General features: G+C 43.7%; 2 protein-coding genes across 3 annotated transcripts in view; one reads left to right on the forward strand and one right to left on the reverse strand.

The window, feature by feature from the left end:
• Positions 1 to 27684: 27684 nt before the first annotated feature.
• On the forward strand, positions 27685 to 45256 carry LOC117878218 (octopamine receptor-like). Its single transcript, XM_034772290.1, has 3 exons — positions 27685 to 27974; positions 41690 to 41866; positions 44528 to 45256. Exons 1-3 carry the CDS (start codon positions 27697 to 27699, stop codon positions 45228 to 45230), a joined length of 1158 nt encoding a protein of 385 aa, XP_034628181.1. The 5' UTR covers positions 27685 to 27696; the 3' UTR covers positions 45231 to 45256.
• A 2688-nt stretch (positions 45257 to 47944) lies between these two features.
• EIF2AK3 (eukaryotic translation initiation factor 2 alpha kinase 3) overlaps positions 47945 to 72089 on the reverse strand; it is a 66098-nt gene continuing 41953 nt past the window's right edge. For both annotated transcript variants that reach the window (XM_034771586.1, XM_034771587.1), the window contains 11 exons: positions 69254 to 69391; positions 68549 to 68671; positions 67746 to 67966; positions 67254 to 67363; positions 65567 to 65689; positions 60984 to 61133; positions 59423 to 60197; positions 53765 to 53932; positions 52854 to 52955; positions 49931 to 49993; positions 47945 to 48753 (listed from right to left, as the gene is read on the reverse strand). In XM_034771586.1, the coding sequence (XP_034627477.1) occupies positions 48577 to 48753; positions 49931 to 49993; positions 52854 to 52955; positions 53765 to 53932; positions 59423 to 60197; positions 60984 to 61133; positions 65567 to 65689; positions 67254 to 67363; positions 67746 to 67966; positions 68549 to 68671; positions 69254 to 69391 (2150 nt within the window). In that variant the 3' untranslated portion in view covers positions 47945 to 48576. The remainder of the gene's footprint in view (positions 48754 to 49930; positions 49994 to 52853; positions 52956 to 53764; positions 53933 to 59422; positions 60198 to 60983; positions 61134 to 65566; positions 65690 to 67253; positions 67364 to 67745; positions 67967 to 68548; positions 68672 to 69253; positions 69392 to 72089) is intronic.

Genomic DNA, 72089 nt, shown 5'->3' on the forward strand with positions numbered 1-72089 from the left:
TGTGACTCTTCCTTGAAGATCACGTAGGATTGTTCTGACGTCAGCGAGCAAGATAAACTCTGGTACCTATGGTGGGCACTGAGGCAAAGGCCAGCAGAGTGGAAAGGCACATGTCACAGCTCCACAGCCAAGTCTTTGATTCAAACTGTGCTGCAAGTGCTGTGCAAGTAAATGAGGCGAAGCGTATTGCCTCTGCAGGCTGGAATTTAAAGAGCTAGGACTTGAATTTAAAGAGACTTGTAAAACATAAATGACTCCAGCTCTGTATCAACATACAGGTTCTGGCAACTGGGATTCATTTCAGCAAATCAACACAATTTGTCATGAGCTGAATTTGGGAGCAGCGTGTGTTATAAATTCATGCCCGCTCTCAGGAGTACCTCACTGAGCAGGGAAGTTGTTTCAGAACAACTCAGTATTTTTTGATGTGATGATATTTTTAGTGCTATTACAGAGCCAGTTAGGCCCACAATGAATCTGGCTAAAATGAGACTTTTGTCCAGTGAAGGAGAGGCCAGTATTCCTACCACAATAGGGCGCCCAATTAGGAGTCTCAATCCTGTGTTTTAGGCGTAATAACTTAGACTTAAGTGTGGATTTGAACTTCCAGGTGTAGAACTGGGCGTACCAACAGAAGCCGGACAGCACTGGAGAGGAGCTCAAGCTAACTCCCTAATACAAGGGTGGAAAGTACTGCTCCTTAGCATGCTCAAAGTGCTACACAGGCCCAAAGCCTCAAGCCACAACCTCTTGGGCAATGTTTCTCTTCTCTAATTTGTTGCGGACTCTATGAACTATAACAGAGCCCCGACAGTTTGCCTTTGGAATGCACCAGATTGTATCCTAATAGCTGATCTTTTCAAATGGTTTCCAGAATACAATAATCCCAGTTCTCCCCCCAGCCCCGAGGCAAATTACTCAATCCAAAGCACTATTAAAAGGCAATCAAGCCAAGCAGCCTTGTGAGAAAGTAATGTGTTGTGTTGGAGGTTCCGCTTGCTTGCCAGCATTTATGACATTTGGAATTAGAGCAGTGAGTCAGGCCAGACAAATGGTAGTGCCACCTACTTGTTTTCCATAGCTAGGTTTTGCAGTTAGAGAAAACAGCCCTTGTCCAGTTTGCCAGGAAGATAAAGAAAGGAGAAAAGAAAAAATAACCTCCTTTGGCAGCTTTCTTGAACTTGACAGTTTCCTGGATGACTTTTCCTTGATTTTTATTTTGAGAGGTGAAAACTGCAGAAGGGTGCTCCTGCTGGAAATGTAGAACGTCGGTGCTACAACATAGCATTGCCGGCAGCCAGGGAATAATACAGGTTTATGGTAATAAATAAACTATTAATGGGAGATGTAGTGCACCCTGACACATTATGCCGCACACCATTTCTTTTTTTGTCAGGGTGTGAGGCATGGGGAAAATGAGAATTCATTTCTCACTCGTCATTCAGTACAGTGCACTGTGACCTGTATTTTATTGTGTCCACAGATTGGGTCTGGTCCACAGTCACTGGGAGCTGAATCATGCCCATAGTACCCAGACACTGGAATTTCAGTCTAAATTCCTCTGATTTACATTAGCAATGTTTAATGGTTACTGCACAGAACTGGAAGTCATTCCAAACTCTGCCACTGACTCATTATGCAGCATTGGGCAAGTCGTGGAAGTTTACAGAAGAGTCCACTAATTTGATAGCTTATTTTTGAGTGCCCTACTTGAGACATATTGAGCCTGATTTTTCCAGAGTGCTGAGTATTCAAAGTACCCATTTAATTCAGAGAAGAGTTGCCCTGTTCCTCTGATAATTTATCCTTGGGTCTCTAAAATTGGACAAATTCCTCTGATAATTTATCCTTGGGTCTCTAAAATTAAAAAAAAACAAAACTGAGGCGCCCATAATTGGACAGTTGAGGAACTATAGGGCTTAATCTGTGCCTCAGTTTACTTATCTGTGAAATGGGGATAATACTTCCTTACTTCACAATGGTAATTTAGGTTTGCAAAGTGCATTGAAAGTCTCAGATTTCCGGAAGGCTTTGCATAAGTGTCAATAGGAGTTGGTGCATACCCTACAGTATGATGGGTAGGATGTGCCCTTTACAGGCAAAATTATTTATTTTACAAGATAGAGAGAAGATTCTGTGATAAACACCCACCCAAATACAAGAAATCTGCCCAGAGGCTATACAGAGATTACCAAACAAGCCACATTCTTAGAATTTATATATATACACACACACACACACAGTCAAACTCACAAAAGGTACGACAGGCACACTTGATATGCAACACTTGGTCTTATTGTATGTGTCATTATGGCTGTAAATTTGGGTTAAGAACTCTTCCCTGCCAGCTTTAGATGCTACTGTTTGAATTATAGAGCATCTCATGGACAATTCTAGTTCCAGTGATGGCTGTTGGGTCAGTCAGTCAAAGTGGAGTTGCTCTATGCCTGACACCAGAGCCGGCTCAGGCTTTTTTGAAGCGGCAAAGGGGGGAAAAAAGAATTGCCGCCAAAGACCCGGACGTGCCGCCCCTTCCCATTCGTTTGTTGGTGCCGGGAGCCGGCCCTGCCTAACACTATCAATGAGACTTATCTCTAGTACAAACTACAGCCTCCTTGTAGCAAAGATATGTACAATAATAATAAAAGACTGAATTGGGAAACAAAAATAGTTTTATTGTATTAAAATTAAGAGAAACTGTACAATGCAATAGTTAACAGTGTACAGCATTGAGTAATAGTTGGTTACCGGGCTGGTGACGCTGTGTCCCTTCTCTGGGGCTAAGCGCGCTCCACAGATGACAAGCTCTCACCTCTTTCGGGGGAGAAATACTCCATTTGCTCATTCTTAGACCAGGACCTGGATTACAGATCCCTGTGCAGTAACCATGATTGCTTCAGCACCTGCAGTTCTGGCCTTTGGTCACTCTGTATATACACTGGTCACAGCTCCCATACAGACTTTTCAAAATAAAGTATCATTTATTCTTAACAAGGAAACCCCTCATAGCATTGGAGAATGAGGATTTTAAAACAATAAAACAGGCCTATCTACCTAGAGCTTCTAATCTCCCTCCAAGCTAGCCACATGAGTCCAATTTATTCAGACTCCCTCTGTGCTGACCTGATCCCCCAGACAGCTCCTGATAACTGCCCCCCTCACTTGAGAGTGACTTTAACTCTTCAGTGCCATTTTGATCTTAGGGTCCCAGCCTTGGTAAAACAATTGTGCAACCTGGCTAGAGCTAAGGACAGTAGGCTTTTTACAGCCATCCTTTCTTAACCACTCTGACGTGGTTTACCCAGAGGAGTCCTGTCTCTAGTCATTTCCTGTTTGTCTTTCCTAACAGGCTAGATTAACAGCATATAGTCAGACAGGAGACACCCCTTACAACTGGATAATCACACAGCATATATAGTATTGCTTAATTCATACATAGCAGCCCCACATCTTTCACAGTGATAAAATTAAAACGTCCACATCAGACCAGACCAGTGACCTATCTAACCTAGTATCCAGCCTCTAACAATGGCCAGTGCTGGATGTTTTTCAGAGGAAGGCGCAATTCCAACAATGCAATACTCTCTACTAGGGAGGCCTATTTTTTACTGACACCAAGCTCAAGCAATAAAACATGAGACACACTGTGGGCTAGATCCTGAGCCACTGTAAAATGCTCCATTGATTTTAATGAATTGATTCACGCCACCTGAGGATCTGACCCTTAGTAGGCAAAATCCTACTGTTAGAAATATGCAGCACTCCATCCTAAACAACCTTAAATGTTTTATAATATTGTTACTGAGGTCATCGGTTATAAGACACTGTAGAACACAACTGTCAATATAATAGCGGGCTAGTTTACCTAGTTAGTGGTTTCTTCCTGCCACAGTAATAGCATTAGTTATAATCTGTTGCTTTTTTCCTCACTATGCTTTCAGGCTATGAAAGCATCTTCAGTATTTATGTTTTAGCCAATAATGCCACCAGCCTTGTTGTATGTTTAATTCTTTCAAGAATGACTGTGTCAACTATTTTTTCTATGATGCCTATATCTGGATACTGCTCAACTCACAAATCAAATGACAGCTACTTACTTGTCTGTTTTTAGTACATTTATATAGGAATACCACTGTGTCTGTAGGAATTCCCTAAGATGTGCCAAGAGTACTGCTTATTATCTTACATTAACATTTTCCTCTCCCAGCTGCATGGAGTTTCTTAATTAGCACAGAACTCATGTATGCTGTACCTGTTTCACAAGTTGCATTCCCTCTGATATCAGATGTTTTGTTTGTGGAACAAATGCAGACTCAGGTATAAAAATGCACAGAGCAGTAAACAGAAGAGGATTTTCCTCTTATTCTAAATGTCAATAAAATGTTAAATTTGGGGGTAGCCATGTTGTACTGTGATCCTTTGAGATTCCCCACACCAAGCAAAGTTGGGGCAGGGTAGCACTTTGGAGATCTTGAATGTGCTAGAGAAATTTGGATGTGTCTTGGCAGTGGCACTCCCCCCTCTATATCAACATTGAGCCAATTGTCAGGATCCCATCAAGGGCAGTCATGGCCAAGGGTCAGAGCAGGGGCAAACCTGAGGCTAGGAGTAGCCGAGGTGTTCATAGCCAGGTCCAGGCCATGGTCAATATCAAGGGTCCAAATCAGAGTCAGGTTTCAGGGTCTGAATCAGGAGAAGTCCAAATCAAGATGAGGTCAAGCCAGGAATTCAAAAGCAAGGAGCAGGACTGGTTGTAGCAGCTACAGAAAATCCACACTTCCCCAAACACTTCTTGGCATGTTCCAGGGTTTTATATAGGGCAGGGTGCCAATCAGGAACCATCGTACTGCTGTCTGTCAAACCCTTGAGGTGGAACTTCCCCTGGGCTGTGTCCACAGCAGGTTATGGGAGGTGGAGTGCAAGCTAGTTGTAGTTGCTGCTGTGTGGCAACCTGAAGACATCAGCTACCTGGGAACTTTAAGGTCTGGCTCTAAACCTGTGGGTTCTTACCCCGATGCCTTGTTATGATGCCAGGGGACATTTTGTTGCTGACTACTAGTATTCCATAAACATCTCATGACACTTATTGTATGAATCCTGGTGTTAACCCTAGTGCCCTGAGCAAATTTCGGCTTAAGGCTTTTCTCCCTGCAGTTGCAATTGTATATGGTATTTCCTTTCATATCTTGAAGTAAACTGGTGTAGTCGATGTTAAACATCTGATGCACTTACCCAAAATGTAGCTCCACTAATCTCTGTGGTCTTCTCCTACTTCAGAGAGGGACACTTAGAGGCCTGATTTTCATCTGAGACTCAATCTGGCTTCTGGCTTCTATTTTGTTTTCCACCTGCAAATAGTTGTGCTCCTATTTTTGTGCTGACATTGAGTTGCCTGTGAAAACAGGTGGTTAGATGGCTAACAACCATTACTGTCAGTACACCGAGAGTATGCATATGCAGGTGCAATTATTTGTCGGTACAAAATTGCTCCCACAAAAACAGAGGCCATTACTGAAAATCAGACCCTAAGTGTGCACAGTCAGTTAAAGACATCAGTGCAGAATGCTGAGGGAAAACATCTGACAGGGAAGATATAAATGTGCTGGACTCTGGTGACTGAAGGTGGAGGAGAAAATAGTGTTAATCACAAATACTAAAGGAATCATAACACAGATATCACTTCATTATAAGTGGGGTTGGTAGCACCACCTACCATTAAGGTTCCTCAACATTTCCCATTGTAAGACCCTGTTTTCAGTTGCTTATAACTTTGGTAAACTTCAATCTTCTGGGCTGAAGTTTTCCAAGCTGGGTGTCTGTCCGAAGCTAAATTTTTAGGAAAATTTCAGCCAAAATAGTCCACCCATTTCTGAAAATGATGCAAAGGAAAAATGTTTTAAAATGTTTTTCAATGTTAAAAAAATTGGCAACTTTTTCTTTGGCATTTCCTAACTGTTGAGTACTTGACTTTGCCAACTTCAGAAAGTTATTTTAAACTTAGTGTTTTTGTGTGTGCATAATGTAGTATATATTTAAACAGAACACTGAGTATGTCAAATCTCAGCAGGTTTCACATCTCAAAGAAATCTAGTTTTTAGTCCTAATGAATAACATTATGTTGTTTGAGCAGAAACTGAGTGATTCGTAGATTCATAGATTCTAGGACTGGAAGGGACCTCGAGAGGTCATCGAGTCCAGTCCCCTGCCCTCATGGCAGGAACAAATACTGTCCAGACCATCCCTGATAGGCATGTATCTAACATACTCTTAAATATCTCCAGAGATGGAGATTCCACAACCTCCCTAGGCAATTTATTCCAGTGTTTAACCACCCTGACAGTTAGGAACTTTTTCCTAATGTCCAACCTAAACCTCCCTTGCTGCAGTTTAAGGCCATTGCTTCTTGTTCTATCCTTAGAGGCTAAGGTGAACAAGTTTTCTCCCTCCTCCTTATGACACCCTTTTAGATACCTGAAAACTGCTATCATGTCCCCTCTCAGTCTTCTGTTTTCCAAACCAAACAAACCCAATTCTTTCAGCCTTCCTTCATAGGTCATGTTCTCAAGACCTTTAATCATTCTTGTTGCTCTTTTCTGGACCCTCTCCAATTTCTCCACCTCTTTCTTGAAATGCAATGCCCAGACCTGGACACAATACTCCAGTTGAGGCCTAACCAGCGCAGAGTAGAGCGAAAGAATGACTTGCTCACAACACACCTGTTAATCCATCGCAGAATCATGTTTGCTTTTTTTGCAACAGCATCACACTGTTGACTCATATTTAGCTTCTGATCCACTATAACCCCTAGATCCCTTTCTGCCATACTCCTTCCTAGACAGTCTCTTCCCATTCTGTATGTGTGAAACTGATTTTTCCTTCCTAAGTGGAGCACTTTGCATTTGTCTTTGCTAAACTTCATCCTGTTTACCTCAGACCATTTCTCCAATTTGTCCAGATCATTTTGAATTATGACCCTGCCCTCCAAAGCAGTTGCAATCCCTCCCAGTTTGGTGTCATCTGCAAACTTAATAAGCGTACTTTCTATGCCAATATCTAAGTTGTTAATGAAGATATTGAACAGAGCTGGTCCCAAAACAGACCCCTGCAGAACCCCACTTGTTATACCTTTCCAGCAGGATTGAGAACCATTAACAACAACTCTCTGAGTACGGTTATCCAGCCAGTTATGCACCCACCTTATAGTAGCCCCATCTAAATTGTATTTGCCTAGTTTATCGATAAGAATATCATGCGAGACCGTATCAAATGCCTTACTAAAGTCTAGGTATACCACATCCACAGCTTCTCCCTTATCCACATGGCTCGTTATCCTATCAGAGAAAGCTATCAGATTGGTCTGACATGATTGGTTCGTTACAAATCCATGCTGGCTATTCCCTATCACCTTACCATCTTCCAAGTGTTTGCAGATGATTTCCTTAATTACTTGCTCCATTATCTTCAGTGGCACAGAAGTTAGACTAACTCCTCTGTAGTTTCCAGGGTTGTTTTTATTTCCCTTTTTATAGATGGGCACTGTATTTGCCCTTTTCCAGTCTTCTGGAATCTCTCCCATCTCCCATGATTTTCCAAAGATAATAGCTAGGGGCTCAGATACCTCTTCTATTAGCTCCTTGAGTATTCTAGGATGCATTTCATCAGGCTCTGGTGACTTGCAGGGATCTAACTTTTCTAAGTGATTTTTAACTTGTTCTTTTTTTATATTATCTGCTAAACCTACCCCCTTCTCATTAGCATTCACTATGTTGGGCATTCCTTCAGACTTCTCAGTGAAGACCGAAACAAAGGCTAGGTCTACACTACAGGAGGGGGTCGACCTAAGATACGCCACTTCAGCTACGTGAATAGCGTAGCTGAAGTGGCATATTTTAGGTCGATTTACCTGGCTGTGAGGACGGCGGCGAGTCGACCGCTGCTGCGCCGCTGTTGACTCTGCTTCCGCCTCTTGCCGCGGTGGATTTCCGGAGTCTACGGAAGAGCCATCCGGGCTCGATTTTATTGCGTCTTCACTAGATTCGATAAGTTGATCCCCAATAGATTGATTGCTACCCGCCGATTCGGCGGGTAGTGAAGACGTGCCCAAAGAAGTCATTAAGCATCTCTGCCATTTCCAAGTTTCCTGTTAATGTTTCTCCCTCTTCACTGAGCAGTGGGCCTACCCGGTCTTTGGTCTTCCTCTTGCTTCTAATGTATTGATAAAAAGTCTTCTTGTTTCCCTTTATTCCTGTAGCTAGTTTGAGCTCATTTTGTGCCTTTGCCTTTCTAATTTTTCCCCTGCATTCCTGTGTTGTAATCTGTCCTAGTTTCCATTTTTTATATGACTCCTTTTTATTTTTTAGATCATGCAAGATGTCGTGGTTAAGCCAAGGTGGTATTTTGCCACATTTTCTCTTTCCTAACCAGCAGAATAGCTTGCTTTTGGGCCCTTAATAGTGTCCCTTTGAAAAACTGCCAACTCTCCTCAGTTGTTTTTCCCCTCAGTCTTGATTCCCATGGGACCTTACCTATCAGCTCTCTGAGCTTACCAAAATCCGCCTTCCTGAAATCCATTGTCTCTATTTTGCTGTTCTCCCTTCTACCCTTCCTTAGAATTGCAAACTCTGTGATTTCATGATCACTTTCACCCAAGCTGCCTTCTACTTTCAAATTCTCAACGAGTTCCTCCCTATTTGTTAAAATCAAGTCTAGAACAACTTCCTCCCAGTAGCTTTTTCAATCTTCTGAAATAAAAAGTTGTCTGCAATGCAGTCCAAGAATTTATTAGATAGCCTGTGCCCCGCTGTGTTATTTTCCCAACATAGTTGAAGTCCCCCATCACCACCAAATCTTGGGCTTTGGATGATTTTGTTAGTTGTTTAAAAAAAGCCTCATCCACCTCTTCCACCTGGTTAGGTGGCCTGTAGTAGACTCCTAGCATGACACCACCCTTGTTTTTTACCCCTTTTAGACTACCCAGAGACTCTCAACACTTCCGTCTCCTATGTCCATCTCCACCTCAGTCCAAGTGTGTACATTTTTAATATATAAAGCAACACCTCCTCCCTTTTTCCCCTGTCTATCCTTCCTGAGCAAGCTGTACCCATCCACACCAACATTCCAATCATGTGTATTATCCCACCAAGTTTCAGTGATGCCAATAATGTCATAGTTGTATTTACCTCCAGTTCTTCCTGCTTATTAACCACACTTCTCGCATTTGTATATAGGCATCTAAGATACTGGTTTGATCTTGCCTCCCAGTTTTGCCCTGACCCTCTTTTCTCTCTGTCATTATAGCCTACGCTCCCTCTTGCTTCCAGCCCATCTCCCAGGTCTCCATGTTCCCCACTTACCTGTGGGCTTTGCTCACCTGTCCCCGTCGAACCTAGTTTAAAGCCCTCCTCACTAGATTAGCCAGTCTGGGTCCAAATAGGGTCTTTCTCCTCCTCGAAAGGTGACTGCCATCTCTGCCTAGCAGTCCTTCCTCAAATAGCATCCCGTGGTCGAGGAAGCCAAAGCCCTCCTGGTGACACCATCTTCGCAGCCAGGCATTCACCTCCACGATGCATCTGTCTCTGCCTGGGCCTCTACCTTTGACAGGAAGAATCAAAGAGAATACCACCTGCGCTCCAAACTCCTTCATCCGTACTCCCAGAGCCCTGTAGTCACTCTTGATCCGCTCAGTGTCACACCTCGCAGTATCATTTGTGCCCACATGGATGAGTAGCATGGGATAGTAGTCAGAGGGCTGGATAATCCTCAACAATGCCTCCGTAACATTTCGGATACGGGCCCCCAGCAGGCAGCATACCTTCCAAGATGAAATGTCAGGGCAACAGATGGGCGCCTCCGTCCCCCTAAGCAGAGAGTCTCCGACCACCACTACCCTACGTTTCCTATTCGCAGTGGTGGCAGCAGACCTCCCAGCCTTAGGGGTACGAGGCTTCTCCTCCTTTACTGTAGGGGGTGATTCCTTCTCTCCTGTATCAAGAAGAGCATAACAGTTACCTATTACCACGGCAGGAGGGTTCAGAGCAGGGGTGGAGCACTACCCGCTGCCAGAAGTAACCAGCTGCCAGTGTCCACCCAGAGCCATCTCCTCCTCCACCAGTAGTGTGTCAGCAGTCCTGTGTACTGGGACAGTTACCTCAGCTGTCTCCACATGGACACTGTCCAGGAATTGCTTGTGGATTCGGATGCTCCTCAACCTAGCCACCTCCTCCTGTAGCTCTCCCACCTGCTGCCTGAGAGATTCCACCAGCGGGCACCTTTCACATTGGATGGTCCCCCCAGCCTGGATATCAGTAAATGGAAATTGCAAGTTACAGTCCCTGCAAAACCACACCAGGATCTGGTAGAAGCATCCATGCTCAGGCGCTCTATCTGGCTACAGGCGCAGGTGGAGGAGACAGAAGCAGTGCTGGCACAGGTGTTGCGGGTCTTCCTAACCATCGTAAGCCTCCCTCTGTCAAACTCCCTCTCAAACTCCCGTCTGCAGCCCCCTGTCCGCTCTGCTCCCCTGGTCGCTCTGCCTCTGGCTTTTAAAGCCTGCTTGCCTAGGTCAGTCCCACCCACTCGTAAGTCACACTGGGAAGGTCAATCAAAGGCAATCAAGGGAACAAGGCCAGGCACTCAGTCCCAACTGCCACAGCAGCTGTAACTGAAACTGAAGTCACCTGAAATCAGAATCACAATTAAAATTCAAACAGTCGAGCAAACTCACTCACACCAACAGCTAGTACTCTCACCTCTCACCTGGTAGCCTGTTCGGCAGTGGGATCTTTTGCTCTCCCTCTCAAACTCCCCTGTCTGCAGCCCCCTGTCTGCTCTGATGTTGCAAATAGACATGAGCTGACAGGATGCAGCATCTTAGAACAAAATATGTTTCTTTCCTTTTGTAACAGAGAAAAAAATAATGTAATCAGTGAGTGTATCTTTTGTGGATTCCAGTCAGAATCTCTGTTTACTACCCAGCTCTCCTCAGATTTTAATAGGCCTCTATCTCAGGACAGGTATGAGTGGAACTGCGGTCTCTCATTTCTTCCCTCTTATTCTTCTGCTGCTGCTACCCTATGAATAGCTTAGTGTTAAGAGATGGGATAGTGACATCAGAGGCAATTCACCACCTCAGGAATAAAAGAGAAAAGCTGGGAGAAACTTAATGGGAACACAAAACACCCGCTGGCCAGGGGATGGGTGGGCTCTGCTGCAAAATGACCACCTGAGGTCTGCAGCTACTTGTCTCTCCTGGATTTAATGGATCAGTTTAGTAGAAGAGCACATTGGAAAAGGCTCCTATACGAAGGTTAATCCCCAGTAAAGTGTCCATTAGTGACCAAGCAGTTCCAGAGAAAGTATTACCTAGAGAATGACATTCACTGGCAAATTAGACATTGTGGTGGAGGGAGGGGAGTATTTCTTTTTCTTTTAAATTTGTTGCTTTTCAACTTCATTCTTCTTACATGATGAGACTGAGTCAATGGGAGCATCCAATTTACCATCTCTGTGCTATTCATTATCCTGTATACCTCAGCCAGATCCCTGTGGTGAATGGTGATGCAGAACGATGAAGCACTATTATTACTCTAAGCATTGTGCACGTCAGTGTGAGAGTCTGTCTAGATTATGCTAGACCAGAGCAAAGCACAGCTGTAACACAACAATCATACCGACCTGAAACCAGACTGAAAATTCTCTACACGGGGCTGCATGTTGCCATTAAGATTTCAGTACCATGGACAGGTAATTGAGCATGTTACCAGACAGAATAAAGTCCGAGGGGTGCTATGGCCCTGATCCAGCAAAGCACTTAATCATAGATGTCAATGGGACTACTCACATGGTTAAAATTAAGCCTGAGTGCTTTGTTGGATAGGAGCCTATAGTATTAGCAGTAGTAATCTGAATGATAATGTATTGGTACTAATAGAGTTTAATTGCCTGGTTTTTAACTGTCCCTGTATTATATGAGTCTTGGAAATGAGACTTGGGGAGGAAAAAAGATAAAAAATATAGAAAGACTCTGCTAGTTATATGAGGCAAACTAGCTATTATTTAAATATCGAGTATTTGTTGCTTCTATACCTTGATTTGAGTTTCTGTTTTATTGATGGCTCCATGTATTGGGGTTAAGAGCTTGTTTTATGCCGTTTTAAAAAGTTAATTCCTTAAATGCATTTCAGTACAATGGGCTAAAGTTTGCTTGCCTTAGTCACACATTTAGTCCCATTTAATACAATGGGACTACCTGCATGAGTATGGAGGTCAAGATTTGGCCTGATGAGGTTAACTAAAGGAGAGGGAGGTCTGGTCTACTGGCCAGAGCACAGAACTGGGAGCCAGGAACTTCTGAGTACTAATTCTGGATCTGCCAAATAATCTCCAATATTCTACAGTTGTCTAGAAAATAGTTTGTAACTTACTGGAAAAGTCGGTGTTTTACTGTCCTTCTAAAAAGCAACAGAGGGTCCTGTGGCACCTTTAAGACTAACAGAAGTATTGGGAGCATAAGCTTTCGTGGGTAAGAACCTAACTTCTTCAGATGCAAGGTCCTTCTAGTAGCTGGTCCACACTAACAATAACAATTACTCTTGTAGCTCAAGTGGTAGAGGTCTATGCTGGGAGTGTTAAGGTCTGCAGATGAGCCATGCGAGAGGACCATATCGTTGGCTGTGATAGAACTTGTTTTTCCAGTTTTCTTTTTTCAAAAAAACCATATGGTTATTTCATTCACACAACGAGAAAGCATCCTTAAAAACAGATTTATAGTTCAACACATTATAACCTGTCACTTTTGGGGCAATAAGCAACCAATTACAGGTATTTTAGATCTTGGTCATTTGTCACACATTTTGATTGCTGGTGTCAAATGCAGGTTTGAAGACTGAGAGAGGCACTGGGTCCAACAAGCAGTTAAGCAATAGCAAAGATGGTATAGTAAGTCTGGCTTCCTTCATTTTCTGGCAGTATGCAAAGCTGCTACTTCCTGAGATTGAGTGTAAAGGTTGCCATGCAGTCCAGCAAACAAATTATTATAGCAGCTGATTCTCTCGGGGTGAGAAATGCATGAGTCAGATCGAGTGCAATCTGCTAAGATTATGAGATGTTTTACCTCTCAGTGTTATGCAAGCAGTGAAAGGGAACATTAAATATTTCAAACCATGGGCTTGTAGAGACAGGCAGGATCAAAAAGGCCATTGAGATTTCAGATGAGGGCTTCATCTAATGGCCAAAGGGATCTCCCTAGCAGGAACCTTCTGGGAAATCTGTTTTGAGAGCCCAGTGACAGATTGCGTGCGTTCAGCTTTTTAATGGAAATAGCAATGTAGTGCTTGAGAATGGTGCTGAATTTCTACAGGTCAGTCACAGGACAGGCAGCCACAATGTAAACTGTGCCACAGGGGTCTGCTGTTGTGCCTCAGTCCTGTCTTGCCTCTAACTGTACGTCTGCACTAAGAGCTAGGGGTGTGATTCCCAGCTCCCAGACATATACTCGGACTAGCTGTCATCAAGCTAGCGCAAGTATAAATAGCAGTGTGGCCTCAGTAGCACAGGTGGCGGCAAGCAGCAGCACTGGCTAATCGCCCCAAGTACAAACCTGCCTGAAACTGGTGGGTATATTGACACTTTCTCAAGGTGCCCAGGACTGTGAGTCACCTTGTTACCCTCCTGCCTTCTTCAAGAGAGAGACTTGCTGGTGCTAAACTGAATATCGGCTCCCTGACACCTCCAGTCTGCTACCCACCCAAACAATCTCCTCTGGGCTATACTAGCTCTTATTTTACCTTGTAGGTTTAATAATAGGTGTCCCCCTGCCCCCAACCCCCTTTGAAGCATTCTGCTTTAGTGTCCAGCCCCTTCTCCTCTGAACACTCACAGAAGCACCAGGTCTTCTGTCCCCCTCCCCCCACAGGGACGGCATACACACCAGCTTGAGTGGTTCAACCCAGGATCAGCTCTTTGTCTAATACCACAGCACTGAGTTACATTTATAGTAAAAACAATCATACGTTTATTATCAAAGGTTATGATTTAAGAGCTAGCGAGTAAGGATAATGGAAACAGAAAGGTTATATATAAAAAAATTCATAACATGCTTTCTAGAGACTAAACTTAACAGGCTAACCTCCTATCTGAAGAAGTTTATTTCACCCCAATGTGCTTTCCAGTGCTTCCAACCAAGGCAGGTTGGGATCCCTTTTTCATGAGTTTAATCGCATTGCTCAATTTCACCCTCAGGTGCAGGATAAAGGGGTGTCCTTTTGCCTTCCCCTTTTATTTCCCAAAGTTCATTGTTTTCCCCCAGAGAAAGGGCAACCTTCTGTGGTTCGTTCTCAGGTGTGCTCCTTTCCTGTTGATTCTGGGGCTATGTAAATGGGGCTTCCACTGTGTTGGCTTACAATGCTTCATTTACATTTCAACAGAGCTAGACCTCTTACCGCCAGTCTGGAAGAAACCTGTTTTTTTTCCTTTGGTGCCAAACTTTAAAAACATATTTTCAGTACCTATACACAACTCCTTAAATGTCATCCATCCCTATAGTTCTGAGGATCAAGATGACACAAGCTTTCATTAGTAGGGTGACCAGACAGCAAATGTGAAAAATCAAAACAGGGGGTGGGGGGTAATAGGAGCCTATATAAGAAAAAGACCCAAAAATCGGGACTGTCCCTATAAAATCGGGACATCTGGTCACCCTATTCATTAGAGACCTCACAGGAGATCATTTATGAATGAATACCATGCAAGTGGTGTGCTAGATGTAGTGAGTTTGTCAGGCCTGTTCGGAGTTACTGTTGCATGACAGTGAACCCTTTGACAGTTGGCACTGAGGGGTTCTGCACATCACAGTATGTAGCTGGCCTGGCTAAGCTGAGCCTCCACTGACACCACTCTCTGCTACTTATACTCATGCTAGCTTGGTGTTTATGCGAGTTGGGAGTCATGCCCCTGGCTCATAGTGCAGAGAGAGCCTAAGGGTATGGTTACAGTAGTGACTGTCATTGTGTAGTTTAGTGCATTGTCCATCCCCTATTGTCCACAATAAAACCCCTGAAGTATGTTTCTCAAGTTGAGTAGAGGATGAGCAGCCCTAAATGCCTGAGAGATGGGGGGTAAATAAACACCTAAGTCTACAGCATGCCTCCGTAACCATGTCAGTTTGCCGTGTGGACAGTATTAAGGAGCTTGGATCCGGACTCGATTCTCAGTAGTTCTCCACTTGCATTCCAGCAATGTGCTGAACTCTTTTCTTCCTGACCCCTAACCTGATCTATAAAGGTCCCTGTCCTCTGTACGCACCCGGAGTAGCATGCTGCACTGACCACCTCCGAACAGCTTCCTGACACACTTTTTTCCCCACAGCAATACCAGCTTGCCATGGAAGAATTTCTGAGAGCAGCCGCTTGGCCCACTGACCATACCTGGGTGCTTATCAACATCTGGGCAAAGAACACTGTGCTGTGTCATTTCACATTCTTTATGAAAATATGCTTATGATATGAATATGACATAACTGAGATATACTTTATGCAAGATGGCTCATGTGAGATATCATTGGAAAGGTTATGATTTATTGAATGTGATTATCCAGTCTGTATGCCTGTATCATTTCTGTTTCTGAAGTTAGGAATATTGACTGTGTAGCTGTATTTCAACTATGCTTCTTTGGGTGACACCCTAGCATGTCAGGTACAACAATGGAAAAGCCAGACAGGGTGGATGGCCCATCAGCAAGGACAATAGACTGAAAAGCTTGGTCTTCCTGTGAACCTAGGGTGACCAGATCACACAGGTGAAATATCGGGATGCGTGGAGCAGGGTGGGGAGCAAAAAAAAAAAAAAAAAGCTGGCGGCGGAGGGAAAAAAAAAAACACACGGCCGCCGGAGATCCAGGCCTGCCTCCCCCGCACCAGCTTGCCTCCGCTCCGTCTCCACCTCCCCCCTCCCTCCAGCGCTTGTGCCACCATACAGCTGATCAGAGCAAGCCTGGGAGGGAGGGGGGAGGAGGAGGACTGTGGCATGCTTGGGGAAGAGGCGGGGCCAGGGCAGGGATTTGGGGAGGGATCCAATGGGGGCAGTGAGGGGGCGGGGCTTGAGGCGGGGATTTGGGGAGGGATCCAATGGGGGAAGGAGGAGGAGGAGTTGGGGCGGGGCAGGGTGCGAGCCCCCTCCGGGCTCCGCTCCGCCTATGAGCGGAGGCAAAATATCAGGACAATTCGCGTCCCTACCGAAGGTAGGTCAGGACGCGGGACAAATATCAGGACAGTCCCGATAAAATCGGGACGTCTGGTCACCCTATGTGAACCCTCTATACTGACACTGACTCATGGATGCTGTGATACTACAGAGTCAGGTGGTCTTTTCACCTGATACTAAAACATTATCTGGGACTTCTTGTAACTTCCCACTGAAAGGGAAGAGGGGTCAAGTTTGGGAACCAAAGGATTCCTGCCTTATGTAAATCTTATTTAAGGGTGGGGAGGAAGGCAAACAGCACTCCTGCTCTCCATGGCCTGTCTGCCCAAGAAGAAAGACTGCAAAAGGGAAGGCAAGGGGGGAGTCCAGACTGAGACATGGGTCCAGTCTGAAAAGGAATATAACTAGAACTCTGAACCACAGAAACTTTGCAAACTGCCTGCAACAATATCTAGGGGGAGATATTTATAACCAATTTCTTTAGTGAAACTAGCTTAGTTTGCATGTTTGATTTCATTTGCTTAGTAATCTGCTTTGTTCTGTTTTTTACCCCTTTTACCACTTAAAATCTGCCTTTTATAGTTAATCAAATTTATTTTGTTTATTATTAAACCCAGTTTCTGTAATTTCTAACTGGGGGAGGAGGCAAGAAGCGTGCACACCTCTCTCCACATTTAGGGAGGGGGCAAATTTCATAATATATCTTTGGGTCTGCACTCCGAGGGAGGTGGACATCGGAGTGCTGGAGCAAGTCCCTGAAGCTGAGCCTTCCCAGAGCTGATCTGCAGCTGGATGTGGCCTGCCTGTGGGTGTGTTAGAGGAGGTTTTAAGAGCCTGGCTCAGCAAGACAGGTTAAAGAGGGCCCAGGCTGGCAGAACGGGTAGACTCAGTGGTATCTCAGCACATCAGGTGGCTTCCCAAGAGGTCCAACCCATCACAAACACCACTGTGATGACTCTGGGAGATGGAAGTAAGAGGAAAAGCTGACACTTTCCTACTTCCATCTCCCAGAGTCATCACCACCATACTACATTATTCGAGCAGTAGGAACATTCATATTTCCAGTGATATTTCAGAGAGGCTGGTGTGGGCGGGCAACCACCAGGTAGCAAAGCAGTGCAGAGAATGAAGGAAGCATCTGAAGTTCCTACACAGGAGGGCCAGGAACTCCAGCAATCGGTCTGGTGGTGGATATTGTACGTCACCCTTCTATAAGGAACTGGATCAGGTGCTGTCCAACACCCCTGTATTGAGCCTGAAGAAGTTCACGATGTCCTTGTAAAAGCAACAGTATTTGCAGTATTTTCACTCTGCTCTGCACCGTCTCTGTAGAGACCCATGCCGCAAACCCTGGCCAGAGCAGGGGGTGAAATGTCTTAGAACAGCAGTCCAGGGTCTCTTTGAAGTTGCCTAAACCAAAAGTTTCAGGTGCTGAGCTTTGTCCCTGCAACTTTTCCGAAGAAAGACTATCTCCACTCTTTGCTCTGTCCCAGTTGAGACCCACGCTGGCTAAGCCTGGTGCATGGGGTGGTTCAGTGGCCAGTTTTGTAAACACTGAAAATTGTTACAGTGCCCCTGTTCAGTTGCTTGAGTCAAAAGCATGGGTTGCTGCATGGGATTTTTCAAGGAAAGCTAATGCAGTGTCTTTCTCCATCCCTCTCGATTCCCCTGAAGTTTGGCAGGCACAGGGGGCACAGGGCATTCTGGGTCAGCCAGGGTGTTGTGTGTGCTGGAGTCACAGTTTGGGCCTCCTTTCCCCATCATAGCTGGAAATATAGGCTATTTCCATGTTTGTGTGATCCCAGTCCTCCAAGCATATTTCAGCAAATGTGTTGTGCAGTAGAAACTCCAGCTAGTTCTTGAGATTCACATCTCTCTGGATCCCCTGCACAGTACTGGAAAGCCACCTGCTTTTTACATTTTGGTACTTTGAAAACTATAATGTTCTCAAGATGTTGGCCAGTCTTTAAAGGAACAAAATAGAAAGTGGCAAACGTGGCCCCTAGAACAAATTTCCCTACTTCACTACAAACCCTTCAGAAGTTACTAACATTGAAAATTCATAAAATCCCTTGATATAGTAGTAAGATTTTTAATAATTAAAAACAGTAATAATTTTTTCTCGCCATTATTGGTATCTGCTGCTTCCTCATGGGAATGTAAAAGTTGGTTGAGAATGAAGGATGTGGAGACAAGTTATATACCTGGAATGCTCAACAGAATCAACATTATGGCCTTCTACAGCAAAATCATGTTATGTGGGAGGATTTCTCAGCTATTTCCCAAGGACTAAAATATAATGTTTTTTCTCTTTGAATTGGCAGGATCTGTGGCTCCCAACAGCAAGCCCATTCCAAAAGGAGGGCCAAAGCAGAACCCCAGAGAGGAGGGCATGGGCAGGAATAGGAGCAGGGCTATAGAGGACCCACCTGCTGGGATAGAGAGGAGGAACCAGAAGCACCTAGATTTCTTCTGGGCAAGACAGGACCATTCCCTTGCTCAGGAGAAGGCTGGCTGGCTGATTTTTGGAAGAGGAAAGGCATAATAAGGAATGGGAGCATTCCCTTAATGGAGTGGTTAATAGGGTTGGTGGCTGAGTGCAGCGTCCACCTGCTGCCAAAGCCTCAGCTACAACCTATCAGGTGCCTTCTCATGCCACTGGCTGCCACTATGGAGCAATACGTCCTCCTACAGAAACCCCTCTGACTGGAAAGGAGGACAATGCTGGGTCTTCTGGAATCCAGGAACAGCAGCTTGTACCAGACCCCAAAACTCCTTGGAGGAGATGTATCCGCATTTCCCCAAGAGACATTTTCACCCAGTATTCACCCCTTCTGAGGAGGAGGAGGAGAAGGGGAAGGAGGCCAAAGGCAATAAATGGTGGGTGGTGTTCATTGTGCTCAAGTTATTTTTACAAAATGCATTGTTCTGTTTTGCACAAAATTGCAGTGACAATATTTTTCTAATAATTTTACTTTTGCAGTTTTGTTACTGGTTTATACATTGCCCCTATTTACTACGGTTTACTGTTATTTAAAGGTGTTTTCCTCTTACAATAAAGAACCATCTGCTATCTCTTAGTAAAAAGCAACAGTGGGTCCTGTGGCACCTTTAAGACTAACAGAAGTATTGGGAGCATAAGCTTTTGTGGGTAAGAACCTCACTTCTTCAGATGCAAGTAATGGAAATCTCCAGAGGCAGGTATAAATCAGTGTGGAGATAACGAGGTTAGTTCAATCAGGAAAGGTGAGGTGCTCTGCTAGCAGTTGAGGTGTGAACACCAAGGCAGGAGAAACTGCTTCTGTAATTGGATAGCCATTCACAGTCTTTCTTTAATCCTGATCTGATGGTGTCAAATTTGCAAATGAACTGGAGCTCAGCAGTTTCTCTTTGGAGTCTGGTCCTGAAGTTTTTTTGCTGTAAGATGGCTACCTTTACATCTGCTATTGTGTGGCCAGGGAGGTTGAAGTGTTCTCCTACAGGTTTTTGTATATTGCCATTCCTGATATCTGGCTTGTGTCCATTTATCCTCTTGCATAGTGACTGTCCAGTTTGGCCAATGTACATAGCAGAGGGGCATTGCTGGCACATGATGGCATATATAACATTGGTGGACATGCAGATGAATGAGCCAGTGATGTTGTAGCTGATCTGGTTAGGTCCTGTGATGGTGTTGCTGGTGTTAAAGTTTACAATTTGTCTGGTTCCCTTCTCATGAGTATGACCTTCCTTGTTGGTTGGGCCCACATATCAACAGTAAAGGGTGGAACCAATGCCTTTCTTTGTTAATGAATTTATTGACCATCTAGACAAAACAAGAGAGAGAGAGAGAGAGAGAGAGAGAGAGAGAGAGAGAGAGAGCAATGAGCGTATAAACAATACAGCTGCTAGCATCAACAGCAGCTAACCAACACCAGCCTGATAACACAAAGTGGTTGTCCAGCAATAATTACCTTACTTAATGTGTGCACTCTGACATGTGGGGATGGATAGTAAACATCATTAACAGCAACTCAAAATGGAACAAAACAATCATAACGCTACGTAGGTTCCTAAATATTTCCCCTCATTTACATGTACAGCAGGCACAAGAAAAGGATGATAGGGCATCCCTTGGCATAAGCAAAAGGCTGCTATCATCTTCTCTCTTCCTGCTGTGCCATGATGCGTGCACATATGGTGTCCTAATTTCCTTTGCCTACTGAGACCCAAGACCTGTATACATGTATTTTGGATCTGGCTGCCTGGTAAACAGTTCTCAAACCAGATCTGTCCTGAGCTCACTCAGGACAGAAACACTCTGCTCACAAATGCTGTGGAGCATGCAGCATGGCACTATTATTATAACTGAGCTTTTCACATTAGCATCGAAACTTGTCTGTAAACATCTCCAACGAGCTTTCAGCCTACCAAAGGCTAATTCCATGACCATTATGCAGCTACTTAGTTTGAACATGAAATCCCTTTTCCCAGGGTCATAGACAACAGGGTATGGTTTCATAAGCCAAGTCATGAGTGGATATGCAAGGTCCCCCAAAATAACAGTTGGTGCAGATACACTATCCAGGACAATTTTGTGTGTGGGGAATAAAGTCCCCGTTTCCACTTTAATTTACAATCCCGATCTCCTCAGCACACTTGTGTTGTGAAGCTTACCAGTGCACCCCACTTCAGTGTTCATAAATCTGCCTCTGTGATCCACAAGGCCTTGTAGAACAATGGAACGATGGAACCTCAGAGTTATGAGTTATGAACACCTCAGGAATGGACGTTGTTCGTAACTCTGAAATGTTCATAACTCTGAATGAAACGTTATGGTTGTTCTTTCAGATGTTTACAACTGAACATTGCCTTAATACAGCTTTGAAACTTTACTATGCAGAAGAAAAATGCTGCTTCTAACACTCTTAACTTAAATTAAACAAGCACAGAAACAGTTTCCTTACTTTGTCAAATCTTTTTTAAAACTTTTCCTGTATTTTTTTAGCCGTTTATATTTAACACAGTTCTGTACTGGGTTTTTGGGTTTTTTTTTTTGTTTTTGGTCTCTACTGCTGCCTGATTGCATACTTCCAGTTCCAAATGAGGTGTTTGTCTTGACAGGTCAGTTCATAACTCTGGTGTTCGTAATGCTGAGGTTCTGCTGTAGTACCCTTTCCTGTTCACATATTCACATGGTGGGACAAACCACTGGGACATGCGTTCCATCAATGGCCCTGAGCAGTTTGGAAACCCATGCCTCTCAAAACTAGTTATTTTTCTGGGAATGTTACTTACACCAACTACCCATGGGTTAACCACAATGTTACCTGCCTCACAAACCACAACCACTACAGTGGACCTCCCACCGCCAGATTGGTTTGACATGGACCTATAGCTGTCCGAGACAGCTAGCGCCACAGGGCAATACTAACCTACTTCCCAAAAGGCATGGCTTCCTTGAATCGAGTGTTCTGGTGCTCATGGGTTGGTGCAAGCTCCTCACACACCTCCAGGAAGGTTCCGTTTCGCATGAGTAAAGCTATGATTCAGTCATGGGTATTTTTAGTAAAAGGCATGAACAGGTTATGGGAATAAACAAAAATTCACGACCTGTGAGCTGTCCATTACTTATATGAAAAATAACTGTGATTAAATCTTGGGGGAGAGGTGCTGGGGAAATGGGGGGTGGGACGGACGAAGGGAGCTGCTGCTGGGACCAGAGAATGGATGGGGGAGGGGGATTGCCTGGGGTGGTCATTGACTGGCCTGGGGCAGGGAATGGATGGGACAGGGGGGATTCCCTGGGGCTGGTCTGTGACTGACAGGGGCCAGGGAATGGATGGGGGAGGGGGATTCCCTGGGGCTGGTCAGTGACTGACCTGGGGCAGGGAATGGACGGAGCGGGGGATTCCCTGGGATGGTCAGTGACTGACGGGCCAGGGAATGGATGGGGGAGGGGGATTCCCTGGGGTGGTCAGTGACTGACAGGGGCCAGGGAATGGATGGGGGAGGGGGATTCCCTGGGGCTGGTCAGTGACTGACAGGGGCCAGGGAATGGATGGGGGAGGGAGATTGCCTGGGGCTGGTCAGTGACTGACAGGGGCCAGGGAATGGATGGGGGAGGGGGATTCCCTGGGGCTGGTCAGTGACTGACAGGGGTCAGGGAATGGATGGGGGAGGGGCATTCCCTGGGGCTGGTCAGTGACTGACAGGGGTCAGGAAATGGATGGGGGAGGGGCATTCCCTGGGGCTGGTCAGTGAGTAACTGCCAGGGGCTGAGCGCTATTGCTGCGGACACTGAGGGGGACCAGGGTACAGACTGGATGGGACCGGGGAGAGAATTCCCTGGCTTCCCGCCCACGAAACAGTCCCTGTTTATTGCAAGCACAGAAGCCAATTGCAATGGCCTCCCGCACCGGACCCCACTGAGCGGCGGAGGGCAAGAAGCCCCAGCCCAGCCAGCGGCAGGGGACCGACGTGCTTGGTGCTTTGGGGAAGACGCGCCCCCGGGTGGCCTTAGATGTTAATGCTGCCACTTGGAGCAGGTGGGTGGGCGAGTCTCGCATTCTCTCCGTTTCTGCAGCCAGCCCAGGATGTGTAGGCAGAGCAGGTGCATTTTTAAAAGTAGGATCTGCTGAATCAGAGCCGTCCAGGACTGTGTGCCCCCATGTGCTACAGAAGGGAGGCACCCCCTGGACGCACACTCACTGATGGAGAAAGAGATGCTACTGTTCCACCTTGCACGCTCTCCAGGAAACAGCACTGAAATAACTTCAAGCCAGGAGACCTAGGGAAGGAAAGGTGAGTGCACATGCCCTGACTCCCTTCATTGCCAGCTGTGTTTCACCAGTCACTGGCATTGCATTCCCCTGTCCTCTGTGTCTTGTGTTCTGATGTGTGTCTATCCATCCATTCACTGAACCATTTTTTTCCCAAATCCAATTGCATCAACTGGGATAGCACATTAACCTAACCACTTTAATTGGCAGGATTTGAGGAGGAACAAGGAATTTATAATCTAGCCGTGTCAATACTACCTCATTACTTGTGGTTTTAATTATATAGCATCTAGAAGCTGGATTACTACTATTATTTTTGAAAACTTGGAAGGTCAGATGGGGGTGGGGAGAAAGGACGTTAGAAAAGGGCAAAGTAGATTTTCTTTTCTCCAGTTTAAAAGGTACCCTAGTTACCAAAAGCCAGCAACACATCCTTAGTTCCACTGTGTTTTATGTAGCAGAGGTCTTAATTAGCAGCCAATTTACAGTTAGTACAAAGTTCAGTATGGAGACAATACAGAATGTGATATGTATGTAGAGTGTGCATATGTATACAAACAACATATTGAAAATGTATATAGAAGTGCCTGTTTCTCATGCATTTATTTTAACTATACAGTTGTGTTCATATCCAGATAAAACACAGGTGCACACTGTGCAACTACACTCATCCAAGAAAAAATATAGTATGGACACAGCAGTATAGTTAACAATAAATGTCTGAAATTTACCCTCTTGAATGTGAAGGTGTAAATTAGAATATACATATTTCTACTTTGGCTCTGGATTTGTAACCCACTTTATTGACAAAATTTGTTAGTCTCTAAGGTGCCACAAGGACTCCTCATTGTTTTTGCTGATACAGACTAACACGGCTGCCACTCTGAGACATATTTCAGTGAGTGAAACTTCCTGGGAGCTGGCATATATCTGAACATATTAAATATAAAATTCTGCATGCCTCACTGATATGAAAAGTGTGCTGATGATATAAGATTATCAGGGTTTTTTCCCATGAAAGAAAAAATATGGATTATGTGGGTAGCAAGCAAGCAAACAAAAGCTGGCAGTTGTGCTAGGTACTGATAGCAAGGAAGGTACTGATAATGGGAAATGGGGGGTGCGGTGGGAAACCAGCTCCCAGGAAGTTTCACTCACTGAAATATGTCTGTGTCAATAAAGTGGATTACAAATCAAGAGCCAAAAGTAAGACTATGCATATTCTAATTTACACCTTCAAATTCCACTTGCTAAATTTCAGAGATTAACCTGCCCAGGGTATAGTATGAAGGATGTTTGAATGCCTGTGTGAACAGAAAATGTTTGGCTGTGCATACGAACAGTCACACATGACCCCCTGCTAGACTAGAAGCTGAAGGCTGTGCTATCTATGGAAAGGTAATTTTCCCATGAGGTCTTGGATTTTGACGTACGAGTTCAGTTAACCTTCAGCTCCTCCTAGACTATTAGGAACTGAAGAGCATGAAACTGGAAAGAACATCCACTCTATAGTTGCCATAAGAACTGAAAAATTGACTTAAATCTCAATGCCACGGTTATTTGGAGGTTCTTAATTCCTCAGAGAGACTCTTCCAGTAGCTATCAGTACATACACTGGCACAAGTTCCTCGTGACTTACACGGACTGTCACTGGATTTGCAGGTGAGCTCTTAAGCGTTGGCTTGAAATGAAAAAAGCCTTAAATGGTTGGAGTCCTGGCAATCCGAGGGATTGTCTTGCTCGCCCAGCATGTGATACTGTGACAGCAGTAATCGCGTGAGGCAGCCAAGCTAACAACCCCCTAGTTTGATAGAGAGGGTGCTTGGGGCAGGACATTCTCACTGTAGGAGCCTATGTTTTCAAGAGTAATTAGTGATTTTGAATGCAAAATTTGAGACATCTTAAAAGAGGCTGATTTTCACAAAGTACCCTTCATTTATTTGCTCTTTCAAAAATCAAGCCCCTTTGAAGCATCTCAAACGGGACACCTAAAATCACTAGTCACTTTAGAAAATATGGGCTCCAGGGTCTGGAAGTTGCTTCCCCGTGCAGGTTTGCCAGAGCATCAAAAGTCCTAGGCTTTGGAGTGTTTGATGGGAGGTATCCTGGGGCAGGTGTCGGGAAGGAATTGGCTTTGCTTTGTGGCTGGAGAGTTGTTTTGGCAGGTGGGCGAGGAAGCATTTCTGAGGGCTAGGCTTGATATTTTGCAGATGAGTTAATACTGTGTGGGGCTGGCTGGTGTTAGGTGGGCTTCATTTTGATTTAATGTATCACATTTTAGCAGGTGCCTAGTGTGACATGCCAGGGTATAATCCAGACTAATGAGTGTCACCCCTGCCTTGCAACCTTGGGTGCCTCACAATGCCTTGCTGCAGTAGCTCCCAGCTGGGCCACTCACAAACAATCTCCAGTGTGCAAGTCACACTCTGAGGCCTGGTCCACACTAACCCCCCACTTCGAACTAAGATACGCAACTTCAGCTACGTGAATAACGTAGCTGAAGTCGAAGTACCTTAGTTCGAACTTACCGTGGGTCCAGACGTGGCAGGCAGGCTCCCCCGTTGACTCCGCATACTCCTCTCACGGAGCAGGAGTACCGGCGTCGACGGTGAGCACTTCCAAGATCGATCCAGGATCGATTTATCGCGTCAAGACAAGACATGATAAATCGATTCCAGAAGATCGATTGCTTACCGCCGGACCTGGAGGTAAGTATAGACCTGCCCTGAGTGTTTGTGTGTAACTGCAGCCTGTCAGCCACACCTAGTCACACTCTTGCTCTCACCAGCCTGGGTTATACTGCAGGGTGACCCCAACACACCCTCAGCCCTGAATTTCCCTCCAGAAATGTATGTCCTGTACTGCCCAGCCCTCTCCTAGACAGTACAATATATTTTAAATCAATGTATTCCTTAAATGGAATAAGATGCCAGCTTATTATCTCAAATAGTTATTCAGACACTTCAATATAAACACACTGGGTTAGAAAAAAAACAGTAGAACAGGTTTGTTAACTACAAAGAGAGATTTTGAGTACAAATAATGAGGCATAAAAGTCAGAAATGGTTATAAGAAAAATAAAGATAAGACATTTATTATTACCTTACTTAACAAACAATATCAGATTCAAGCAAAGTTTCTCACCACATGATTTCAGCGTCTTACTGACAAAACCCTGTAGGTCAGGACCTTTACACCAGAGTCCAACAAATGCTTCCTTGGTCACTTCAGTTGCAGTGAATGTGATGGGAAGGAATGTGGGGGCTTTGGGTATTTGTCCCTCCTTTGTATAGTTTCAGCCCCCCTCTTGAAAAACATTTCCAGCTGGGCACTAGGACATAAAGTGTCTATGTGGAAGGATGTTCCCTGATGGCGTTTTCTCACCTGATTGAACTTTCTCTGTTTTCCTTCCTGCTTGATGACTCTGTTTACTGGTTATGTGCAAATCAAGCAGAGCATATATTCCTTTGTTTAGGAGAGACCTGTTTGCCAACCCCAGTTTGGTCAGGGCTGTGGGGTTTGGAACATGTGTTAATAACATCATACAGTGAAATCTTATAATGTCACATAGAATGTTGCCTCACTTATTTTATCAGGACAATATTGACCAGCAAGTTATGAGTTTTCAAATTATATCTTATAAGACATGCCTCGTACAAAACTGATTACAATAGTGTAGAGGGTGTGAACCCAGGGGTGTATTCTGTCACACCTAGAGATTCTCCAATAGCTCGGGAGGTTGAGTTTGGCTAGTTGAGTTTATGGAAGTGAATTCTAGTTGCTGTGACATATGTATGCTATTAGCTTGTGACTGCAATGTCAGCTATGGATAGTACCAGAGCAGCAGACGTGTCTACTGACCCTCTTCAAATTTGTTTGCACTAACACTTTGACATGAAAATGGAGCAATTCAACATTATCAAACTGAAACGGTTTGATGTCTCCAAATCAAAATTTGTGGGAATTTCCATTCTGTGGTAAATTTCAAAATTTAAATTTTTCATTCTGATTCAGTATGAAAATAAATGTCAAACCTTTCCCCCAAATGGAAATTCCATTTTCCAACTCTCTAGCCATGAATACATTTACACCACCATTCTGATCACTACTGGGAGTCGAACTAGGGAACCTCTACAGATAAGAGCATAAACCTCTATAGCTTGACCTCAAGGACCAAATTCCATGACTAGGAGCAGTAACAGACATATCATCAGAGGAGGGGGGGCACATATCATGTACTGAACAACGGGTTATGTTTGTATCCAGCCTAGGCAAAAAAATCTTCTCATCCACCTTGATAATGACCAAGATGATAATGAGAAAATATTTTACTTGCCCATCAAATAAGATTACTCACCCCAGGTGAGTGGGATTAGCAAAACTGCTTTAATTCTAGATTCCCATTGCTTCTTTTTCCAGCGCTCAGTGCTTTTTCCCTGTATCAAGCTTCACCTAATGATGTGCTTTTCATTCACAGGAAGGCTTTTAATTTTCATGATGCCTTTCAGCCAGTGTGGCACATATATAACACTATCGTTGGGATTACAACCCCCCCCCACCAGTGAATCGGTAACAATGACACAGCGAGGGCAGATTGCTCAGGAGGGTGCGTGGGACTTTTTAAGTGAATGAGACATAATTATAGTTTTCATCTTTTCTTCCATAGACCTGGAATTAATTTGCTTCAAAGCCTGTGTTTTTTTTCTTCTCTGCTTCAGCTCTGAACACCGGGGGGAAGATGCTGATGGACAAAAATACATCATCGCTCTCCAACATCTCCTCCACTGCCCTGTCTTGGGTAAGAGGAGATGGCAACTGGACAGGGGCAGGAATTGGTCCCCGGGAGGTGGCTGTTGGACTGATACTAACCTTTATAGACTTGATCACTCTGTTTGGGAATACTGTGGTTTTTATCTGCCCTGTGGTGGAGAAGAGGCTGCGTACCGCAACTTACATGTTTATTATGTCCTTAGCCATGGCAGATCTCCTCGTTGCTTGTCTGGTCATGCCATTTAGGTAAGAACTGCTTGTAAGGTAAGACCTGCTAGTAATGCACTTATTTGATGGCATTCAGTAGCACTTAGTTCAGTGGCTACTATGTAGGAGGCAAGTCTAATGATTTAATAGGTGGTGCATAGGAAACAGGATGCCTGGGCTCCAGTCCCAGCACTGCTACACACTCATCATGGGTCAATCACTTCACCTCCCTGTATCTCAGTTTCTCTACCTGTACAATGGGAATAATGATGCACACACTCAGGGTATGTCTACACTGCAGCTAGGAGCCTGCTTCCCACATGAATAGATAGACACGTGTTAGCGCTGCTTGAGTAATGCCCTAAAACCAGCCGTGTAGCTGTGGGTAGCACTAGCAGCAGCTTGAATACATACCCACAGGATCCAGACAGGTTTGCTCTCAGCAGGCTTGTAGTGTAGATGTGCTCTCCCTCCCTCAGGGCCCAGTCTGGCATTCCTTGTGAGCCAACAAAAACCACTAGAGGCAATGGGAGTTTTGCGTGCTCAAGGAATACAAGATCAGGCCCTCAGTTAGTTCCAGTCTTCAATTTAATAATTATAATGTTTCCATTAAGATAATCTCTTGGATCAGATTGTTCTCTTATTTACACTCATGGAAATCAGGAGCAACCCCACTGAAGTCAACGTACCTAAACCAGTATAAAACCAGGGTGAGAAAAAATCTGAGCTCATATATTCAGAAAAACGTCCTAACTGTGTAGCACATAACACTTGTATTATTAACCTGACATATTTTTTAAAGATTAAATTATACATCCTATTTTTATCCCAGTAATACCCTTTTTAATATTTCTTCTAGCCCAATCCAACCACCAGTGGAGGAGGGGAGTGGTGTTCTTGCAAAATAAATGTTTTAGCTACATAAACAGAACAGAACAATTGCTGTCATTTTCAGCTGTCTGGATCTGCATGTGATTTATAAATTGAAGATTAAAAATTTTGTTTAACGCTGTCTGCATTGAGAAGGCAAAAATGATCAGGATTGTTTTCCTTTATTATTGTGCTCCGACAGCACATTCACTGGTGACAACAAATTCACGGCTCTAGTGATTGACATGAGGCTAAAAAGACTAAGGAGGGATTCGACCAATTGCTTTAGACCCTTTAGGCCAGATTCACCACTATGCTCTGACTGCATTGCTCTCCTCTGGTGATACGAAATGGCCATAAACCCAGTGTAACCAGCTGGTTAAACAGAGTTTGCATCTGCTTTCAGACATCAGCAATGCAAAGCAGCCAAAGTCTACAAGTGAATCTGGCCCTTTTATTTAAGTTTAAACCCTGAGGTGTAAGAAGTAAGACAAAAATGTTCAAATAATGTGGAGAATGGATTTCCCAGCAAGGAGAAAGTTACAAATTGAGTGGAAGCCTATTAAATCGTCTCAGAGGAAAACGAAAACGGTGTTAGAAGAGAGTTAAAGTTACCCTTTCCAACCACATTAATGGACTGTCGTAGTTTCAAACTCAGGAAAATCTCAGTTCAGTTTCCAACTAGAGTGGCTTGAAATATTTTCTATATACTGTTTTATCATAGCTGAAATGTTTAACAGCGATGAATCACTTGGTACAAAACTTTCATCAGGAAGGTTTTTGGGCACTGGGAAAGAGTGTGACTCTATCCCTGGGAGGTTAGCATATCTGGGAATGGGATGTGGGGGACCAATGGTCAGCTCCCGGCTCTAACTGATGTAGAGTGCTCTGGGCTGAAAACCTGTGTTCTAAATCAGGCAGAGGAGGGATATGAACCCGGGGTTCCCACATCCCAGGCCAATAGCAGGATTCACATGCTTCTGTTTTCATGCAAATGTTCAACAGTTTGGGTTTCCTTCCAAAGCAGAACATAATCAAATTTCAAAAGCTTGAATAGTGCCTCAAAATGCAATGGTCCAGTCAGCTCTTGTTCCAACATCATCACTGGCACCACGCTTCAATCTCCTCCCATTCTCACCTGTTGATACACAAACTTACGTCTGCTTTGTTGGGTGTATGAATTCCAACAGCTCCAGCTTTGGTTGCATGATGAAATAACCCACTCCCCTCCTTCAGGCCCATGGGAAGTCATTGGGAATATTGGCAGTGACTTCACTGGGAGTAAGATTAGGGTCTCTGCATCATTTACATTGGGGTCCTCATTATGTGCTGGGGGGAAGGGTAGGAGGAACATGTCAGAGCCCATGTTTGGTATACAGGCTCTGTACTGAAAAGGGCCCCCCAGATTTGTCAGCAGGCAGTTCCTTGCAGATTGAGGCTGGCCAGGTGCATATGGCTAGGGCATGGTTCAGGATCAAGCCAAAATGGCACAAGAACAGGAAGTGGGGGGAGTGGGATCATGATTTGCTGCCCAGCCTGAGAGGCAGGGTGGGTGGCGTCAGGCAGTAGCTGGCAGTTACATACTCGCTGCAGTGCGAGGAGGCTGCCAAGCTGGGCCTACACACCCGATGGCTCCCTCCAGAGAGGGGACTGGCTGTGATCAGAGCTCTGCTGTTGCAAGCTCCCCCTAGCAGTGGGAACACAAGTTAACTGGGGAACCCCTAGGGCCAGAGCTGAGCTGGTGCTTTCCTGATGGTGACCAGGACAAAAGGAGCCATGTTAACGCCAGCTGGATGGAGCAGGGAACTAAACAAAGGGTAACTAATAACAGCCGTTACAGCGTACCCAACAGGGGTGTGTTTCCACCAGTCTCTCTGCCAACCCCCATTTCCTCAGGTTTGTTGGTACCTCCATGTCCCTGTTGGAGCCCAGAGTGGAGACTCTGCTACCTCTGCTAGTTTAGTCTCCCTCTCTCAAGACTCTGCACTGGAAGGGAGGGCACTACCTCCCCCTACCTTCTGCTCTGTGCTGAGGGCCTTTCTCCAGCCAGTTTGCAGTAGGGATAAGTCACCAGGGCTGGAAGTGGAACCTGGGTCTCCCGTGGTGGCGAGTTAACAAGCCCCACCTCCCCCGACAGATACGTCAGGCTCCCTGCTCCCACCCAACTGACAGGTTCTTCCTCTCAATCTAGCCCTTCCTCTCCAGCGGATTTGCTTCCTCTCACTCTATGCATGACCCTTAAACACACTGCAGTCCTCTGGAGTTCCCACATTCTTCCTGGGGCCAGGGGGATCCCTTCCTGGACCTTCAGGGCAATAAGAGCTCTCCCTGCAAGAGCTTCTCACTTACCAAACTACCCACATGTCCTCTCTGCCGTCTGCCATCTACCTGCTGACACGGCCTTCCTGGTTAGGGTGAGAGGAAGTGCTAGAACCAGCATTGCTGTGCAGCAGCATGGGCACGGGGGAGCATTTCCCAAGCAAAATGCTCGCCTCCCGGAACTGGGAGGGAGCATCCCTCACCAGCAGTGGGAGGCGCTTTCTTCACAGCAAAGGAGGAATGGAGAATTTGATGCCACATTTCCTTGTGGGTCAGCAGCAGAGCTGAGAAGGGAGGGGATGGAGGGGTTCTCACCTCCAAGGAAATGGAGGTAACAAAAAAGGCTGAGGAAACCGGTGCTCAGAAAAGAGTAATCTGTCTGTGCTTATATCTTGTAGGGAAGAGGAGCAGTAGAGGCTGAGAAAACAAAACAAAAAAAAGGGGGGGGGGAATGTTGGTAGATGGCATTTCAAGAGGGAAAGTATTTCCATGACAACCAATGGCTTAATTATACAGTTAGAGAGAAAATAACCCACTTAGGAGAGAAATACCATATTTATCAGGAAAACTATGAGGGGAACAAAAAATAGCCTGCTAGGCAAGGGTGCCATTTTAAGCACTGCAGGGGTCCAGCAGTTAGATCTTTATGTCAGGGGACCACAGAACTACTGCGAGGCTCAGGGAGTTAGGAGGCTGCAAGTGCTCTGACATAGCACATCAAAGTGCTGCAGATAATAGGCATCACTGTTGACAGCCGGCACAGAATCCAGCAGCTTTTGCCTCCAAAATCCCATTTCAGCTAATAGAGACTCTCCATTAGCTCTCAGCAGTAGAAGGGCTCTTGAACTATGCAAGCCAGCCACTAGGAGGAGAAAGAGTTAGTTAGCACGTTGCACCGAGTAGCTCAGCACAACACTTCTAACTGGAAACGGGAAGGTGAAAACAAACATTGGGCAGAAAAACGTGCTCCTTAGTGGAGGAACTGATCTATGAGGGAAGGACTCTAATCTGTTGTTTTAGCATTTAGCAATTGTACCCCTGCATTGTTAGCTGATACTTTACGGTGCTCAAATACCATGGTGAGGTGAGTCATAGATGGTGCTCGATGGACATTTTGATTAAAGGCAACTAGCACTCCAAGCATGTTAAAATAAAATGCTCCAGTTTATCATTCTAAATGTGCTGCAATGAATAGGGTTTCCGTTGTTTGCCATTGCCCCTCATGGATTCCCACTGAAAGTCTTAGTATTGCGCAAGGCTAAACAATTGAGCCTGATCTTGTATCACCAGCCAAGCAGGGCGGGGTGATGACTCCCCCTTGCCCACATGGGCCGTTATCACAGCACGTTACCTCCTGGTGATTAATGTCTACTCCAAGTTCATAGAGCATACTTTCAATATAAATATATTATTCCTCAAATATTACCTGTACATTCATCTCGCAATGATTGTGAAGCTTGACCAGTTATGAGCTTTCTTGTAGATCCTCACATGATACTCTTTATGGATAAATATCCTGTAAGACATGTGTTTGATGTAGTGACTTTGTCAGGTTGGAGGTGAGAATTGCTTGCAAAGAACAGAGGAACATTTGCCAAAGGGTCTCTGTGTCACAGACTTCCAGAATGGGGAAGTTCTTGGTATGCACTTAGCTCAGGTACTATGGACATCACATATGGGGACTTAAAGGTTATAGAGACCCCCTATCAAGCAGCATGACATCTTTGCAGTAGAACCAAGACTGCCATAGGCTAGCTATCTGGCTAGCATATGCCACAAGTACAATAGGGGTGGATTTAGGTTCACAACTTTCCAGCTTGGCTGTTTCAGCTTTTACGCTGAATTGAAGCAGATCAGATGTGCTGCGCTGTTTTGTTTATTAGACACATGCCAAAAAGAACAAGCCTGTGTGATTCAATGGAAGGAACATTCAGTCCCTCCTTAGCCAGCTTTAGTGAAAGAAAAGAGGTTTAGTTATAGAGACAAAGGGACCCTCATACAATGCTTCATTGATTTCAGATTAGTGATGCATGAAGAAGGTAAAAAAAGTATGATTCTGACATTGAAATGTCTCTGATTTGTTCAGTATCTATATTTTCCAAGCATTATAAAATAGTAGTAGATATCACCACTAAGAAGACATCAGGTCAGCTGGCAGTGTGTACTCAGATTGGCATCTATACTATGCCTCAAACTCTTTGGCCTTCCTACAGTGCACTGCTAACTAAGACCCTGTTGCTACAAAGACTTACACAGGTGATTAACTGTACACACTCTGAGTAGTTACATCAACTTCAGTGGTTGACTAGAGCTACTTGCAGTGCCTAGAGTTAAGCATGTGCATAAGTCTTTGCAATATTGGGGCTTAAAAGACAGGTTCTGCCATCCGTACATTGGGTAGTACCTTGTTGCACAAATTCTCTTACTGAAATCAATGAGGCTACTTGTGGAGTAAGGTACTATTCTGTGAGCATAGTTGGCAATCAGCCCCCAATTCTTCTCTCCATGTCCACTAGTGCCTACTAGGACTGACTAGAAAATGGAATTTCTATTCTCTGGGAAATTCTGAGATTTCCACATTTGTTTTTGTTCCAAATCAGAATGAAAAGACCAGATTTCTCATGGAATGAAAATTCCAAAAGATTCCAATTTAAAATAATCAAAATGTTCTGTTTTAATAAGGTAAAAATGTTTCATTCTGATAATGTGGAAACATTATAATAAATATATATATTAAATGTACAAGTTAAACAAAATGAATTCAAATGATAGTCAAAATGAAGCATTTTATCTTAATGGAACAAAACATTTCAACATTATCAAAATGATTCGTTTTGACTCTTTTCCCTATCAGAAATGTTGTCAAAATTGACATGTTCCAGGAAAAGATTTCAATTTCAACAAAATTGCATTTTCAGGAGGGAAAACTTACATCGAAAAATTTTCAACCAGCACTAGCATCTACCCCTGTCTGGATGCTTCTCCTCTTGTTAATAGGAACATTTCAGGGAATGTTAACAGCATATGTGTAGTATAGAGATTGGATACTCTCAATCTCATATTATTCCTTCATTAATGGCACCTAATATTTGGTGCTCGGTAGTGAATGGACAGGCTGTGCTGATGTCACTGTTGATATCATAACACCTTTATTCTTTAGAAAAAGGTGAAATTAGAGGGAAACAACAGTTGGGTCAGCCAATCCATCACCCTGCCATACAGGATTCCTGAGAGCCTGAGCTCTTTGTCAAGTTTAAACATCTCAAGAGAGGGAGCTTTATAGCACTTCTCATAAAGTTGGGGAGTTTGTCATGATGTCTTTAGCCAAAATGTCATCTCCCCAACTCTTGTGTGGTTTGTATGGTGCTTGCCTGCTGCCCTCCACCCCACACATGGCTAGATCTCAGGGGTGATGTACACCTCTATCCCAATATAATGCGACCAGATATAACACGAATTCAGATATAACGCGGTAAAGCAGTGCTCCAGGCGGGTGGGGCTGTGCACTCCAGTGGATCAAAGCAAGTTCAATATAACGCGGTTTCACCTATAACGCAGTAAGATTTTTTTGGCTCCCGAAGACAGCGTTATATCGAGGTAGAGGTTTATATGTGTACTTTGCAGAGCACTTTGGCATGAAACATACCTGATTTCTTTTTAAAACTCCGGCTTGCCAGGTCACTTGACTTTAAGCCCATTGTATGACTCTAAATGCATCTATTTTAAATCAGAATGGTTCCTCCTGTGTGAAAAGCTTTAGGAGATTATTGGTGTCTAGAGAGTGTGCATGTTATCTATTCGGCAGACTGGTTAGGTCACTCTGTTTGGCTGTAGGAGATGCAGGTTGTAGTTCCTGCTCTGTTACAAAGTGGAAGATGTCCAGCAGGAAAGATGTGAGGTTGACAGCATACCTTCAGGAGTTGGGCCCCTGGGCCGAGGTAGGCAGGGTAATGCCTACTTCAAAAATCCTGCTTCAGGGCAACCAGGGAACTGGCTTGCACGAGGGCTCTGAGCAGGTCATTAGAAGTGGGGAGGCATCAGGACTCAAGCAGCTTTGCAAATACTGATTGGCAGCAGCTCAGAGAATCAGGAGCTAAGTGGCTGCTGAGCAGTGATTTTGAGAATGTCACCAGAACGTTGGATTTAGGCCCCTAACTACCTTTGTGAATCTGTCCTATCGTCTGTAAAAAGGGGATAACAGCCCTTCCCTACCTCACAGAGGTGTTGTGAGGATAAATGTTATACACTGGGAGGTGCTCAAATACTACTGTAATGGGGCCATATAAGACAACACACAGAGCTCCCGCTAACTCCTCAGATAAATGTTTGTACAGCATCCCCTGGAACAAGGCTCTGGTACTGACCGGGGCCTCTAGCTTGTACTGACGCACAGATCATAGAATATCAGGGTTGGAAGGGACCTCAGGAGGTCATCTAGTCCAACTCCCTGCTCAGAGCAGGACCCATCCCCAGACAGATTTTTGCCCCAGGTCCCTAAATGGCCCTCTCAAGGATTGAACTCACAACCCTGGGTTTAGCAGGCCAATGCTCAAACCAAGATGCTAATACAGTGAGTGCCATTACCATTCTGAAGTGGCAGAACAATTGTAACCTGTAAAAGTAGTTTTAATTAATACTAATGAAATTAGTTAAACCAAACCCAAGCATTTAAAAAAAGCATTATATATAGATTTTATTCCTTTCCTCTTTCTAGCCAGTAGAGCTGAAAGAACTCCAATAGGGCTAGAGCAACTGCTGTGGTTTTAGTGCTAAGAGACTACGAAGCTATATAGTTGCAGGGAAGGAGAAGGGAATTAATTCTCACAAAGGCAGTGACTTGTTCACTGTGTCACATAACAAAGTCCAAGAGAACGTTACTGCAGAAGCCAAAGACTTATATAAAACTGGTAAAAGTAGGAAGAAGCAAATTATAGCCAGGTAAATGCTACAGCATCGCAGATTACACAGCCCGTTGTACTCCTGCCTCAAGCTTCCTGACTGGTTACTCATTTGTTACTGTTTCTCTGACTCTGGCCTGGTCTACACTACGACTTTAATTCGGATTTATCAGCTTTAATTCGAATTAACCCTGTAACCGTCCACACAACGACGCCATTTAATTCGATGTAAAGGGCCCTTTAAATCGATTTCTGTACTCCACCCCAACGAGCGGAGTAGCGCCAAAATCGATTTTAGCAATTCGAATTAGGGTTAGTGTGGCCGCAATTCGATGGTATTGGCCTCCGGGAGCTATCCCACAGTGCATCATTGTGACCGCTCTGGACAGCAATCCGAACTCGGATGCACTGGCCAGGTAGACAGGAAAAGCCCCGCGAACATTTGAACTTCATTTCCTGTTTGCCCAGCGTGGAGAGCACAGGTGACCACAGATACCTCATCAGCACAGGTAACCATGCAGGCTGATAATCGAAAAAGAGCACCAGCATGGACCGTGAGGGAGGTACTGGATCTGATCGCTGTATGGGGAGAGGATTCAGTGCTTGCAGAACTTCATTCTAAAAGACGAAATGCAAAAACTTTTGAAAAAATTTCCAAGGGCATGATGGAGAGAGGCCACAATAGGGACTCTGAGCAGTGCCGCGTGAAGGTCAAGGAGCTCAGACAAGCCTATCAAAAAACAAAGGAGGCAAACGGTCGCTCCGGGTCAGAGCCACGGACATGCCGCTACTACGCCGAGCTGCATGCAATTCTAGGGGGGGGCTGCCACCACTACCCCACCTTTGTTCGTGGATTCTGGGTCGGGGATAGTCTCGACGCCTGAGGATTCTGCCGATGGGGTAGAGGAGGAGGAGGATGAGCTTGCAGAGAGCACACAGCACTCCATTCTCCCCAACAGCCAGGATCTTTTTATCACCCTGACTGAAGTACCCTCCCAAGCCTCCCAAGCCAGTACCCAAGACTCTGACCCCATGGAAGGGACCTCAGGTGAGTTTACCTTTTAAAATATAAAACTTGTTTTAAAAGCAAACAGTTTTTAATGATTACTTTGCCTGACTTTGCATTCGCGGTCAGTTCAGCTACTGGAAAAGTCTGTAGCTACTGGAAAAGTCTGTTAACGTGTATGGGGATGGAGCGGAAATCCTCCAGGGACATCTCCATGAAGCTCTCCTGGAGGTACTCCGAAAGCCTTGCCAGAAGGTTTCTGGGCAGTGCATCCTTATTCCCTCCTCCATGGTAGGACACTTGACCACGCCATGCTTGCAGCAAGTAATCTGGTATCATTGCCTGACAAAGCCTGGCAGCGTATGGTCCCGGTGTTTGCTGGCATTCAAGCAACATCCGTTCTTTATCTTGTTGTGTAATCCTCAGGAGAGTGATATCACTCCTGGTAACCTGGTTGAAATACGGGAACTTAATTAAGGGGACAGAGGTGGCCGTTCCTACTGGGCTGTTTGCCTGTGGCGGAAAATAAATCCTTCCCTGCAGTTAGCCAAGCGCAGATGGGAAATTGGCCCTGAGTTTTTCGCGTTTGGCTAGCAGGGATCTTCCCTGTTACCAGCCACGCGGTGGGGGGAGGGTACTGTGATCATCCCAGAGAATTCATGACGGGGGGGGCGGGCGGCGTCGGGGGGGGTGGGTAGTTTGGTGCCTGCAGGGATCTTCCTGCAGGGTTAGTTTGTTTTCTGGTGCTGCTGAATGTTAACAGAAAAACCGCAGCACTCTACTTGCCTGAAGGGGCCCAGACAAGCCCCACCACACTGCCCCCCCCCCCAACTGGCTGAGATTGGCCAGGCTTCTGCAGCACTCTACAAGCTATGCTTGGTATGTTGGAAAGCACGGACGGCGCTGAAGCTTACCATGGCCGCATGCAAGCCGAATTCTGTTGCCCAGACCTGTGATTGATCTCTAGCAGCAAAGCCACAGGCACTCAGCATTAAGAGGCAAAATGCGACCTTGCACAGAAATCACATGTGCTATGTAATGTGAACAGTGTTGGTCACCGTGAAAGAGTATAAGCATTGTTCTGCAAAATGTAGCTTTTAAAACAATTCTCTCTTTTTTCCCCTCCCTACAGCAGCTGCAAATTCCTCAAGCCTCCCTCCTCCATCCCGAAGGTTATCACAGATAAGGCGTCGTAAGAAGAAGACGCGGGAGGACATGTTTTCTGAAATTATGCAATCCAGCAGGAGTGACAGAGCTCATCTGAATGAGTGGAAGGAAACAGTTTCAAAGTATAGGAAAGAAGTCAGTGAACGTGAGGACAGGAGGGACCAACGTGAGGAGAGGAGGGACCAACGTGAGGAGAGGAGAGACGATTGAGATGAGAGATGGCGGCAGGAAGACCAGAGGATGAAGGATGCAACGCTGGGGCTGCTCCGGCGTCTGGTGGAGGTTCAGGAACGGCTGCTGGAAAACAGACTGCCGCTTCAGCCCCTGTTCCACCCTCCCCCCTCCCCATGTTCCGTATCCTCCTCACCCAGACGTGTAAGAACGCGGGGGGGGGGAGGCTCCGTACACCTTCCCATTCCACCCCAGTAGACAGCCCAAGCAAAAGGCTGTCATTTTTTTAACCTTTTCTTTGTGGCTTTTTCCTTCCCAGCAATCCTCCTCCCAAATACCACCCGGGTTCCCTCCCTCTTTTTCTAATCTATTAATAAAGAATAAATGATTTTTAAATGATAGTGACTTTATTTGGTTTGAAAGAAAGCTGGGGGAAGGGGCAGGGTGGGTTCCTTACAGAAAATCAGTCAGTAAAGGGGGAGGGTTTTCATGAAGGAGAAACAAACAGATATTTCACACGGTAGCCTGGCCAGCCATGAAACTGGTTTTCAAAGCTTCTCTGATGCACAGCGCTTCATGGTGTGATCTTCTAATCGCCCTGGTGTCTGGCTGCGCGTAATCAGCAGCCAGGCGATTTGCCTCAGCCTCCCACCCCGCCATAAAGGTCTCCCCCTTACTTTCACAGAGATTGTGGAGCACACAGCAAGCAGAAATAACAATGGGGAGATTTCTTTGGCTGAGGTCAGAGCGAGTCAATAATGAACGCCAGCGGCCTTTTAAACGGCCAAATGCACATTCTACCACCATTCTGCACTTGCTTAGCCTGTAGTTAAACAGCTCCTGACTCCTGTCCAGGCTGCCTGTGTATGGCTTCATAAGCCATGGCATTAAGGGGTAGGCTGGGTCCCCAAGAATAACTATTGGCATTTCAACATCCCCAACGGTTATTTTCTGGTCCGGAAAGTAAGTCCCTTGCTGCAGCCCTTTAAACAGAGTAGTGTTCCTGAAGACGCGAGCGTCATGAACCCTTCCCGCCCAGCCCACGTTGATGTTGGTGAAACGTCCCTTGTGATCCACAAGTGCTTGCAGCACCATTGAAAAGTACCCCTTGCGGTTTATGTACTCGGTGGCTTGGTGCTCCGGTGCCAAGATAGGGATATGGGTTCCGTCTATTGCCCCACCACAGTTAGGGAATCCCATTGCAGCAAAACCATCCACTATAGCCTGCACATTTCCCAGATTCACTAACTTTCGTAGCAGCACCTGAGTGATTGCTTTGGCTACTTGCATCACAGCAGCCCCCACAGTAGATTTGCCCACTCCAAATGGATTCCCGACTGACCGGTAGCTGTCTGGCGTTGCAAGCTTCCACAGGGCTATCGCCACGCGCTTCTCAACTGTGAGGGCTGCTCTCATCTTGGTATTCTGGCGTTTCAGGGCAGGGGACAGCAAGTCACAAAGTTCCATGAAAGTGCCCTTACGCATGCGAAAGTTCCGCAGCCACTGGGAATCGTCCCAGACCTGCAACACTATGCGGTCCCACCAGTCTGTGCTTGTTTCCCGGGCCCAGAATCGGCGTTCCATGGATAGAATCTGCCCCATTAACAACATGATCTCCAAAGCACCGGGGCCTGTGGTTTCACTGAATTCTGTATCCGTGTCTGTGTCCATGTCCTCATCATGCTGCCGCCGCCGCTGCCTCCTCTCCTCGTTTTTCTGGTCCTGGCTGAGCATAAACTCCACGAGAACGCGCGAGGTGTTTGCAATATTCATGAGTGCTGTCTTGACCTCAGCGGGCTCCATGCTTGCCGTGGTATGGAGTCTGCAGTGTTCACCCACCCAGGAAAAAAGGCGCGAAAATGGTTGTCTGCCGTCCGTTGCTTTCATGCAGGGAGGGAGGGAGGGAGGAAGTGAGACTGTACCCAGAACCACCTGCGACGATGTTTTTTGTCCCATCAGGCACTGAGATCTTAACCCACAATCCCAATGGGCGCGGGAGACTGCGGGAACTATGGGATAGCTATGGATTTGCTACCCACAGTGCAACGGTGCAGAAATCGACGCTAGCCCCGGTACTTGGACGCACACCACCGAATTACTGTGCTAGTGTGGCCGCACTCATTTCGACTTTATACAACCTGTATCTCAAATCCGAATTATCTAAATTCGGATTAATCCCGTAGTGTAGACATACCCTTTGTTGGTAATATTTTGGTACAGGTGAGTGGTTTTCACTGGCTTACTTGCCTCCATGAGTCATTTATAGGCTAAATAACATGAGAACTGGGGTTCTCATATGAATCCCATTATCCAGAAGCTAAAATGCATGAGATCTGAAGAGGCAGACCAGATGGGAAGTACCGAAGATGCTTGGAACATTGGAGGAGGGAAGCTATTCCAAGCCCAGGAACTGAAATATCATGAGAAGACTATGCAGTTCAATGTTTATTAAATCACAGATGACATCTGTCTTTGTCAAATACAACCCCACCCCCCCAAACATACACAATCTAAAACAGCACCATCCAGATAATACATCAAAATGTCAGTTAGAACATAATATAAACTCTCTTTTTCAGCATAGTACAAAAAGGGCAAAATTTGCCACTGAGTTGATTACTGCCGGTGGCTGAGAAAAAAATTAAGACATTATTTTTTGGGAGGATGATAAAAAAAATGTTTTTATACAAAAGAGGCAAAATCCAGCATGCTGAAAAATTCTACAGTGCAAAAGATGAGGTTAATCTTCCAATGCTCCAGATTTAGATGGGCAAAAATGAAGATGTGAAGGAAATTTTCCATATCTATCCGTAAGGACAGCCGTTTCCATGGTTTGGAATCTTAAAATACATGCCTTACATAACTGAGGATTTGATCACTCATTCAAAAAGAGTTCAAAAATATGAGCTGTTGTGAAGACTAGCTCACTCATTTTGGTTCCATAAGTGTCTTCTTGAGGCACTGAAGAAGCCGGTGACAAACATAATATATGAAAATACTAATAAATTAGAGATGATCTGCACTAAAACTGCAACCATGCCAAGGGATTCCATTAAAACAGTGTTCCAGCTGGTAGCATAAGTGGGACCGTAGCTATGTCCCATAGCAGGCTAAAGCCTGGGGCATCAAACTTGGGGATTACTCCAATTTGCCTCCTAACAAAATGTCAATGTATCTCAATTGAAGCCGCCATATTTTCACTAATCTTGCCAACAGGGTACGACATTAACTTGGGTCAATAGGTTTCTCCATAGCAGAAAAATAATCAATCACTCTTCAACTGTAACAATATATTGTGCTCTCTCTCTCTTTCCACCCCACAGCATAATTTATGAGGTGACGGGGATGTGGCTATTCGGGAGGCTGTTCTGTAAAGTGTGGATCTCTTTTGATGTCATGTTCTGCACGGCGTCCATTGTCACATTGTGCTTTATCAGTCTGGATAGATATTGCTCCGTGGTGACCCCCTATCATTATTCAATGAGGATGTCACGTCGAAGGCGAGTATACTTCTCAAAAGATCGTAGAAATGGAGGGAGGTTTTAGGATCTGTCAGACATTCCATCATCAGTCCCAATTCCAGGGTTTAACAACTATCATTAAACATCCCTGGAGGGCTAACTTGGGCAGATTGTCATCTCTGCTCTGACACCTCAAATTCAAATAGGAGCTAAGCACTGCACACATTAAGAAAGAATAATTTAAGATCAAGAATTGAGAGGAAGACTTATCCAGTGGTTAGGGTGCTAGAAAGGGACTTGGGAAAGCCTGACTTGATTTCCTGCTCTGCCACAGACTTCCTGTGTGACCTTGGGCAAGTCACTTAGTCTCTGTGTCGCAGTTCCCCCATCTATAAGATCATAGCGCTGCCCTGCCTCACAGATGCGTGTTGTGAGGCTAAAGAAAGACTGTGAGGCAGTCCAATACTACAAAAATGGAGACCATACAAGTACCTAGACACAGGCTATCAAGTCTCATATTCTAAAATAGTATCTATGTAATAAGATCCCAGGATTGTCACTCTGAAGCCTAGAATGTCTGTACAGTGTGAAGTGATAGAAACAGCAACAGGCATGGCTGAGAGCTCTTTTTGTTTAGAATATCACCAGGTTCAGTCACCACTGGGGTTCACTGTCATCGCTGTCCAATTTTTAGGTTCTCAGACATTTTGATGTTATGAATTACACCCATGTACAGCTACAGTAAGGCATGTACTCCATGCCAAGAGTCCTAAACCATTGTGATCTCAGAGGTAACAACCAATCACCACCCTCCTTCTACAGCTAATTTGCATGCAACACTTTCATTGGTTGTGAGGGAGACTGCACAGATGGTGGATTAGTTGGCCCAAATGCCACACCTGTGTGACAGGACAGGCTTTCAGCTACGAGGTTATTTATATTTAACTCCCTCTAGGGCTAATTTTTGAGTGCCTAAATCCTTCAGAGTTTTTACTCAGATGTGGAACACACCCTTACTATGGGCCATGACAGTTCCAGATGAGCCATTCGCAGCCACCACCCAAAATCTGATCCGTATTTGATAAGCAGCCCTTTGCACCATTTAAAGAGCCCTACTTTTGTGCTTTTTTGGTGTGGAGGATGCGGTAAGATATAAAGAACCCTGGCCTGCATGCACTTCTATGAATGCCCCTTTTGAATTAAGAACATGTTGCAAAATTATTTGGCTAGTAGTGAGTTTTAGGTAGTGCTGCAGGCTTCATACATACCTGCAGGCACAAGGGAGTCAGTGTGCCCACCTACATGTTTCAGGAGGTAGCTATGCCCAGGAAAATGTAGGTAGTAGAACCTCCGAAAAACACAAGAATGGCCATACTGGGTCAGCCCAATGGTCTATCAAGCCCAGCGTCCTGTCTTCTGACAGTGGCCAGTGCCAGACGTTTCAGAGGGAATGAACAGAACAGGGCAATTTAGAGTGATCCATCCCCCATCATGCAGTTCCAGTATCTGGCACTCAGAGGTTTAGGGATACCTGGAGCATGAAGTTCCCATCCCTGATCATCTTGGAGGATAGGTCCATCAGTGACTATTAGCCATGAAATTATCTAAGTCTTCTTTGAACTCAGTTATACTTTTGGCCTTCACATCCCCTGGCAATGAGTTCCACAGGTTAACTGTGCAGTGTGTGAGGAAGTACTTCCTTATATTTGGTGTAGACCTACTGCCTATACATTTCATTGGGTGACCCCTGGTTCTGGTATTATGTGAAAGGGTAAACAACACTTCCTTATTCACTTTCTCCACTTCAGGCACAATTTTGTAGCCCTCTGTCAGATTCCCCCCTTGACTCATCTCTTTTCCAAGTTGAACCATCCCAGTCTTTTAAATCTCTCCTCATACAGAAGCTGTTCCATTCCTCTAATCATTTTCATTGCCCTTCTCAGTACCTTTTGCAATTCTAACATATCTTTTCTGAGATGGGATGACTAGAACTGGATGCAGTATTCAAGGTGTGGGCATGTCATGGATTTACCCTCACCATCCTAACCCAGGAGTTCCAGTGGTGAGGGCAGGTTTAAGCTCCTACCAGTGTTCCATAGGAAACCCACAGGAGAGGGCTGCTGGGACACTTTAGGTAAGTGAGACTTTCCAGGTGCCCTGGCCTTGCCCTCTGCAGCCAGCAATTGTGTTGTATCACTCTCTAGCAAGATAAGAGCTTTAGCTAATAGTATGGCTGCATGTGTCCATTAAAAAAAAAAATCATAAATCTAGATGGGAAATTAGGGCCCCCTGCTAAGCTGTGGCAGAGGGTTGCAAAGTTTGGGCATCACGTCTTAAAAGCATAAGATGACTATCACCTCCTGACCCTACAACTGGTTGGAAATTTTAAATGTTTCAATACTCTAACAGAAAATATTCCCTGAAACAATGTTTCCCCCTATTTTTCCAAACAGTTCTATCAGTCCCTGACACACAGACTGGCCTAAACATAAGCCTAATCCAAATAACCCAGACCTTGGAAACGTTCAAATTTGGACCAAAACATTGCATCTCAGGCTTCTCTATACTAACCTCTTCAGAAGCATTAACTAATCTTCACCACACACCTGTGGAGTATCATTAGCGTCAGCGGTTTTCAAAGGAAGATCTCAGAATAACTTGTGCTCCCAAGTTTTTACCTTCCTGCTCTTCCATTTGCAGGTGCATCATAATGACCTGCATGGTCTGGGTATACTCCTCCCTCATTTCCTTCCTACCAGTCATGCAAGGCTGGAATGAGATACCAGGTGTAGATTTTGATGCTGGCAAAGAGTGCATCTTTGTCACCAACTGGACTTTTGCCATCGTAGCTTCTGCCCTGGCATTTTTTGTCCCGTTCATGATTATGTGCAGCATGTATTTCTTCATCTACCGAGCATCACGACTCAAGGCCACCCGCATCATGTCTCAGTCCCTTGAAATTCACTACCATCCCAACAGCAAGAGGCAGAACAACCTGCAGCTGGAAAACAAAGCCACTCGGACAATTAGCATCATCATCTCAGTCTTCATATTGTGCTGGTTACCCTACTTTGTTCTGAATGTATGGCTAGCTGCTAAAGGTACCAGTTCCACCAGCGCAGTCCTGGTTGATGCCTTCAAGATCATAACTTGGTTAGGTTATTGCAATTCTACTATCAACCCCATGCTCTACGCCTTTCTGAATCGGGATTTCCAACGGGCTCTGAAGAAGCTGTTCATCTGCAGGCGCAGGTCTCAGGTGGATATTGGAGAAGATATGGTTTCAATAGCCACTTTTTCCAAGACTGCTCAAGACCCAGAATACAGCATTAAAGTCCCAATGCCCGCTGGAGCACTGAAGAGCAAGCATAAACAAAGTACTGGGTTACTTGTTGCAGGATGAGACAGATGAAGAGTGTATGGTGATTAGTGTGTATATTTTTTCTGGGGGGGGGGGGAGGGGGTTGTCTATTAATTGAAATTTTTTTTGGGAAGAGATTGGGTACAAGATTACAAATGTATTTTTATTTTGGCTGTAACCTGTGTGAAATGTAAGCACGACAGAGTGATGCCATATTGTCCTTTCATCTTCCTTTGTGCTGTGAACAAAATTAGTAGCCCTTTCCAGAAGAACAGCAAAGGACCTTGATCTTGCAGCTGAGTTGTCAAAACCAATTGGCTAGTTTCCCATTAAAAAAAACTATTACGCTATATATAAATAGCAGAAAAGTTTCCTGTGAATGATTCAGCCTTCATGTTGAAAAAGTAGGCGTGAAAACATGAATTGTGCTCCCTGAGCTTTTAGCCGGGTGTACTCTACAATTGAGAAGGATACGTGCTGCCTAAGGGCAATTCAATACAGCCCTGGTCCTGCAAAGGGCTCAACATTACTTGCACGTTTTCAATGGGACTACTTGTGAATAAAGTTCATCATGCACAGAGGTGCTGGTAGGCTCTAACCTATGAATGAAATTCACTCATGTGCAGAGAGACAGCACAAGATCCAGTCACCAGTGACCTCAGAGGTGCCTAGATCTTGTGTTGGCTCTCTGCACCGTGGTAGATTTCACCCCAATTTTCTTCAGAAATAAGTGTGTAGTTGCAAAGCTTATAAACTTTCCACTCTACATCTGAGAGATTTAAAATAAGTGATTCATCAACAGCAAGTGCAGACAGATAGGAGAGGTGTTCGTGTACATGAAGTGTGTGTTCAGTTTGTAAAATCAAATAGTGTTGATTCCAGGCAGTGACAGTCTGTGCTTTTTCCACAAGGAGTCTTGTCATTTAATGTATAAAAGGAACTTGCTGTGTCCCAGGCCTATGGAAGGCGGCCCAACCAAATACGACAAGTATGGAAATCTTTATCGTTCTATAGAATTTGTAGAGCCCCTGTTGTCCAAGATGTTCTAAGTGGTCTACAATTGTCTAAAAAAGACGCACAGGACACTGGAGAAGCAGGTAAGGGATGCAAAAAAAAAAGGAAGTGGGGGGGATGGGAGGAGGAGAGATTCACCGGAGTTTGAATGTGACCAGACATTGTATAACAAAACCACCCTGCTGATGAGAGGTGAAGCATACTGTGGCTCAGGGGTGGCTGAGAGAAACTCCCCCTGTGCCTACTCAGTCTGACTGTGAAGCTAGGTAAATCTCTCAAGGCAGGCAGTACGTGATCCCTCCTGTTTTGACTCGGCTATAGTCTGGCTCCAGAATACCCTGAATTGGATTGCATTTTTCAGCACAGCAGCCTCCTGAGGGCAATCTGGCTTCATCAGGCAACCCACCATCCAGAACACTTCCCCTGGCTGGAAGCTACGAAGAAGGACCTTTTAGGGTATGTCTACACTGCAATTAAACACCCGCAGCTGGCTTGGTCAGCTGACTCAGGTTCCCGGGGCTTGGACTATGGGGCTGTTTAACTGAGGTGTAGATGCTCAGGCAGGATCCTGGGCTCTAAGACCCTCCCTGTTTGTGAGGTCCCAGAGCCTGGGCTCCATCCCAAGTCTGAATGTCTACACCACAATTTTACAGCCCTGCAGCCCAAGCCCAATGAGCCCGAGTCATTGATATGGGCCAGCTGCAAATGTTTAAGTGCAGTGAAGACATATCCTTAGAGCCTACTGTTACCATGACATAAAATTGCACTTCAGTCAGATGCTGCAGTCAATTGGATTCAGTGACAGACCTTTGACACTCCTATGGTCTATAGTATACCAACCTGACTAACTCAGAGGTCTTAACTAGAAGTGCATTTTGTGGAATAGGGAGGGGGTTAAACAGATGAAAAAAGTCCTCATCAAGGACTAGGACTTCAAAAGGTATCAGACAAGCCTGTGAGTTACTAGAGTGCAGAACAAAAGCACCAACACAAAAAAATGTTTAGTATTAAAATTCAGCCCCCCCCCCAAGAAAGCTAAAAATATTTTCTTCAAACTTCCCCAATACACTCATCTCTAGACTAAGACCAGTCTTCAGAAATTTCAGGACAAAGGTTAATTCTCCTAAGAGAAAGTCTCGGTGTCTGTCTCCTTCTCGTGTGGCCCCTCCATCAACTGGAATTTTAGCACGGTTGAAAGTCCCACCTCAGTCTTATAAGTTAGTAAGAATCAAACTTGTCACAGTGCAGACTATAAAACTGAACTTGGCTCAAAAGTAAAACAAGTTGGAGGACTGGCTTTTCTATCCTATTCAGCCCATGTAAATCTGCCATCAGGGTTGCTTATTGTGTATAGTTTTTGTTTTTAAAGAAAAGCAACTATAAAGCTTTAAATAAAAAACTTTATTAAATCATTTAGACTTGAAAGAAGTCACAATAATTAATGCACTTCACAATTGTAGTAAGTGCATTCTGTACACCACCAACCCAAATGGATTGATTCTGCATTTTATAAATAAAAAAAACGTATTTACAATGAACAATAAAAGCTTCGTATTAGGCAGTTAAATTAGCAGATTACACAAACGCCTACACTTGATTTAGAAAAGTACAAATCTACAATATTACATAATATACTTATGACTTAATTAGGTTTAAAAATTCCAGAATTTCAAGATTTTGATATATGCTTAATTTCTTACTATGGCTCTTCATAACAATATCTATAACCTTTTTTGGGGAGCGGAAGCGGGGGACAAAAACCTCCTTTTGCCCTCTACAGACTTGCTAGTACAAAACACATTCCCTAAAATCTACTATGGTGTGGAAATACAATCCACCAGTTCTTCTAAAGACAGGCTATGAATAGTGATCGTATGTACACCTGTGATACTTTTACTTTAAAAATAGTGCAGATTCCCAGTTTACCCACCAGGGACAAAAATGGAGTCATGATTTTTCAAAGTTTCAAGATCATCTTCATTTCTCCAGAAAGCAAGTGATCAGGGAATATATTCATCAGGTTTAGAGACTAATTTATTCTATAAAAATACAGCATTTTAATTCTATTTACATATAACAGATCTCTCCAGTTTCCCCCGACAGCTAACAAAATGTAAGCAGTGTACTGGACAAACCAACCTATGCAGATCAAGGTAGAAAGAGCAATGGAATGCAAAAAGTTTAGTTACTGGCTTTCATCGGGTCATCTAACAATAGCGAACAAGTTTAACTGAGCTCCATCCAACGTGTTTTCTACATAACTTGAGAAACAGAGAACAACTGTTTCAGAGATCAACATTACGTGACAGAGGTTCCGGCCTGCTGAATAATCACTTTGAGACGTGTGGAGTATACTCAGGATAATTGTGCCCAATTATTTGCTTGGTTGTCTTGAATGCTTAATTCCAGAGGAACTCATTGTCCGTGACCTCTGCCTAAGCAGTGATTTTGCTGGGAGTTCTAAGTCTTCAAATAAAGGGTTTTCTATGATGTCTTCTGCCTCTGGTCTTTCAGTGGGACTTGGAGAGAGCATGTGTTTTACCATAGTGTACTAGAAGAAAACAAATGATGTGCTATGTGACATTTCAGACAACAAAACTATTTTCAAATGGCAGTGTCATTTAATGTTCTAGCTTTAGTTTTAGATGCATGAACAACTAGAAGACACCCCAAAATGCTTTTCTAGCAATTTGTTCATTAATCCTTTGGCACAGTGGCTGGGAGTACATAAAAGGCCTGAAATCTGGATGCACAGTGGCATCAGATTGACCCTTATGTCTAAAGGATTAAAGGCCCACTTGTCTAGTCAAATCTGGCCCAAGATCTTTTAATAAAGCAAAAGGGGAAAAATAATAATTGCACATTTACAAACTCTACAAATCTTGTGCCAAGTTTCCCTTAAGCATGCACTCAATCCTTAGATTTAAGAAACTACTGATAGCTAGTCTTAAAGGGAAACTCCAGTGTGTCAAAGCATAATATAGGTAGATACATATTGAATAAATATTTTAAATAGTTAAAACTAAATATTTATTGTACCTTTAGAGAAATAAAGCACCTTTAATCTCACTTCAGCTCAGTACTCACAGCACACCACACCTGTAGAAGTCAGGCTGAAGGAGGCTGATCTAGTCTGAGTACAGGGCTGAAGCAGCCAGAAAAGAACCGGGAAATGAGAGACTCACAATTTCTCATGAAGGGGTTTTGCAAATTAGGACCCTCTTCCTCTGAAGTTATCCAACTACTTTAGAGGGACACAGATTTGACAACCCCAAAATATAGCATGTCATGCCCCATGATATATTTTTGCTTACACAATTTTCCCCTTAAAGAGATCCAACTCTTATTATTGGTTCCCAAGGGCGTGTGTGTGTGTGTGAATTCACGTGCAGCCCCGTCTCACTTATCTAGGACTGTTTCCTGCATTACGAATATGGATTTAAAACATGAGGATGGGAAAAAAAGAGTATGTAAAGTGCATGCTCCTACATTAGCAAAACCATATTATTTTCAACTCATAGCAATTAGACTATGTGGGGCAAATGGTATCAGTGTACAGGTTATAGCAGTGTGATTTAAAAATGACTACTCCTTATTTCAGAGGCACAGTAAAGTACCTGAAATAGGAATTTGGTTAAAAACCAGAATAGTTAAGACTACTTCACTTGTCTTTGCCACTTGACATTCCAGTTACTTTAGAATATAGAACTAAGATCAAATAGATTTACCTCCTGTGCATATTTCTGAGTAAACAAAGGTGGAAACGTCAAACTTCTTACGTCACTTAATGTCTGTAACAATATTAAAAAGAGGTCATTAAACATCTTGTCCATTTAATTATTGTTCTCAAAGTTAAGATACAAACTTAACAAAACTGCACTATGCACACAAATCAGTCCTGCACAATACTTTTAATACTGCTGATGAACAAGAGAGAAACCGTAGTGTTTATTAAGACTTACGTCATTGGTTAGAATGATGATGCACTTAAACAAACATTCAAGTCGCTGCTTTCCATGGGGCAGAGTTTGCACTCAGAGACATGACAGAAGAGTTCGGGGTTTGTAACGCTAAGAAACTCAGCCACTTCCCCATAGTAATGCTTTTCTGGCCCAGCCTAATACTGTCAACAGAGCAGTATTATGGACAGTGTACTGCTACGAACACTTGGAATCGTCTGTATTACACCTAGGACACTCAAGATTAAGATCACTGGCTAAAGATCTTAGAAAGCCAAATGGATACTCACACCTACTTCATACCTATTGACTAATGAACAGATTACAAGTTTTATAATTCATTAGAATTATAGTTATAATTCATTAGAAACTTAGTTGCCTTTGTGCAACATAACCCATCTCCTTACAGTCCATGTTCACTTCATACCAAATATGTTGGCTCCCTCTAGTGGAAATATTTTCCCCAGTCAACTTAGTTACAAATCACTACACTGCTGCAGCTAATAATGAATTTAAATTGCCTAATTTCCAGTACTAATCCATGACCCATTTGAGCATGCCTTAGAAACAGGAGATGCTTTGCATTTGACTTTGTTAAAAAAGGGCCCCATTTGCAGCAATTTGGACACAAAATCTGAAGCTTAAAGTCAGTCAAATATTATCCGGGAACCGAGACGTCTAAACCCCTGATGAGTCATACTGCCGGGTGGTGACTGCCGTTCTAACTCGGCCAGGAAAAACAGTTTCATGGAAAAAGGGCACTGAAATCTTGGGATTAAGCAGGGTGTCGTCTGAAGAATCCTGCTCTCTTTGTAGGACTAAATAGATCAGCATTTGGTGTTCTAATTTAGAAGTATCTTGCACTGCCACAGCCCCACATCTGCCTGAGCCCTGCTGCTTTGGTCTGAGGAAGGGGCAGAAGTGACTCATGCTCTGAATCCTAAGCTTTCAGTTTCTTGTCTGTTGCCCAGGTTTTATTGGGGGTAAGGCACCTCTGTCTAGCTAAGAGTCAGGGAGAGGGCTCTTATTTTTGGCTACTAGTGCTCAGTCATGGCTAGTTCAAAGAGCCCGTTGAACAGCCCTTCCTTACCAGCATGACAGGTGAGTGGGAGGAAGTGAGCACAGGATTAGCTAAAATGCCATCCTGAGCAGGATTAGCTGAAGTCAAGGGTCACACACACACACACACACACAACTGAAGAAAATACAGTGAAAACAAAAAACAAGAGAGTTCTCTTCTGATTAGCCATAGACTCCTGGGGCTTGTCCAAACAGCCACTCACTGCATGGCAAGTCGGGGTGTGAATCTACAGCACCCCAGCCTGCCGTGCACCAAGGGTCCATGGGGCTCCTGCTGCCAGTTCTGTAGGGTGCTTTGACCTACTGCTGGTGCACTGCAGATTTACGCCCTGGCTTTCCACGAATGAAATCGTTGTACAGACAAGCCCCTGGAGGTAGCACTCTGGATACAGTGTGATTTAGGGTCCTGTTCCCTTGACTGACAGGTTTGCTTCTGCATCCATGGCAGAAAGTGGACAGACAATGATCTTACTTATTTTATGGGCTTCTTGCCTGAGAATGAGAAGGAAAGTGTTCTAGGGGAGGGGAGGAATGTGTCCCAGTAAATTTAACGTTAAATGTGGAAAAGCAGAATTAGAAGTGGTTTTGGCGACAAGTGACTCAAGTTAAGCAATTACCCTTGCTCTCCTGGGGGCATGTTCATATAGATTATAAAACCCCACAGCTATTAAGACGCCGTACTCAGTGGAGTGCAAGACTGCATTAGGAGAGATGCTTTCAGGCCAGACTTATGTTCAGTGGAAAGGGCTGTGAGACAAAATTTGAACTACGCCAAAACAGTCCACTTCACAAAGAATTTAAATCCACCATTCCTGTCAATAACTAACCTTGGTGGAAACACAACACTTGTCCTCTCCTACACAGACCATTATTCACCAAGTACAGGCAAGGCTCCTTCCCTGGCCCTCATTCTTCTGCTGTGAATGAATTCTCAAGGAGCAAGGAAGGATCTATATGCATTTTTCTAAATCAGATTTTCCTAACAGAACACTGTTAAGTGGGAATTACGATACAACAGAATGTAGCAGGAAAAACCATTAACCTCTCCCCAATTCATGGCTAATGCAACACGTGAACAACGAGAGTCACCCAATTGCTGGAGAAGTAGGCAAGGCTGCTTTAAGGTCAGGAAGTCTACTCTGACTGGACTTCAAAAGCAGGGAAAAGCAGCAGGAACCTTCCCTGGGTGTTTTGGAGGAAGTGGAGGAGAAGAAAAGAGAGAGTGGGAGGGGTGAAAGGAAGAAGGGTGACATATAGAAAATGAATCCAAGAATTGGGTTTCAACTACAAAGCTGTAATGAGATCTCTGGGCTCTGGTACATTCTAGTTCTATAGCTTCCCTTAGATGGCTTTAGAAATGAAGAAATTATGGCCTCATAATTAAGTTGCCCATATTTGCTCTACTGTACAAGTCCTGCATACTGCTCCATGTCACTCTGATTCGTGGGCAACATAGAAACAATTCTTTATTACACTGCAACCAACTCTGGCATGTCTTACTGCTATATCGTAATAATCTCATACAAATATCTGGAAAGGCACTTTCATACAGTACATTATATACAGAAATGGTGGAATTGAGATTAGTATTTTTGCACAAGAGCATACCTACCCTAACCCGCTCCATCTGAGTATTAAAGGGGTAAAGCAGCTCAAACAGAATCAGTCCCAGAGAGAAGATATCCACTTTGTGTGAATACGTGTTCCCATAAATCTGGAAAATGCAAGATCAGGTTCATGTTACTTGGAGTGTTCTGACAGTATTTGTCAGTGCATTTGAAATCACTATGGAACACACAAAACCCCGTTAAGTTAAATGCACACAATCAGTTCTTTACAGGGCTGAAGAGGGTGATTCGTCAGGCACTATATTCAGGTTTTAACAGTAATGGTCTTTCCTTAGAAGCATAATTGAACAAGTTTTACAAGTAATTTTTTAAAAGTAACTCTGAAAATACCAATATCAGATTTCAGTTCATACTGAAATTTTACTTTGATGGGTACAGCACAAGAACCCGAACAGAACTCTGATCACATCAAGTTATAATCCTCCAAACTAAAAAACAGATCAGGGTCCTGCATCCTGGGAATCGGCTATATATTGCCAGGAATACGGTCATTATTCCTTCAATTCCTAGGCCAGATTTTCAGTGGGGCCTCAACATGGCTTCCACGTGTACTCACCTAATTTCGCATATGCACTTTTCCAGCACCAACACCTGCATGTGCAGTTGGACTTTTAAAAAAAAAGCTTGCGTGAACTCCATCACCTGGGTTCACATAAGTCAGTCCTGGAAAGGTGTGTACAGCCATGTATGTACACAAGTGGATGCCGAACTCCAGTTCTTGATAACCCCAATATCTGAGTATACACATGCAAGGCATGAAGTTGATCCTGACCACTCAATACTTTTCTAATAGGCAGAAATAAATTAAACAAACTTTAAAAAAATATTACATCTTTTTTCAAGAAGAGAATTAAATCCATTCATGACACTGCATCGTGCAAGAGAAAACCTTCACCTGTTCTGGGCTCATGTAAAGTTTGGTCCCAACTTGTCCTGTGTGTCTGGCATAAGCTGGCATTGGAGTAAGAACAGATTCTTCCTCCTCATCTTGGTCCATAGCCGTTACCAGGCCGAAGTCCCCAACCTTTACTATATCATCCATTGTGAAAAATATATTAGAAGGCTGGAAAACCAATCAGATGAGAGAAAAAAAGAATTACAAACATGAAACAAAAGCCTTCCTATTTACAACAATTCATTCAGGCAGACGATATTAAAGGTGAACTGCAAAATAAAGATCAATTTACTTAACTGAGAATCCCAGCTACCCTGGCAAAGAGCATTCAGAATTAACGGAAGTCTCACTTTCTTTAAATCCCTTTAACGGACAATGGTTGGCTACTGCCTCCCTGTAGAGGGTTGAACATGCTTTACATATCTATTGTCAACACCTCTATGAGGGAAACACTCCTAGAGTAAGAGTTGGGGCAACTCAAGGTGCATCTACACGGCACACTTTTCGGCAGCATGTAGAGTGCCTACATGGGACACTCCCCTGCAGGGGTGTAAATAGTGTAGATGGTGAAACACTGCTTACACGAGTAAAGACATGCCTGAAGTCGGTGGGTATGTACCTGGGTATATATCCAATACGCTCTCTACTCACCCAAGCAGTGTCTCCCTGCCTACATTGCTATTTTTAGCAGTGGAGGAGTCTCCTGCTGCCTCCCTGCTGCTGGAGCCTTTCCCCGCCACAGGGAAGTACTCTGGCGGTGGGGAAAAGGCTCTGGCAGGCGGAATGCAGAAGGGAACTGTCTCCTCCCTGCCAGAGCCTTTCACTGACATGTAGCTACATGCCACGGTGTGGACAGAGCCTGCTTTTCACTGCAGCATGTAGCTTGACATACCCTAAACGCGGCCTACATTGGTGTGCAGTGTAGACATAGCCTGAGTCACAGAGAGGTTCCTGATTCCCCCTTGATCACATGGCTGGGTTGGGAATTAAGTCACAAATCAGTGGCTGGGTCAGGAATGGACGTCTGTCGTGCTCACTCCGTCCCCTGATCTGACCTGCAGACCACACACTGAGTAGTTTTGACCCAGACTGCAGTACTACTCTTAATCACAACATTACATTATAAACATAACGGAACGCTGAGAATTAAGTCCATGCTTTCCTACCGATACTATGCTGATCTAGCTGCTAGAAAGCCAGACCAGTATATCCACAATGGAACAAAAAGGTAATTCCCGATTTAAAATCGAATATTTTTATGGTTTATGAATGTAGTAGTGAACTAGTCTCAGCCCCAGCTTACTAACTGCCCGAAAACACAGTCACTAGCAAGAGCTACTGACCCATAACGACCTTTATGGTGTGTGTCCACACACACACACACACACACACACACACAGCTGCACACAGAAAAGAGCATCTGTATAATGATGGTTATTTCTAAATGATGTAGTGCAAGTCTCTATTCTGTTTGGTCAATGCCCTCAGACTTCCTACTGACATGCCCACAACAGACGCGGCTGTCTACCCTCCCACTACCCCAGGTATTAAACACATGAAAGGAGTTATTTTAGTGGAGGAAGGGTGGACTTTAAGAAGGGGCCCGAAGAAGCAGGGATGGAGGAGATATTAGGAATGGGGCTAGGTGAAGAGGTGGCTAGAGGGAGCTGAGGAAGTCTACGCCCCTCAGAATTCATCACCAGAGCACGGAGAGGTGCATGGGTGAGAGGACACAAGACATGTTTATTGTCCGTTAACCATGGAGCAGGGAACAGAACTTTCTTGGCAGAGCTGGAGCTTTGGAATGCTTTTCCACAAGAGTAAAGAACGGTTACAAACCTGACCACCACCATCTCCAAAGCACACCTCACTACCTTGGCTTTGCCACCATTGCCACCTGCCCATGGTGTGGGGGAGAGGGATGAGTGAAAGCAAAGTCTGTTGACTTGTGTGTCAAAAGCTTAGATAGCAGCTCTCAGCTGAACATGGTATAAATCTATAGACAGGGAGTGCCTTGTTAATTCAGTAATAATCACTCCCGGGGCTGGTAAACTCAGCCTCAGGGCTTGTTTCCTACAATAATTTCCTAAAATGAATACCTTGGCCTTGAGAGTTTCAATGCCGTATAATTACTGCCTTGTAAATGTAGAACATCCTCAAAAATCTCTATAAAAGGTATTTATACGGCCCTCATCACCAGTGTATGAACACCTCCCAACTGAAATGAATAAAAACTCTCCCTCCCCAACCTTCTCTTCCTGTAGGTTGGATATCAAAATACCTATTTCAGACTAGTATGGAACTAGTCTGCTGGGCACAGATTCCTCCACTAGTGATTTAGATACCATAGCCTCAGGTTGTCTCCAGTTTACAGACAAGATCACACTTCCTCCTCCAAGACAATGAAAAAGGAAGAAAGTGTTATGGATAGGGAGAGTGAGGGATTCTAAAAAGCAGAGGAATTGGACTCCCAAGAACAGATATTTTTCTTTCAATCCTCTTTCCCTTTACCTAGCCTATAGCTTCAAGCAATCAAGGAGATCTGGAACTTTCAAACGTTACAAATGGCAACAAAAACAAGCCAACGAGTAAACAAGGAAGAATAACTTTCCGAGAAGAAAAAAAATCAAGCAGTAGACTCTCTGATGTAAGGTAACAGGTCAAAAGGAAACTTTAGAGGGATGTGGCAATCACTCAGACAACTTTTCTAGAGCATCTGTTGAACAAGATGAAGTTCTCAGTAGTATGCTTTTTTCATGTTAGCAATGGAGCAAACTGCCTTTCTGGAAAACTACTGCCTGGTTAGGGAACTCTGCCTGCAATTTGTCCCATAAAGTGAGACCTCTTTTCTCTTTTGGTGTCAGATGCCAGAATGAGCTTGAAAAGGTATTATAATGAAAACCAGACAGTTTTATGTTCATGTTGCTCATTCCCTTCCAATGAAATCCAAATGTGACATCTCTCATTGGTTGAGGGAATAGCATAAATTCCTTTTACCTTGAAATGAGGCCAGCTCTGATCAGTGAGAGCCTTAAATACCTGTATTTATAATGAACAATCCTGGAACTACGCAGTTAATGAAGTGTGGTTACTTACTAAAATGGTACGAACAACCTCTTATTATATTGGACAAACCACAGAATTAGGTAAAGATTTGTTCCAGTAAGTTTCAAGAACCACAGAAAAGTGAATGAACCAGCTTGTTGATTCAACCAAGAAAAAAAAAAAAAAGCTTCCCTCCTAAAACAGCATCCGAATATCGTAGCTGCAAGATACAGATTTTTAGACACTTTTTTGGGACACTCAATAAAGAACGTTGTTCATTCAAGGGAATACCCCTAATGCTGCTTATACTAAGCAAGAATTTAGAAAGGGGAGAAATTTAGAACATCTTATCCACCTCCTTGCCAGTGTCTGTAAAACTTTGAGGAGGCCCTTGCAAGATTCTAACTCACAACTGCTAGTTTAGAAGGTCAGAGCTCTAACTGAAGATCTATAGGAAAGATAGTTACCTGTTCCGCAACTGGTGTTCTTTGAGATGTGTTGCTCATGTCCATTCCATGACCCGCCCTTCTTCCCCACTGTCGGAGTTTCCGGCAAGAAGAAACTGAGGGTGTGGGGAGCTGGCAGCGCCCCTTATACCATGGCATATATGTGCCACTCCAGTGGGCCCCAGAGCCGGTCCCCTATGGATACCACTGAGGGAAAAACTTCTGTCACTGGCATGTGGCGAGCACACACATCTACAATGGAATGGACATGAGCAAGCACTCAAAGAAGAACCTCAGCACCCTTGTACTGGAGAACCAGTTTAAGCCACTGATCACAATGAAAGGCTCTGGGAAAGCTATAAGATACCCATAGTATTATTATTACTATTGTGTTTTAACAACATTTTTTTCATGTGTGGGGCAAGGTACCAATATGTTTACAATTCAAGTATCTGAAAATTATCCTTCTGTTCCGTTTCTCAGGGATTAAAATTTCTGATTCTTGGTTCAAAAAAATCAATAGTAAAAAGTTTGCTGGTTCCAAAAATAGTTGGACTGGTTCCAAGTGTTTCTAACTCTGGCATATTTTTGCTGTTGTATCTCATTTTGAACTCTGTAGAATGTTGTTAGTTTCACAAACCTTAACATTCTTTGTACCTGTGATGGCTGCCTTCCCTAGCACCGTCTGTGTGTTTCAGTTGATGTCAAATAGTTACGGTTTCCATGTTTGAGGAGCTATAACATTTCAGATAAATGGGGGGGGGGGGGGGGGGGAAGAGTGGACTTTATCTTGTTCTTCCAAGTTCAGTATTTACTCCAATTAATTGGGCAATGACCGCTCCTCAACCAAACAGGAACTACCTCTGACATCAGCAACAACATGGGACTCAGTTTCTCAGAATTCATTGGGAGAAGCAGCAACAGTGAAGTACAAATAGTATCTAAGTTTCGATATTCATCAGCACATACTGATGGTGTACAATAGTGATTCTAATGCTAGCAGCCACTAACATCAGGTCAGAATTTAAGTAAAGGGGGAAAAGGCACAATGACAATCAGAATGATGCAATTTTAATTTATGACCTCAATATCTCAAACCATCAGAACTAGAAACAAACACTACAACAGCTTCCCCATGGCGAACAGCATTCACTTCTAATCCTGATGTTTTAATAGCTATCAGACATTATAAAGTCATTACAACCCTCAGACCAGTTGTACTTAGGTTTTGGCATTGGTCCACGACTTCAACTGCGAGTAGTTTAATTTTCAGTTCTGGAATGACAGCACTTTTTACCTTCGAAAACCAGAGTTCCTAGGCAGTATCACCACAGCAAAGGGAAGAAGAGAGATACCAGTATTAGCTGGTTCACTTTGAATTGTAGAACTGATTTCAGAATGGAAAGTAACTATGGCCTCTAGCACAACCACCACCTAAGGTGCATGCTACCATAAAGTAACTCCACTGGAAACAGAGTGAACTAAAGGATGTCATAATGAATGCACCTTACCTGTGCCTGGTAGGAATAATCCTATAGTTGGGAAATCTTCATAGCCATAAGTAATGGTAATATTTACCCCACCTGGACAAGTGTATTTCCAGAGCACTGTGCAAACATTAACTAACCCTCACAACATCCCGACGAGGTAGAAGATGCTGTCTACTACCTTAATGTGGAAAAGACACAGGGCTTGGCTTTACTGCAGCCTTAGTCTGAGGTATAACGCAAGTGCTATCCCTCACTCTATCCCATACACACACAAAAACTCAAGCTAGATTAAAGTGGTGCTTTAAAAACTTGAGACAGGCAAATTATCTGGGGGCATGGGATGAAACTCAAGAGGTGCTGAAGCTCAAGCTAATAATGTAGTGGGGACTCAGCTACTCCATGCTGTTAATACACTCAGTGCTACCCACGCGTTGTTTTGCAGTGTGACTGCTCTCACTTGAGCCAGGTTAAGTCAAGAGCAGATAACTGGAATGCACATAACTTGCACTAACACTGCCGCAAAGACAAGGCCACAGAAGGGGAGAAAGGACACACAGTGAGTTAGAGATACAACTAGGTTTACAGTTCAGGAGCTCCGGGCTTCTAGTGATGCACACCAGATCATGCTGGATAGTCAAAGGGGTAAGATCTAGGTAGATTTCCTTATCAATACAAACCTTGAGGTCCCTGTGCATTAGTCCTTTACCATGAAGAAACTGAACTGCCTCAGCTATCTGCAGGAATATCTGCAGACACTCTGCTCTTTCCCGCTCCTCTATCGTGCATCTTCTGTTCATCCAGTCTTTGAGGTTTTCCTTCCTGCACAGCTGCATCTGGATATAGAGGTATACTTTTGGCGAGGTGGGTTTGACTTTTTCTGCAATATTTTTAGAAAGATCCAAACTTAAACTTGTTGGCCTTGGAGGAGAAACAGACAGAGAGCTTCCTGAAGGAGATTTCCTATTCCCACATCCTTTTGCACTTGTTTTTTCCTCAAAATGGCAGTAGTCATGGGAAGCATCACTTCTGTTACCTTCCTTACTGGAAGTATTATCGCAGCCAGAATCCTCAAATACAATGGAGGAAGAGGTCCTCTCTCTCAGCCGTACACCAGGCACAGTTGGAGGACAAAGTTCAACGGAGTGGCCTGGATCAGTCTCATCAACAGTACTGTCCTCTATATCACAGTCTGTCAGGACACTGTCCTGCAGGTTTAACATCAGATCTGCTGACTGGTCCAAGTCCCGGTTGTCAGTGGCAGAGAACTCCACTGGAAAAAGTTGACTCTCTGATGAATCGGACTGGCCACAAGCTATCCCCACAGAGAAAGACTTAACCCTCTGTGGTGATGTAGCAATAACTTCAATGTGCTCCTTGGTAGAAAATGGCTCTGTTCTAATTTTGAATGATGGAACGTCCATCGGACTGGGAGAACTGAGCGGCCAATCAATACTAAAAAAAGGAAAGTCAGATTAATACTCCAGAATTGTGTTTAATCCTAAATGCATTGTCTGCAGATAATATGGATCATTTAAGGGGATCTAGCAAGATCTCTATTAGCTTTGCTAATAGAAAGTAAAGCATATCATAGTAATAACTCCGCTTATGTTTGGTAATTTATCATTAACAATCAGGATCCTTTATTATTTATATTTATTACTGACAGCATTGTTTTTCCCTCTGTGCTCGCAATACACTATGAAGTCCCTATTAATCCAAAATCTGAAATGCACCTAATGAAAATACAGAGGTCATATAACGAAACGAAAAAGTTTAGCAGGCAGTATCTCGGTGTTCATTGTGCATAATTATGCTTTTACTGTAGCACAGAAGGGGTTAAACTGGTAGAATATCCCTTGACATGGTGATTAAAAGATGCTTTTGTATTCAGTTTGGAAACTGAAGCCATGGTTGTAAAGTTTAAAATTACATTGTAGCAAAATAAGAAACTTCTAATCACACCAAGGCCCAAGTGCAAAAAAGTCAAGCCAAGTGCTGTAGAATCTCCCATAGGCACAAAACAGAATTTTATTAAAAGGCTAGAGAACACAGGCTAAGAAAAACATTTTAAACGAGATGCAACATATTTGTACATTGCTAATTAAGTCCATCAACTTTAGTTTAAAAATGTATAAGCCTGTTTATACTGGCTGGTCTCTACTTCTTGAATACATCAGCCTTCCCATCCCATCACTAAACACACCATCACTTTCAAAAGATACAGAAACTGTATGTTACCTTTCGTCTTTTATCCACAGTTCATCCATTTTTTCCTGCCATCTCTCAGGTGGTGCTTCCAGCCACGCATTGAAATATCGAACAATACCTGGGTGCTCAAGTTTAGCTAATGCTTTAACTTCTCGCATCACCTTTTCACGAGCCAATTCCCTAGGATTAAACAAAAAATATCACATGCAACAGTCTTATTCAGGCATATCTGAAGAGGATTTAAGCACTGAAATTTAACCAAAGACAGACTAGTATGAGTTGGCCTATTGGTATTACTCAGCACAGACTTGAAGATCTATCTTAAATTCCTCAGCCTCTCTCCCTGCAGTTAAGAGTGCTATAGATATTGCAAGTTCAGCAGTTATGAGCACACCCACTCAGAGATCTCTCTTTCAATTCAGAAGGAGCAACATAAAAGGCGAGACTTTTCATCTCATTCTGTTCTCAGTCATTCTCTAGAGGTGGGGAAACAGTTAGAAGGAGTATCCTCAGGTACACAGAGGACCCTTAGATACACAAAAACAAAAACTAAACTGAAAGGAAATTAAGGTTTTGCAGGATAAAATTCAATTCAGTTTATGTCAAACTATTCGAGCATCAAGGACTTTAAACTGTAACATATAGAAGTGTCTGTGTTTAGAGTCATTGCCCCACTTAACTCCTACAGGAACAGCAGAAAAATACAACCTTTAATTACAGTAAAGAATCTAGAAAGTTAGATATGCTGCATAATACTTTAATTAGCATTTATAGAGCATCATACACAGATAGGGCTTTACAAGAGAGTAGTTTATCCAGATTTTACCAATGGGGAAAACATGGCAAATAGGGAATAGAACTCAGGCTTATGATTCCCTGACCAGTGTCCTAGTTACTGGGCTAAGTGCAAAATCTCTTTAGGAGACTAACTAAAGTCAAGTTACAATTATTTCATTCAACAGCTACCTGTACGACAGGGTAAAATTCAGATACTTGCACAGATTTTCTGAACAAAACCTTAACCTATGAGGGAAAATAACTCACTTAACATTTACGAAGAAAACAGGTTTAATAGCTTAGCTCCTTCTCCCTTCCAGCAGGGCTGCTTCTGTTCTAGGCCTGGGATACACTACAACGTTAGTGTGATGCAAGTTGACTTACACCTCTACTCCTGATATAACGCGAATTCAGATAGAACGTGGTAAAACAGTATTCCGGGGGGGCGGGGCTGTGCACTCCAGCGGATCAAAGCAAATTCGATATAACGTGGTAAGATTTTTTGGCTCCCGAGGACAGTGTTATATCGAGGTAGAGGTGCATTTGAGCATGCATCTACTTTCCAATTGATCTCCCACCAACATAAGCGACCTGTTATAGTAGATGCAGTACAACCACTTCTCCGAATGGCATGGAGCCAGGCCAACCTGCTGAGGTCGACACAGTGCAAGTGTGGACACTGTGACCTGTGTTGAGCTTAACAGTTCTCCAGTTGCTGTCCCATAATGCCCTGAAAGAGCAACTGCTAAGATCACAATGGTAAACGTGACTGCCCAGGGATCAGATCCCAGAAGCCCTCTTTAAAACTCCCCACATATATTTGAAATGCCTTTTCTGATAGCCCACTTCAACAAGCACACCCTGCAGCTCTCCTTTGCTGTGTGCAACTGCCCAAACAACCATGCCAACTACGCACACTAGACATGCTCCTGCCTGGAGTAGCAAGAGGTACTGGCTCTCCTGAGCCTGTGGGGAGAAGAGGCTGTATCTACAAAAAGATTCTACAGGGGATGCAGCCAAAGGGTTACAACAGGGATCAGCAGCAGTGCTGCGGGAAATCAAAGGACCGTGCCAGGCGTCCTACAAAGCCAGGGAGAACAATGATAGAGCTGTGCTGAGCTGCATGCCATACTCGTCAGAATCCTCACCAGCACCCTGCAGACCACCAAGGATATCTCAGAGGAACCCAAGACAGATACCCTGGCCATGAACAGTGAGGAGGATGACAGGAGAGACTGGGCAGGAGGCTCCAACGACGCCACGAGCCAGGACCTATTTGAGACTCCACCACAGTCTAGCCAGTCCCATCAGGCGAGTGCAGATAAGCAGGACAATGGGGAAGAGAACTCAGGTAAACGTGTGCATGTGTTTTTCCTTATAATGTTTAAAATTAAAGATGGTACCTGGCCCTTCCCCAAGTTAACAAGACACAGATATCGACCGGTCATTGTTTTTACTCATATGAGAAGAGGCAGAGGTACAACAAAGAGAGCCAGAGTTGGCACCAGCTTTTTATTCCCCCATTGGGTTAGGAGGGAAGGCCAGACAGAGCACTCTGTTTATGTACACGGGGATGTCTCTAATTCATAGGTTCAGGAAAACACCCACTCATATTTATAAACGAACAGCAAGCACGATAATTCTTAGCAGCACCCAAAGCTCCAGGTTGAAAACAGTCCAGCAGAGAATACAACTGTGTCTGATCATTAAAGTGCTCTTTCAAAGCCTCCCTCAAGCGCACAGTTCCAGTCAGGTTCTTTTAGTGGCCTTTCATCTGGCTGCTCAAAGTCAGTGCCCAGCCACTCCATCTCAGCTCTCCACCTTGGCAACAGCTTTCCTCCCTTTTCCTCACAGATATTATGCAGGATGCAGCAGGCAGCTATAATCATAACCAGCGGGATATTTTTCTCACAGAGATCCAAATTAGCAAGTAAACATGGCCAGCGTCTCTTCCATCTACCAAAAAGCACATTGAGTGATTCTACACCTGCTGACCTAGTAGTTAAATCTTTCCTTGGAGCTGTTGAGGTGGCCGGCATACAGCTTCATGAGCAAGGTGTAAGTTGGGTCCCCCAGGATCACTACTGGCACTTCAAAATCTGCAAAGGTCTTGAAGACGTGAGCATCAAGCACCCCCCGGCCAGCCCACATTGATATTGGTGAAGCGTCCCTGATGATCCACCAACAGAAAACCACAGATTAACCACAAAAAAGCAGCCCTTTGTGTTGATGTACTCTGTGGCAAGGTGGGCTGGCGCCCAACTAGGGATATATGTGCTATCGCCCCACCGCAGTTTGGGAATCCCACTGCTGCAAATCCATCCAATATGGCTGTGAGCAATGTGCAGGACACAGTGATGTGCAGTAGGAGACGATTATGGCCCTGCACACTTGCATGATAACACCCCTCATTGTGAGTTTTCCCAATTCCAAAATGGTAGCACTGACTGGTAGCAATCCAGCATTGCAAGCGTTCAGAGTGAGATTGTCACCTGCTTCTCCATGGTCAATGCAGCTCTCATTCTGGTGTCCGTGTACTCAAGGGCGGGGGCCTGCTCAGCACACAGATCCAGGAATGTGGCCTTTTGCATCCAAAAGTTTTGCAGCCACTGCTCATTGTGCCAGCCCTAGATTTTGATGCAATCCCCTCAGTCTGTCCTTGTTTCTCAGGCCCAGAAGTGGCACTTCAATGTCTGCAGCTGCTCCATGAACTCCATCAACAACCTTGAATTGTTTTTCACTATATCCCTCAGCAAATCATCCTTGAAGAAATCCTCATGTCCCTCATTGTTGCAAAACTTCCCGAGGATGTGCAAATACAGGAGAATCATGTCCTCTGTATTTGAAACTTTCAAGAGAATAATGCAGAGCTCTGCAGGCTTCAGGCTTCTGTCAGAGATTGCAGACCCCAAACAGTGCTGCAGGGGTTCGTGGATTTTTTTTTTTTTTTTTTTTTTTAAAGGCATGAAAATTATGATAAGGATGACATTATGGAATGCAGAAAGCTGCATGCTGGGAACTTGATTCCTTCCTCCAGAGATCCCTGGGTAAGGCATTACTATCTCACAAAATAGTGCAAAAATGTCTCAAAGGGCATTGCGCTAGATGGCAGAGCATGGCACTGGGATACCTACCCGTGATGCATAGCACGTTACATCGACACAAGCACTCCTGGTGAGTATGAGCGGCACCGCTGCAAGCAGCCAAGTATGCATGCGCCCAAGTGACATACAAACTTTGGCAGCTGTATGCCAATGTAAATTGCATCGACCACAGTTTGTAGTGTAGACGTAAGCCCTAATTTGAGATTTCCAGAAGCAGTCTCTCTCATCTCACACTAAAAGGAAGTGCTGCAAGCTCTGTGTAAGGCAATTCAGTAGCTTGGCTTGACCACCTAAGGCTGAAAGAAAGGCAAGGGTTGTGGAACTAGAAAATGAAAAGGTTGGATAGAACAAAGTGGGAGAGTGAGGGAAGAAAAGAGAAGGAAAAGAGGTAGGAGTGGAGGGGGAAAAGCAAATTAATAGTGCTGCAAATAATAAGAGGTCCAGTTTCCACTCCTCATGGAACCTAAGAGAATTCTTACTCAGCACTGGCATCTTCTTGAACATCCCATTGCAAAATTATGCCCTGACAGCATTTCACTCAAGCTGTTTAAAGGGGCCACCACTCTGCTGTGGTTAAGTATGTCAACCACTTGACACCAGGAAAACCTCAAAGTGCATCACTCATCCTAACCTACTGATGTTAGGGTATCAGTTCAACAGCAAATAATTAACTGCAAGACTGCACCCCATAATAAATTATCTTTTCTAACTATAAATAAGCTCATTCATTACCTATTAGGTAGACGGATCCTTTTGATAGCATAGTTGCAGTCATCTACTTTGTTTCTGGCTTCGAAAACAACTCCAAATCCTCCTCGACCCATACACTGAATTGGTTCAAAATCTGTTAGATACCTGGACAAAAATTTACACTAATTATTAACGTTTTGAATGTCAATTATTTCTGTCTAAGCTATGACCTGCTGTGCACCCTTGGGCAAGTCATTTCACCTCTGTTTCTTCATTTCCCCTGTCACGTTTTGCCTTGTCTATTTAGATTATAAATTCTTTAGGGACAGGGGACCGTTATTATGTGCTTGTACAGTGCCTAGCACAATCCCAATCTCCACTGCAGCCTGTAGGTGCGACTGTAATACAAATTATACAACCATTACACAATAAGGCACGTGTGCTTAATATAAAGATTATGGACATTTAAAAAAGTGTGTCTTCACAGTAAAAAACAAAACAAACAAAACAACAAGGTGTTCTTAATCTACGTTCGCTAACCCAGATTACAACAGCAGTGAAAACGGGTGGGGGGTGTAGGGATAGCTCAGTGGTTTGAGCATTGGCCTGCTAAACCCGGAGTTGAGAGTTCAATCCTTGAGGGGGCCACTTAGGGATCTGGGGCAAAATTGGTCCTGCTAGTGAAGGCAGGGGGCTGGACTCAATGACCTTTCAGGGTCCCTTCCAGTTCTATGAGATAAATATAAATATATGGAGATTACCTATTTATTTAAACTCATCTTTTAACCTGGGGTAGCAGCTCAAATTCAATTCCAGGATCCTATATATGCTTTAACTTGAGCCGCTAACCCAAGTTAAAAGCCACATTGCTGTCTTCACTGATATTTTAATCCAAGTTAGCAACACTTTTACTTTTGGAGTGAAGATTTAAACTAAGGGTAAGTTTTCATCCCAATAAACATAGCTTTACCACTTTGTCATATAACCAAGGTGGTATTTTTCATTTTTAACTCCGAGAGACTAGTCTCTCTCAAGGGCAGCCCATTTCCTCAAAACCTCTTTTGCTTCAGGTTCTCCTCAAACTATCCATTTATTATGCCATTTTTCCTAAAAGCATCTCCTTTTAGATACAATCATTCCCTTTACTCCATCCTCATATTATTTTAAACACTTCAATTCCTACCTTTACTAGGTTATGACATTACTGGAATACCTCCAGTTCAATCTCTTATTTCCCTTTCTCTATATTTTCTCCAATCTACAGATGACATGATCCTATATGCATCCCCTTTCCAAACAACATCCTCATGTCAACAGCGGAATTGCTTATAGCATTAAACACTCTCTCCCCTTCTTCCACATGTGAAGTGTCATCTTCAGTTCTCCCCCAACTTTATTCACAAACACAGCAATAGAGGAGGTAAACACTGAGGATCTCAAGGGTTATTTTATCACTCCACATGAGCACAGATAACATTAGTCCAATAAACACATGCAACTGGTCACATGATCTCCCAAAGATTGTTTAGAGTGACCTTATCTGCAGTGAGATAAGGCCTTAGAGTATTGGTTGTCAATTTTCATGTGTAACAAAAAAATTAAAGTAGTTAAGAATAACCAAGCTTTTAAAAGTGGTTAAGATCACTAGCCTGCTTTTCTAGACAGAACTAGTTCGCACACTAAGACACTTTATGTATTTTGTTGAATTGAGAATACTTTGATCTCTCACCTTGACACATATCCAGAGCACTTGTCATTCCAGCTGTTATCTTTAACCTCTCCACTAACAGATTCATATTTACTGTCAGTCGGACACTGTGTTTCAGATTCCTTCCGCTGCTGACAAGGATCACAGAAAACACAAAAAAATCCTTTACAAAACTAAATAAATTTGAAACTAAATTGTCACACTGATATTGTCAAATTAGGAGACGAAATCATTTCAATATAAAGATTTCCAAAGATTACAAAAACAGGTAAAGCAATGTAATTTACTTTCCGTAGCTGCTAAGTAAATCCCACATAGCAGTCAACAGCTTTCAAAATCAGTTCAAAAATCAATGCAGGTTTTCATTCCCACAATTTCTTTAATAATTTAAGGTCTGTCAACTACTTATACTTGCACATGTGAGTCTGGAAACCAATAGAAAAAACCCTGAATAGGATTTTAATACTTTTCAAATTGATTTGATTAAGCAACAGGATTAAACAAAATACTTACTCTGTTGTGAGGATGGGGATGGAAGAGCTTGCGGACGATGTAAGTTGTTGCTACAATGCAGAATAAGATGGTGCCAACTATTTCTTTCCACCAATGCAAAAGCAGAACCGGATCCTTTTTGCGGATATTCTTGTAGTTCATATTGTCAACAAACCTAACACTGATCTGGGTGCTGCGTTTGTTCCGCTCTCTTTTGTAGTATGGTAAATAGTAACCATTGTCTTTGTTTAAAAAACAAAAAACAAAAACTAAGTTTGTTTATCCCAACCTATCAAGCAGTTCTATTATTGGACAAACGTGTCTGTCCTTACAGATGTGAAATATTGCACCAGAAGTTGATCTTTCAAGAGATGTGGTTACTTACAAAAAACAGCACACTGATTGCTTCCACATGGCTAAACTTTAAGAGATTTTTGTAATACTGATCAAATTTAAATGACCAGACTTCTATACAAATTCAATTATCCAAAGTCAAACTCCACAGCAAGCAGGGTCTCTCCTACAAAGTTAATGAACTCCAGAACCATACGTGCTTAAAGACTTCAATGCATGACGTTTTTCACATACAAAGCTTTATACTCCAATATCAAACCTCCAAAGACATAACCAACATTTGGACAATACAGTTTTCTGGTTTACTTAGGGTCAATAAATCCAGTTGCTATCATACTTAACATTTAAGAGTTATCTAATGCATTTACTGAGCTTTACTGGTAAACACTGTCCCAAATTCTGAACAGTATGCTTCAAGTGGCAATAGTTACCAGTTAATGAACAAAAAACACATCACTGTTGCCACATACCATATGGATACTGCAGAACTGAAAGTGCTCCGTTGCTGTACTCTTCATGAGAAAACTTGTCATTGCTGAGACATTTATCAAATTCATCAGACCCCACCAATACAGGAGTCCTGGATGGAGAATCTAGGCAGAGACAGGAAATTCCTTTTTAAAAGCTAGAAGTGTTATAACAACCCACTACATTCCCACCATTTCCTGACTAGACCTCATTCCGTGACAATTCCCATTGTTCAGCAATAAAAAATATAAATACTTTAAAGAACTGACTGATTTTCATGCAAGTAAAATATTAAGGATGAAATCAATCTTTAAAAAAGCCACCACCCACTTCACACAAAAAATCCAACCAAACAACCCCCACGCAAACCCACCATCAGTTCTTTAAGTCAAGTAAGTGCCATTCATGTCAGTATAATCATTTATTTCTTTTCTGATAGGACCAGAACGCCTATTTGATTTACAGGCAGTGGAAGTTTTGATTATTAGAAGAAGTCTGTCAATCACTATGATAAATCAAAGGCAGTTCACCTTCAACATTTAGATTAAAAATGTTAAAGCACAGAACAGAATCAGTTTCCAAAGGAGAATACATTCTTCCACTTAGAGACATCAGACTAATTCTGCAGTTAATGGAAGTCACAAGAATGGTCTTGTCACATTCTGCTTTGAAAAAGACAATTCGCAAAACTCTGGATCGTCACTTACGAATTAAAGGTTTCCACTTGATTGTGGGCAGCGGGATAACGGCATTGTCGGTTCTGGATTCCAGAGCCTTTGGGTTGGTTGGGAACTTTTCAGAAATTCTGACTGACGACTGAAGGTAAAGCTGGCCTCTGTACATTCCTGAGTAATAAACCAGAGAGCATATTTGACTTCAGCTTTAGTTCACTCCACCCCCCAGCATAAAGTTGCACAACTAGGAACATGGTTTCAAGAATCCTAGCGTTTCAAGAGAAAATGAAGGATTTAAGATCAACTTTTTACGTACTGCACAATTGACTCTTCTTCAGAATCAGAGAAGAATGTTTTAGCCATTTATGGCTCATTCCTTGCTCTCCACACCAAGAGAGGCTGGGAGTCATGCAGAGCCAATGAACAGAGTGCCACTGAGGATGAGGGTTCCTTTTAAGTACACTCCTGGGAAAATTCTGCACCAAAAAATTAAAAATTCTGAAAAATTTATTTGTCAAAACACCACAATATAATCATGCCAGTTTCAATTATTTTGGTAATTTATTTCAAAATATCTGTCAGCAAGTTTGTCTGTAACAATACAGACCAAAAAAAGATTCCGGTAATTTTTTTTGACAAATAAATTCCTTACTAGGCATATTAGTACAGCACTTTTGAGTAATTAATTTAAATGACAATACAGAACTGTATTTCCTGCACCCTTCAGAAGCAGTGCAAAGGCTTGGGGGAGTCGAGGTAACAGAGGAGCTGAGGGAGAAGGAAGGAGCCTGGAGTGAACCTGGAGGGTTGTTAGGCGTGCGTGGGAGAAGTATGAAACAGGTTTTTTGTTATTTTTTCAGTGGGTAGGGGGGAGATTGTTAGGGAGTTCGGAAGCCTCCCCCATGCAGACTCTTGCTGACCACAAGCCTCTCCCATTCAGTCAGGCACATCTGCCCCTCTCCTAGAACCCCACATCCCCATGGGTCTATGCAGCCTCCTTCCCCATCCTCATGTGTTCCTGCAGCCCTCCTCCCTGTCCGTGTGGCTTTGCACCCCCACTCTCATTCAACTCCAGGCTCAATGCTGTCACCCCACCAGCTCCTGAGCCCGCACCCCAGTCTGTCCTCCCCCCCACTAGCCATTCTGAACCCCAGCAATCCTGCGCGCCCCACTCTATCTGTCCTAACCTGGCTCCGCAGGCAGGATGTTGTAATGAACTCCTACTCCTGGGGGAATTCTATGCCAATGTGCATGCACCGAATTTTTTTTCCCACCCACAAAAAATACATTCTGCTCCACAAGTACTGCAGTTCTGCCTTTTGCCCACCAGAGGCCGCTGTGGCACCAGAACAGCCAGCTGCATTCATGATGGCTGTTCTAGCGCCACAGCAGCCTCTGGTGGGCAAAAAGCAGAACTACAGCACTTGGGCAAAATGTTTTTATGCGGGAAAATACAAAATTATGCGGAACAGATGAATTCTGTATGTCTGCAGATGCACAGAATTCCTCCAGGAGTAAATACCGCACCCAGCTGTAAGGAGGCAATCAAGAGATGACGGTCCCTTCAGTGTCCTTAAGTAGCATTGTTTAAAACCTTAACTGTCGAAATATTAACGTTCTAGTTACTGATTGCCATCTGGCAATCAAGTAAAGAGTCTAGCTTTCTTAAAAGCATGAACACAAGCAAATTGCCTCTTCTGTATATAATTTCTTCAGACAGTGGTGAAACTGCAAAAGGCAGATTATAGTTTGTTTTAAACTAGTCATGCGTAAAAATATTCCTTTCATGACCAGATATTTTAAAGAATCTTACAACATAGGTAAAAAAAACAAATAGACAAACAAGTAACAATCCTTAATATACAATTACTTCCTTCTCCCCACTCTGATCAGTCTCTATATAATTACTTTTTATTTATTTATTTATTTTAAAGCACTCTCTTTTGGTTCCATCCCCATACTCTGTAAAACAACTCCAATCACAGTCAGGAGCTAGTGCTCAGAAGTCAGGATGATTTTGGACTTTCCAAGACTAAAATACAAATACTCTAAATAAGAAACACAATGGAGATGTTTAGAATATTTCATGGAGATTTAAAACAAAATATCAGTAGTATTCTGAAGTGCTGAATTCTGGGTTTGACTACTAAATGAAAACCAGAAAGCTGAATGCTCCATTTTATCAAAAAGCTAAGTATAGTGTATTCCAGGGTACAGCTAGCAGCTCCGTATTAACATGCATAGATGCCTTAGTCTCTTTCTAGGCCTTAAGTACATCATGTATTCACGAGTTTTTACTTAAAATATTTTAAAATAGCCCATTATAAGAAACATTTTTTAAAGATTCATCTTTCAAACAGTCTCCCCATTCTTGAGAGCTTTTCATTTATTCGAAGGAAATGTTATTGTTGGTATCAAACAGATGTCTGTGGTTATAGTAGGCCACTTGACCACAGGAATCCTAGGTTCTCTTTTATATTTCCAGCTCTGTTGCTAACTTGCTGTATATTCTTAGGCAAGTAACTTATTCCCCCATCCTCTTTTTACCCTTCTGTAAAACTGGCATGATAATACTTATCTACTACTCTCAGAGGTACTGCTGTGAGGCCTAATGAAATCAGTTTTGTAAGTATTTTGTGATCTTTGGATGACAGGCACCAACCAAGTGTAAGATCCTTTGCCTGTTGAAGTCAATGGGAGCTTTGCCACTGAAATCACTGAGTTCAGGATCAACCTCCAAGAACAAAACAAACAAGAACAGAATACTTTAGTAACCATGACAACATGAACAATGTATCTGACTAACACACACCACAGGCTCTTCTTACATTTTCTTCTTTAATGCTGTCCTCTCTTTTGGGATAGAGAA

The sequence above is a fragment of the Trachemys scripta genome, chromosome 5 (assembly GCF_013100865.1).
Source record: "Trachemys scripta elegans isolate TJP31775 chromosome 5, CAS_Tse_1.0, whole genome shotgun sequence".
NCBI lineage: Eukaryota > Metazoa > Chordata > Testudines > Emydidae > Trachemys > Trachemys scripta.

Bases quoted from the DNA above. Each gene is read 5' to 3' on its own strand.
- LOC117878218 (XM_034772290.1), top strand. From the start codon at position 27,697: ATGCTGATGGACAAAAATACATCATCGCTCTCCAACATCTCCTCCACT. The intron at 27,975-41,689 runs GTAAGAACTGCT...TCCACCCCACAG, and splicing joins TGTCTGGTCATGCCATTTAG to CATAATTTATGAGGTGACGG. The intron at 41,867-44,527 runs GCGAGTATACTT...TTCCATTTGCAG, and splicing joins ATGAGGATGTCACGTCGAAG to GTGCATCATAATGACCTGCA.